Source organism: Mus caroli, unplaced genomic scaffold (genome assembly GCF_978045245.1).
Source record: "Mus caroli unplaced genomic scaffold, Mus_caroli_1 scaffold_13, whole genome shotgun sequence".
Taxonomy (NCBI): Eukaryota; Metazoa; Chordata; class Mammalia; order Rodentia; family Muridae; genus Mus; species Mus caroli.
The window spans coordinates 42,611,063-42,675,284 of NW_028227268.1; the positions used below are offsets into that span (position 1 = coordinate 42,611,063).

Here is a 64,222-nt window from a genome sequence, read left to right on the forward strand (position 1 = left end):
ACCAATCAGTTGCCCGCAGTTACCTCTGGCACGGCTCTCCACATCTCCCCCTTTTTATTTTATTAAAATGAGGCTGGACTAGGTCTGTGTAATTATGCCCATCCGCTATGGCTCCAGTCTTAGGCCTTTCATAGGGTAACCCTATCGCCACCGGCCCTGTGTCTTAGGTTGATCTGTGCATGAGGAAAGTTGCCTGTCCCTGGATACCGCAGTGCTATGTGACATTAACTACTAAATGACCTAGGGCGAACTCTACAAAAGAGGCCAGCCACCAATGTCAACTAATTCTTGAGCATAGATAGCCAAATTTCAGGGGAGGCCCCTTGTTCAATGGCAGCAAGTGCTTGAGCTATCACGACCTTGTCACGTGTTTGTTGGGTTCTGAGCTTGCAAACCAACCAGAGCATGAACACAAGTCCACAGCAGGTGGCGACACCAAATAGACCTACCCCCATCCATTCCTTAAAATAAGAAAATGCAGATGAAATCCAGGAGGAGAGGCCCTCTGTCAATGACAATCCACTCACGTTGAGTTGATCTTTAAAACTGCCACCCTCAGGGCCTCAAGAGTCTCATTGAATCCTTAGGACCAATTTCCTGCAAGATACAAGGAAAGCTGTCTAGACAGATTAGCTGTATGAGTAAAATTTTCATATTGTACACTGGTAATACACAGAGCGCCCAATTTTCTTTCACAACCCAACTGAGCCAACTGGTATAGGACGCCTATCTGTTCCTCCGCCAGGTCAAGGCGCTGATTCAAAGTCATCAGCCCTCCCTTTAACTTGGTACTAACAGAAGTTTGGACTGACCATGACTGAGAACCAGTCAGCAATAATGGTTGCTGTCCAGGCCTGACTGCGCCTGAGAACCAGTCAGCAGTTCCAGCGGTGGAAGCAAAACGAAACCGAAAGGGAAGGAATAATCGCTGTGAAAACAATCAAAAGGGCGTCTAACTCTGGAGAAATTTCAAGACTGTATGTACCTTACAGAGCCTTAATGTCCCGCAGTTCTGATTCTGCCCCCGCGAATGGGGGATCTCCCTTGCGCTGGTGTTATGGTATAAAGTTCCTGGGTTCCTCAGCACCACTTGTCCCGAGCTATTGTTCTCACAGGCAAGAACACACTCAGACAACCGGAATCTTCTGCAGCAAAAGCTTTACTGCTTCTTCAGGAGGGAAGACCCCGACCCCAGAAAATGGGGTCGCTTATATAGCCCTCAGCCATGGCGTTTCAGCACCTGATGTGGCATGTCAGCTCCTGATTTGTTGCTCACCCATCACCCCATTACTACGCCCCAAGATGGGCAGTGACTAGGCGTGAGTTCCCTCTCGCACCTGCGTACAAGGCTTGTTTACTAGTTAGGCATCTTATAATGGCTATTGCTCTCGGCATGGCTCTCCACATTTCTCTATGTAGTCCTAGCTGTCCTACAACTGTCTCCATAGACCAGGCTTAGCCTGGAACGCAGAGAACTGCATGCCTCTGCCTCCAGAGTGCTGGAATTAAAGGTGTGAGGGCCCCCACCCCCGGTTTTTTACTTTCTAAAAACAATTGCATCTTTTTTTTTTTTTCTTTTGGTTTTTTGAGACAGGGTTTCTCTGTATAGCCGTGGCTGTCCTGGAACTCACTTTGTAGACCAGGCTGACCTCGAACTCAGAAATCTGCCTGCCTCTGCCTCCTGAGAAACAATTGCATCTTAAATTTAAACTTATTGCCTGTATGCAAAACTAACTTAGAATGAAAAAAAAATTTTTTTTTGTTTTGTTTTTTTGGGGTTTTTTTGTTTGTTTTTTGAGACAGGGTTTTGCTGTGTAGCTCTGCTTGTCCTGGAACTCACTTTGAAGACCAGGCTGGCCTCAAACTCAGAAATCCGCCTGCCTCTGCCTCCCAAGTGCTGGGATCAAAGGCGTGCACCACCACTGCTGGACAGAATGAAAAATTCTTTAGCTAGGTGTTGTAAAGAACACCTGTGATTTTAGAGGCTGAGGCAGGAAGGTTTCTGAGGGTTTAAGGGCAGCTGTAGTTTGAAGCTATGTCTCAACCACAAAAGATAGAAAGGAGCTGAATGGTAGCAGACAATTGTAATGAGCGACTGTGTCTGGAGCACACAGTCTCACTTTGTAGACCAGGCTGGCCTCGAACTCAGAAATCTGCCTGCCTTTGTCTCCTGAGTGCTGGGATCAAAGGCGTGCGCCACCACGCCCGGCTAGCCACCTTTCTTATACAGCCAGGGACACCCCCAAGGATCTCACAGCTCACAGTGGGCTGAGCCCTCCTACATTTGTCAGGATCAAGACAGTTCCTCAGTTGTGATTCCCTCTTCGAGGGTCTCTGTGAATTGATGGAAATTGTCCCCAGAGAGGATCAAGCTGGCTTTATAACCTGGTTGACTGATGGCTTCACACTGGAGCAGTCATAGTCCAGTCCGTTCTCACTGAAGTGAGACGCGATGCTTATTTACATTGTAGTTGTACTTCTTTAAGGAGGGCATCAGCAAAATGCAGTTAGTTTGACAAACTCTGGGCCAAGTGTGGTGGGTGCACTGCCACCAGAATTAGAACTTAGACGACATTCCTGTTAAGCCGGGTGTGGTGGCGCACGCCTTTAATCCCAGCACTCGGGAGGCAGAGGCAGGTGGATTTCTGAATTCGAGGCCAGCCTGGTCTACAAAGTGAGTTCCAGGACAGCCAGGGCTACACAGAGAAATCCTGTCTCGAAAAACCAAAAAAAAAAAAAAAAATCTGCTCTCTTCTCTGGGCTTCCTGTTTCTCTTTGTCGTTCTGTGTGAATGAGAGGTTTTCCTGTGAATGTGCCCCTGTCTTCATTCTCTGTGTATTCAGCTCTTTATACTTAATGAGTTTGTCTTTACAGATCTTGGTATTTTCATTTGCCTAGCTAAAATGTTCTAGATATGGACTTTAGGGAGTTTGTAGTGATTACTTGGAGTTTTTGATATCTCAGAATCTCACATAGTAAGAAGAGCTAGCCAGGTGCAGTGGTGCACAGCTTTGATCCTAGCATTGGAGAGGCATGGACTGGCGGATCTCTGAGTTTGAGGCCAACCTGATCTACAAACAGAGTTCCAGGAGCATGAGGAGGATGAGGAACTAAGGTGTGGGGTGTAGCTTGATTGCTAGAGTGTTTGCCTGGCATCCATGAAGCCCTGGGTTTGATTCCCAGTACTTCATGAACCAGAATGACAGGAACAAGTCTGTAATCCCAGCACTCAGGTAGATGAAGGTGGAGGATCGGATGTTCAAGGCCAATCTGGGGAACATTCCTGGGAGAGTAACAAGAAGGGAGCAAGCCTGGAATGCAACTCCGTGAGGGGAGAGTAAGAGAGGCCGGCCAGATTGTTTAACAGGTAAAGGAAAGCCAGGCAGTGGTGGCACTTGTCTTTAATCCTAGCACTCAGGAGGCAGAGGCAGGCGGATTTCTGATTCGAGGCCAGCCTGGTCTACAAAGTGAGTTCCAGTACAGCCAGGGCTATATAGAGAAACCCTGTCTTGAAAAAAAAAAAAAAAAAACAGGTAAAGGAAAAAACTCGCCACTAAGCCTGCCGGCAGCCTAAGTTCCATCCATGGGAACTACATGGTGAGAGGAGAGAATGGACTCTCCTGAATTGTCCTCTGACCTCTACACATGTGCATATACACAAATAAATGAAATAGAGTGACTACATAGATGTAAAATTACATAGGTGACACTGAAAGTCTGTGGCAGGGGATTCCCGTGAGTCACAAATCCAAGTTGGTAGAGAGGAACCACAATTGCTGCAAGACCTGTGTGATCTTCGTGTCTCCACAGGAAGAGGAAACTGAAGATGAGCAGACATGAGAACAGGAGGAACCCCAAATCGTCAGCAGATGCTCCCTGGAAAGCACCGCGGAGTAGTTTGGAAATAGTAAAATTCAGGGGACTTCCCACCAGTGTTGATTGAGCATGAGGCCCCAGTGGGTGTCTGCAGTGCTCAGGCTACTGGTTGCTGGTTGCTACTGGAGCTGGTTGCTGGTGTGTGCCTATAGTCTCAGCAAGTCGGAGGTCAAGGAAGGGAATCTGGAATTTCCTGCCCAACACAGGCTAAACAGTGAGGCCCTGTCTCAAAAAATACAGGGACTAGTAAGCTGATTCTAGTTAAGAGCACCTTAAATTGCGCTTGCGGGGCCGGGCAGTGGTGGCACACGCCTTTAATCCCAGCATTTGGAAGGCAGAGGCAGGAAGATTTCTGAGTTCGAGGGACAGCCAGGGCTACACAGAGAAACCCTGTCTCAAAAAAAAAATACATACATACATACATACATACATACATACATACATACATACATACATAGAAAACAGTTCCCCTCAGGCAAGTCAGTTAACTGAGATGAACTGTAACTCCAGCTCCCGGAGATCCAGTGCCCTCTTCTGGCCTCTGTGGGTACCTGCATTCACAAAGGTGCCAATGCACACAAAAGCAAAAACAGGCTATGGGAGCTTCAGTGATTTATTAGGACTCAGATCTCAGAAACTGATGTAAAAGCCAACTGTACTGCAAACATGTTGTTAGCCAGGGCTCCTCCAGGGCCAGCCTGCCCAATGTATGCAGCAGAGAAGCAAGAAGACCAAGTCCCTAGCAAGGTATATGTTGGGGCTGACACAGAGGCTGTCCTGTGACCTCAATGTGCACACATAGAGATGTGCTAGCACACATGCTTTCACTCTGTACACACACACAGAGAGAAGCTGTTAAGGTCATGGTTACCATGACTACAGCAAGTCAAATCTGGAAGAAAACAGGCAAGACTGATCACATCTTCAAAAAGCCACAATCAGGCTGAGCCACCCTGGCTACTTGCCATTCCAGAATGAGGAGCTGAGTTCAATGTTCAGCATCTGTAAAGGCCAAGAGTGGTGGAGACAGAAAGGATCCCTAGAGTTCCTCAGACAGCCAGTGAACCCAAGTCAGGAAGCTTGGTTCAGCTAGCGATCATACCTCAAAAAGGAGGTGGCATAGTTGAGAAAGACACCTTAATGTCCACCTTTTTCTACATGCATATACACGCACACACACCTTTACATGGATACAAATGTAAGTCAATGGACACTTTAAATTATAAGGCTCTAGACCATACTAAATCTGTGATGTGAGCAGATTGGATGGGCTCTCTCTTGCATTGGTTTGAGAGTGTTGAATCCCCTGGAACTGGAGTTAAAGACAGTTGTGAGCTGCCATGTGGGTGATTGAACCCAGGTCCTCTGGAAGAGCAGCCAGTGCTCTGAACCACGGAGTCACCTCTCCAGCCCCTGGATGGACTCATTCTCTGCCTTGTTCCTTTGAGGCAGATTCCCTCCCTGAACCTGAAGCTCCACTGATCTCTCATGGTCCTGGGGTTACAGGCATAGGAGGTCACACAGGGCTTATGTGGATGCTGAGATCCACACTCCAGTCAAGGGTTGTGCAGCCAGCATCCTTAGCCTTTGAGCTGTCTCTTCAGCCCCCACATATTAGACCTTGTAGCTGATGATAGTCCTGCAACAGAGAGGGAAGGGAAGGCCTGCCTGCCTATTCCTAAAGAGGATTCTAAAAGGATCCTAAAGGCACTCTTCAGTGGGCCACAGCTGGAGCTGGAGGCAGCTTCCTCTTGCTGGGTGTAGCTTTGCTGACACTTCAGTAGACCAAAACTAAAGTACTCAAGCTGTTAGGCATCTGCTGCATCACACCATGATGGGTACTGGATTCTGGACTAAGGTGCCAGTCTTCTAGGTTGTCACTCTAGGTTGTCTGCTTCTGAGCTGGGCTGTCATTCAGCAGTCCAGACCTCTAGTATAGCAAAGGGCTGTGTGTAAGCCTCACTGTCATACAAAGTATTTCTGCTAGGGCTGGAGATAGGGCTGAGCAGTAGAGGGCACTGACTGTTCTTCCACAGGACCCAGGTTCAAATACCAGCACGTAACATGGCAGCTGGAAGCAGTCTATAAGGCCAAGATTTGATGCACCTTTATGTAGGCATGTGTGCAGGCAAAACACCAATGCACATAAGATGGAAATAAATTATTCTTTTAAGATTTATGTGAGTACACTGTAACTGTCTTCAGTCACACCAGAAGAGGGCATCAGATCCCATTACAGATGGTTGTGAGCCACCATGTGGGAATTAAACTCAGGACCTTTGAAAGAGCAGTCAGTGCTCTTAATGGCTGAGCCATCTTTTCAGACCCATCATCCCCCCCACCCCCCCAGACAGGGTTTCTCTGTGTAGCCCTGGCTATCCTGGAACTCACTCTGTAGACCAGGCTGGCTGCGAACTCAGAAATCCGATTGACTCTGCCTCCCCAGTGCTGGAATTAAAGGCGTGTACCACCACACCCGGCTATGAGAGTCAATTTAGAAGTAATTTGTCCTAAAACAATTGCATTTCCACAGGAAGGTTTTTGTTATAAATCAGTCTACTTTAAGGAATACTATATTATCAGAGTACCCACATAATCTTTTTGTAGTATTCTTTTATAGAATCTGTAGATGGTAAGCTTGTTATTTTCATATAAAAAAGACTAACATTTATGTATTTAAGATTATATACATTCAGTCATCACAATGACTTCGCAGGTAGACTTGCTGCAAATCATAATGGGGTGAGTTCCATTTGATTCCAAGATCTCATATTAGGAGACTCTTAAAAGTTGTCTTTGGCTTCCTGTCCCGGCCACCATCGGAGAGCAGCAGCCATGGCTCTGCACTACCCCATGGCCGTGGGCCTCAACAAGGGCCACAAGGTGACGAAAAACGTCAGCAAGCCGAGACACAGCCGGCGACGCGGGCGCCTCACCAAACACACCAAGTTCGTGCGGGACATGATCCGGGAGGTGTGCGGCTTCGCGCCCTACAAGCAGCGAGCCATGGAGTTGCTCAAAGTGTCCAAGGACAAGCGCGCACTCAAGTTCATCAAGAAGAGGGTGGGCACGCACATCCACGCCAAGAGAAAGCGGGAGGAGCTGAGCAACGTGCTGGCAGCCATGAGGAAGGCGGCGGCCAAGAAGGATTGATAACCCTCCCCCAATAAAAGATGGTTCCTACAAAAAAAAAAAAAAAAAAAAAAAAAGTTGTCTTTGACCTTCATATATGCACCATGGGACATAAATGTAATATGACTATTTTACATTATACATTTTTGCTGGTTGACAAAATTCAAAAGAATGAGACAAACACCTCTCTTGGTGTACAAATTATCAGGTAAGTTAGTTAAGTATTTCCAAGACTACCTGTTTTGTTTTTTTGAGTCTCACCTTATCACATAGCCTAGACTTACCTTGAATTCACTATGCAGCCAATGATGGTTTTAATTTCTGATCCTCCTATCTCCACCTCCACCACGCTAGGTTAACAGGCTTTTACCATCAGCTTAGGTATGTTATACCTGGCACTAAATAAAGCACCATGCACAGTAGGCTAGCCAAGTACTCTACAAACTTAGTGACAACACTGAAATATTTTGTTTATTGCTTGCACTTGTAGTCTCGTCAAAGACTTTGGCAGCTACATGAACTCCATGTGCTAGGTTGTCATGGAGGGTGGTAATTAACCTACCTTTCATATTAATGAATATCAAACCTCCAGTTGCCATGGAAGCCAAGGGGGGAGGTGGATTATTAATGGTGAAACAGACTTTTGAATGTCACCAAGCTTCCTCTGCAGAGTTCATTTGTAGCAAGAGAAATTGGACTGATTTTAGCAAATATCCCAAATAGCTTTCCTTAAAGGTTGTATCAACAGTGTTCTCTGTCTATCGGAGTTTTGCTTACAGGTCTGTGCATTATGTGCATGTCAAGTGCCCAAGGAGGCCAGAAGAGGGTGTTGGGCTATAGAACTGATGGTTTTCAGTCACCAAGTAGGTGCTAGGAACTGATACCAGGTTTCTAGAAGTAAGCCATTGCTCTCAACCACTAAGCCATCTCTCCAGCTCACTACGAGAATTTATGTGCACTTCTCAGGCCATGTAGGTGTCAGACTTTGTTGGAATTAAAGAGTTGGCTGTGAGCTGCTTTACATGGATGCTAGGAACTGAATTCAAGTCCTCTGCAGGAACACCAAGTGCTCTTAACCTCTGGGGATGTCTCCTCACTCCCTTTTTACAGACCATGCTGGAGGTTTGGAGGAGGATTCATTTCAATAAAGCCATTCTTCAAGCCGGGCGTGGTGGCGCACGCCTTTAATCCCAGCACTCCGGAGGCAGAGGCAGGCGGATTTCTGAGTTCGAGGCCAGCCTGGTCTACAAAGTGAGTGCCAGGACAGCCAGGACTACACAGAGAAACCCTGTCTCGAAAAACCAAAAAAAAAAAAAAAAAAAGCCATTCTTCAGCTGAAAACATCAAAAGGGAAACATTTACAACACCCAAACAGTATTAGCACCAGTGCACTGCAGACTGCTGACTACACCATCAGGCAGCTGGAGAGGGTTGGTACCAGCTATCACTACCCCAGGAAGCGAGTCTAAAATCAAACTGGTGCCTAGAGAATCCAGCCTAACAGTTTCATACCAAATAAAATGCAACAACAAAATTTTTTGGGGGTGGGACGAGTTTGGAGACAGGGTTTCTCTTTGTAGGTAGCCCTGTCCTCAAACTCAGAAATCCACCTGCCTCTGTCTCCCAAGTGTTGGGATTAAAGGCGTGCAACAACAGTTAACTATTTCCTGTGTTTACTTGAATTGCTACTCTCTAACCTTTTGGAAGACCATGAAAAATTCCAGCACGTGGGAAGCAGAAGCAGATGGATCTTATTTGAGGCCAGCCTGGTCTCCAAAGTGAGTTCCAAGACACCCAGGGCTACACAGAGAAACCCTGTCTTGAAAAACCAAGAAAAAATATTAACATCTGGCAAGATGGCTCAGCAGGGAAAGTACTTGTCATCATTCAAACCTCATAATCTGAATTCAATCCCTTGAACTCCAGTACATCTGAAATTATACAGAGAAACCCTGTCAAAATGAAACCAACCAAGCAAGCAAACAGAAAACAAAATATATACAAGAGAGAAAATTTGGTGCTGGGGGCTGGAGAGATGGCTCAGTGGTTAAGAGCACTGACCGCTCTAACCGAGGTCCTGCGTTCAATTCCCAGCAACCACTTGTTTGCTCACAACCATCTGTAATGGGACCTGATGCCCTCCTCTGATGTGTTGGAAGCCAGCTACAGTGTACTCATTAAAATAAATAAATAAATAAATAAATAAACCTTTAAAAAAGGAAAAGGAAAGGAAAAGGAAGCCAAGTATGATGGTGTACAACTTTAATCCTGGACGTGGTGTGCAGGTGAGTGTGGACAAAGGCAGGCAAATCTCTGAGGTTAACCTGGTCTACAGAGCTAGCTCTAAGACAGCCAGGACTACACTGAGAAAACCCTATCTCAAAACATTAACAATAAAAGATGAACAAACAAAACACACATTACAACTGGAGATACTAGTTTGATTTACTGGCTTAGAGAGCAACTTGGAAGAATAATCTATTTGCTAAATGAATCTGAAGAATAGCATTTATCTAAGTGGTAGAGCCACCGCCTAGCAGCACACCACACACAGCACGTCAGAATCACTGTACAGAATCACAGTGGATCACCTGTGAGTGTTGAAGGCAGATTTTCAATTTCCTGGATTTCATATTAAGTTCTCTTATCAAACCAGTGTTCTTTTCTGGATCCTTCCTAAGCCATCTAAGCAAAGCACACAGTAATAACAATGCAGACCATGAATGAAGAAAAGCAGAAGACAGCTTTATATTATCGAACTTTATGTACAAAATCATTTGATTTCAAATAAACATTTAATGTAAAAACAAATGTTTCTTTTAAACTGAATTTTTTTACATCTATTGTACCATTCAAATGCTTTATCATCTTACATGATTTGTTCAAAATCTGTTTTCAAGGGTACATATAGAAAAGCTTTTTTTTATAAATAGAACCAAAGGGCATTTTTAGCTTTTATTATAAGATGGCATAAAAAGTTTACTCAACAGAAGTAATTTCATTACTATTCAGGGGAGGGAAATCACCAATTTTTTGTGCAAACAATGCTAGCCTTCTTTTAAGCATTAAGAGCATAACTGCTTTAAGAAATGACATAAGCAATAATTCTACACCTACATCTTCCCTAAAATAATCTATTTTTTTTAATTTTTTTACATATGTGCACAGCTTTAGCAAATTAAAGCACAAGAGAAATGCTCAGAACCCACTACCCAGAGGCAAAATCAGAGTTCAGTGAACTCGTGAGAAGATTTTACCAGCCAGGGAGCCTACAACGAAAACTGCAGCTTCCCTCTTATTTTGTTTTTAACACAAAACCCAGTAACTAAGAACTTAATACTGGATGACAAGTCACATCCACACTATTTAAATAGCCTCACAGTTAAACACATCATAAAGACCAGCCAAATCAGTATTTACACTTATAAACCTCTGAAGACACCATGAGAAAGCTTATGTCCCTTAACTAAACAAAACAGGGAACTGCATCTGATGGTGGTGGAATGAAATTAAAACATTAAAAATACCAGTATTTACAGCAGCATTGATCCTTTATAAATAAAGAATATGAAACTGCAATATCTTTAAAGGATAATAAAAAATTGAGGTGATGTTATTCAACCACAGTGCTTGGAGCTGGAATAAAAACCTATCCATGCTTATTTATTAATATGCCAGTAGTGAAACCACTTTCCGTTGGAGAAAACCCAACCACGAATATGTGCATAAAACACAGAACACAGGGAAAATTGCTCACAACAATTCAAGTCAGCTTATCTGTATGGATATTCTAATCAAGAAGGACATCACAAAGGAAGCAAAGTGTGACATCTTCTGGTTTATACTCAGAGACACACTCCCCACAAAGTGGCGTCTTTTAAAATCTCCAACTGTTTCTCTTGCTTTACCATCCTAGTGCAAAAGATGTGCACAGAACAATTTTCCATGGGATTACCTAATTAAAAAGGAAAAACTAAAAACATGTTCAAGTAAAAAACTAAATTAGGAAAACAAGCACTAAAACCAGTCACTTGAAAAGAACAGTGAGCTCCATCAGTGCGCACGGCACTGCATGGCTGAGTGGAGGGCAGTCACACTGCCAACAGGAGACCAACTGGCGCTGTTTTGAACTTGTAACAGAACTGATGCAGAACTTGCTTTGTAACTTCTCATCCCAGATGCATGATTTCTGAATCAAGGGTCAACGTTTGGGGGAAAGTGGCAATGTAAGTAACAATTTCACAAAAATTCTCCATCTCTAAGACAGCATAACATCCCAACATTCCTTTCCCAGAAAATGTCTCATAATTACAAAGCAGAAAAAGTCACAAATGAAATAAGCATTAAAATTTAGGTGTGAAATTTCTAGATTAACCCAATATATTTAATAAGATGAGTGTTATAGCTAAGAAAAAATTAACTATTTGAAAAACTGCTTTTTAGGCTAAAACCAAATCGAGGACATCACTAAAGCTGATAAGCACGTGAGGAGAAGCAGCCAAGCAGACCCACAGAACCTCCGTGCTGAAATCAATGACATCATCGAACACTGCCTGTTCCCAAATCATGATTAAAAACCAAACAACCTAAAACCAAAACTCTTCCTAGAATTCCCTAGAAGCAACTTCAGTGTCTGTTCAAAACACTCGGCGGCAAGTTCTCAGAGTTTTTGTTTCTTGCTCTGTTTTGGAACCCCTGAGACACCGTCAGTTTCCGAAGCTTTCTCTTTTGAGTTAGTTTCACTGAATCCATTTGCTGTCCCATTTTGTTCCTCAGCTATTTCTTCATTTGCAGGGGCTGCAGATTCTCCTTTTTCTAGTTTTTGCTGCATTTCTCGGAGCTTGGTAACAGCTTTATCTATTGACATTATGCTAATAAGATTAAAGTCATGCATGCTGACTAGATGAAGCATGAAGTTTCGACATAAATTCTTCTTAATTATTTTCTGTCCATAATTTTCTACAAACAGCATACAGGCATGATTCATTTGATTGTCAGCAATAAATCTAGTCAAGAAAAACAAAGCATTAATGATACAAATTCTTTGGGAAAACGAGAGATAAGCAATGTGTCACATGACAAACAAGTCCACGCAAATTACTTAATACACAGTAACTACTAGTAAGACCTGATAGGAGCCTCAATAAATAAACCTTAATAGCGGTCATACTTACAAACTTACACCAGGACATTGACTAAAATCATGAATTCTGGGATGTGAGGGATACTACTCTATACATGTAGGTAAGCAATCTACTTAAACGTTGATTACATTTAAATGGGCATATCAGGGGGTAGGAGGCAAACATTTAATCCAATCCCTATGAATGTATATGAATTTAGTATATATGTAAATGAACTTTTTGCCTGCACATGCATTAGCATACCACGTGTGCCTGGAATGATAGACAGGAATGAACTACTGGCTCTTAACCACTGAATCATTTGTTCACTCTTCCCTCATTTATTTTTTTGTAAAATTTATTTTTAGTATTGTGTATGTACATGTGCACCCCAGGACATCTTGTGGAGTTACTTAACTCCCTTAAGTTTCTGTAGGTTTCATGGCTTCATCTTAGGCAATCAGGACTGTGGGGCTAACACTCAGCACGTGACTTTCATAACCTTTAAGCACATATCTTTGTATTCACTGGCAATATAAAGGAGAAAGAAATCAAGAAATCAAGGATGGAGCCACATCCCCATAGTTGTAGCTATTTAGAATGCTGAGTAAAGAGGATGTGGTGAGGGGGAAGAGATGACTAAGTAGTTAAGAGCATTTGTTGCTCCTATGGAGGACCTAAGTTTGGTTCCCAGCAAATGTGGGGTTGGATTACAAGCTCAGGTAATTCCAGCTCCAAAACACACACACACACACACACACACATTAAAAAACACACCAAACACAATATATATAAATACTTTAGACAATCTCAAGGCCCATTAAAACCATGGAGTTCTTTCTTTAACAATCATTAATTAATTCATACTTTTGGATGAGGGTAATATTTAGAATATTCATCTAAATTAAGTTTAAATAAGATTCTAACAGGCAATTCTTTGAGGGTGTGTGGTATGTATCTTTTATCCCAGTACTTGGGAAGCTCAGACCGGCAAATCTTTGTGATTTTGAGAGTTGCCTGGTTTACAAAGTGAGACCCAGGACAGCCAGAGCAATGTTGAAAGACCCCATCCTCAAAAAAACAAAAACTATTTGTATTTTCAAGGGGAAAGAAGAAGGCTCAGTGCATGTGTAACTGATAAGTGCGAGAGATAACTGATTCACAAAGATCTCCACATGAACAATACAGCATGTGTATGTCAACACATACTAAAAATAATGGATGATAATGATAATAGTGAGCCACAAGTGGTCGTGCACACTTACAATTTTAGCATTGAGGCAAAAGGGAGGTGGGTACCAGACAGATGTCTCAGTGATTAAGAGCAATTTTTTTGTAGATACCATGGGTAGCACCCACGAGGCAACTTACCAGTGTCCTTTGGAGTCACTAGGCACACAGAAAGCACACATACACACATGCAAGCACAACACTCACACACATAAAATAACTAACAAAAACAAAGGCAAACTGCACAGACTCAGACTGCAGCAGCAGGAGAAGGAAGGAAGGGAACAGACACTCTACCCATGCTTCATGACATGGAGGTTCCACAGCTTCATCACTTCTTTCTCTCCTTCATTCACATCAGAGAATTCTTCAATTTGCTGAAAGAGAAAAAAAAAAATCAATTACATTTATAACATTATTAGTATAAATAAGAAAAGTAAGACGTTTCTTTGGAACAGAAAAATAGCAAAGATGTAGCTTTCCTTTTTCTTTTTAGACAGGGTCTCTCTACACAGTACAGGCTGTTCTACAACTCACTTTGTAGACCAGGTTGTCTTCAAATTCAGAAACTCACCTGCCTCAGCCTCCAGAGTACTGGGATCAAAGGCATGTGCTACCACATCTGGCAGCATTTAATAAAACCAACTATCACATAAGGAAAATTCTGAGTTATAAAACAGCAATAAAAAATAAAAGTATTCATTAGAAACTCACAAAGAGTAAACTTTTCCTTACTTAAATAACTTTGTAAATGACAGTTATAAAACTTGTATGGGCACTGCTGGAGAGGAGGAAAAGAAAAGGTAATTACAGGCAGAGGCAGGCGGATTTCTGAGTTCGAGGCCAGCCTGGGCTACAGAGTGAGTTCCAGGACAGCCACGACTACACAGAGAAACCCTGTCTCAAAAAACCAAAAAAAAAAAGAAAAGGTAATTACAGTAATGGTTTTTTCTCTCAGCCATTCTGGATCTTTCTCATCTTCACTATCTACTTCCATTTCTTGTGGCCGAAGAGGTAAGCAGGTATCACTGTGAAAATAGAGACGATTGTGGCCACTGCTGTATGTTCTCTGCTGCTCCACTTCTCCATCTTCAGATTCAAGAAACTCCGACATGCTTGCTTTTGTTCTTTTTGGCCTAACAAAATCAAGAGATCAAACAGGACAATGTGTACACCCATGGCACTGACCATGAGACAGTATCCGTAATGTTAGTATTTTGTAAAACAAAAAAACATAATAGTAAGCTGGGTGTGGTGCCGCACGCCTTTAATCCCAGCACTCAGGAGGCAGAGGCAGGCGGATTTCTGAATTCGAGGCTTCCCAGATCTACAGAGTGAGTTCCAGGACAGCCAGGGCTACAGAGAAACCCTGTCTCGAAAAACCAAAACCAAAATAGTAGTTGAAGCAGCACCCTTTTATATTGTCCCCCCCCCCACAATATACAAGGCAAAATGGACACAACATATAACCACCCTCTCTGACCCCTCAAGAACCAGAGATCAAAGGCTGAGCTATATATAGCCCCAGTTCTAATTATTAAAATTTCAAAGACAACAATGGCTTTCTGGGCATGAAAAATAAATCAAAAAGAAAAATTTAAAGACGTATAAAAGAGCCCGGCAGGAGTTATCTGCAGAGGAAGGCAGATCTCTAGGTTCAAGGCCAACCTGGTCTACACAGTTAAGTTCTAGAACCACATAGATCAACTCTGTCTTAAAAAGCAAATAACCAAACAAAAATGTATATAAGGAAAATTAATAAATTGTTAGGTAGGACACATTAAAAAATATTCAAAGGGGCAGAGTGGGGTTGGGTAGGCCTTCAATCCCAGCATTCTAGAGGGAAAGGCAAGCAAGCAGATCTCTCTGAGTTCAGGGTCAGTCTGGGCTGAAGTGGAAACTTCTAGTTTCTTTGGAAAGTTAGTTCTGTCAAATGATTTTTTGCTGGGGGCACACAGGTAACAATGTTTTTGGTATAGCAAACTTGTGAACGAATGCTTGATTCGAGTATAAATATGACCCAATAGGAAGTAGGAGATGAGCAGTGAGGTTTGGTTGGTTTTGTCCACCTTGATATACTTCGCTAAAACCATTAATGTATAGGTTTGCCGTACTAGGAACGTTAAGCTCAACCTGTGGTAATGCTGACAGTGAGAGAAGTTCGTCCGAGATCTGCTCAAAGGGTTCCTGCATGACCTTGTTGCTTCTGTGGCCTTGCCTTAGGAAGATGGAGGTGAGCCTGGTGTTTGCTCTAGGATTGAACTACAGCTTCCTGCTGTCTGCTTGCTGAATGGACTATTCTGCAGCTGCTGAATCATATTTGGTGTTTGCTACAATAGTGAACTGCTGCCCAAGAAGATCAAGCTGGCGTCAAACAACTATTATAGCTGAACAGGTCCACTATCCCCGCACGCACCCTAATCCTAATAACTTTCCTGTCCACTGCCTCTGCTGGGGAGTGGGCTAGATACGGGAGAGGTGGAATCCTTATTAACAGTAGGTTCATACCTACACTGGTCTACATCCTGAGTCCCAGAACAGACAGGGCTATACAGAAAAACACTGTCACCCCCAAAAAACAACCAAATAAACCAAAAGCAAAAAAACAACAAACACAAAATGAAAAAAGGAAACATTTGAGGGAGCTGAAGAAATAGTTCAGTGGTGAAGTGGGCTTGCCACATGGGGCAGATCACAACAGTTGATATTTCCAGCTGCAGGTGATCTGACTCCCTTCTTTTGGCTTCTTGGGCATCTACATGTACACAGCATATACTCTCACATAAATGTAGTATAATCATGATCAAATTGTCACAAAGACATATATATTGTTTTGGTTGTGAGCCTGACCTTTAAAGGCTGAGCCATCTTTTCAGCCCAGTATTTATTATAATATAAATATACTAACACAAAAGTTGAAAAATAGAATATGGCTAGAGATACACATTGAACTAAAAATTCTGATTTTTAGGTTTTATGAAAATGAAGCTTTCATTTCATCAGACAAAACTGCCACTGTAAATTCAACACTATTGCACAGTTACAAAGCTCAGTTAAAAGAGAAGCAATTGGCTATCTATTTTTTTCTTTTTCTTTTTCTTTTTTTTTTTTCAGTCAGGGTTTCTCTGTGTAGCCCTGGCTGTCCTGGAATTTACTCTGTAGACCAGGCTGGCCTTGAACTCAGAAATCCACCTGCTTCTGTCTCCTAAGTGCTGGGATTAAAGGCATACACCACCACGGCCGGGCAGGATAGCATCTCTTAAGACATTAGACAACAGGGATAGAATCATTTATATTTCACATACTATCCAAATAGTGTGAATATTATATCTTTTTTGTAGGTTATTGTGTATGTATGAACACAGACCTAGGTCCTCTACCTGAACAATTAATTTTAACCATCCAATCTTGAAAGCCCCAAGGTAGGAAATTCCACAAATCTGTTATCCAGGCACACACACCTTTAATCCCAGCGCTAGGGAAGCAGAAATAGGTGAATCTCTTTTGAATCCCAGGCCAGCCTAGTCTACAAAGAGAAATCCTGTCTTGAAAAAAAATCAAAGAGTATACTATTTCACAAACCAATTCTGAAATGAAGATTGTACCAAAATACTTTTTTCCTCGATTTAGGCTGACTGCCTAAATTCAATCCATGGGACCCACATGGTAGAAGGAGAGAACCAAGTTGAACAAATTTACATCTTTCTCTGTTTATACACACCCATGCACCCATACACCCACACATACTCTTATCTATAAAAAGTAAAACACAGAGCATAAGCTTTCTGCCTACCTGCAAACAAGAATATGTGTGATAGGTGTTCTCTTTACTGGTCCATTTCGACTAAAAGCAAATCCAGGTTGGCGATGTATATCCTGAGGATTTCCTGCATAGGAGCCATCATAACACTCATTGATTGAAACATCTATCCTAGCACCTTTTGGATGATACTATAAAGAAAACAAAACCAAAATAGGGTCTTTAGAAAAAGAAGATATTAATAATCCTATATGAAACATCTATTTTTTTTTCCTCTTCTCCCCCCCACCTTCTCTCTCTCTTTTTTTTTTTTTGGTTTTTCAAGACAGGGTTTCTCTGTGTAGCCCTGGGTGTCCTGGAACTCACTTTGTAGACCAGGCTGGCCTCGAACTCAGAAATCCTCCTGCCTCTGCTTCCAGAGTGTGGGGTTTAAAGGTGTGCGCCACCACAGCGGGCCAGAAACTTTGTATAAACTATTTTTCTTACTCAAGAAGAAAAATTTTCCTCAAGTATATTTAGTGAATCTATGATATATGCAAATATTATTATACAAAATAAAAAAATGAACTGACTCAGCCATTGTAACCTGGCAGAACTTCTTCCTGTTTACATGCAAAGTGTATAAACAACCCTTTATATTAGGTTGTTGTGTGTGACTTGTACTACTGGGAAACAAAAGGAAAACCTACTTACTACGTAATTGAAGATAAACCTGCTGTGGCAGAGCTTTAGATGTTTGAGTAAGCTATACAGTTTACGGCAGTTCAGAGTGCACCACGGGCAGTGCAGGTCGTCTCTGGCTTCTGTCTGTTGTCTTGTATTATTGTTATAAAGGAACTAAAAAACAAAAAGTTGTCAAGCTCACAACTTGTACATTTCTAAGCATTGTTTCCTTAGCACCTGTAGAACAGTATACCATTGAAAAAATATTCAGATACGAAATACAATTCTAATGATACATTTTTTAGACCAATTACTTTATTAGACCAATCAGTTGCATTTACCTGATAAAATATTCTTAACTTCTGGCGACTTTCATTTGAATTATCCTTTTCTTTTCTTGTTTGCAGCTCTGTAGTCAGTGTCTCCTTAACAGCTGAAAATACACACCTGCTTAATTCATGAAAGACTTCTTTCTATAAAGTATCTTGATAAAATTAAAGATTTATAATTGTGGTATATTTGTCACTTCAAGTGATAATGAAAGGTCTATACTAAGGACTCATGCCACTGTACCATAGAGATTCTCTCTGTATAGTCCTAGCTGTCCTGAAACTTGCTCTGTAGACCACGCTGGCCTTAAACTCATATATCCCCTGACTCTTACTCGGATTAAAAATATACGCCACACAATCCTGGGAGGACATCTTTTTTTTTTCCTTAAAAAAAATAAATAAATAAAAATCACAAGCTGGAGAGATGACTCAGCAGTTAAGTGCACTGACTGCTCTTCCAGAGGTCCTGAGTTCAATTCCCAGAAACCACATGGTGCCTCACAATCATCTGTAATGGGATCTGATGCCCTCTTCTCATGTGTGTTTTAACACAGCGACTCTCATATATAAATTAAAAACAGGGCTGGTGAGATGGCTCAGTGGGTAAGAGCACCCGACTGCTCTTCCGAAGGTCCAGAGTTCAAATCCCAGCAACCACATGGTGGCTCACAACCATCCGTAACAAGATCTGGCGTCCTCTTCCGGAGTGTCTGAAGACAGCTACAGTGTACTTACATATAATAAATAAATAAATAAATCTAAAAAAAAATAAAAACAAATAATAAGTGTATAAGTACACTGTAGCTGTGTTCAGTCAGACACACCAGAAGAGGGCATCAGATCTCAGAACCTCCAGAAGAACAGTCAGTGCTCTTAACTGCAGAGCCATCTCTCTAGACCAACACCACAAACTTTAAGGTCACAGGTATTATTGTTTTGTTTTGGGTAGTGCTGTGGTTAAACCAAGTCCCTCCCAAATGTCACCTACTTTGTCACTATGGTTTGAACCTGAACCTGACTGGTTTTGACTGGTTATTAGAAAGTGAAAACTGATTGTTTTAAAATCACCCCACCCACCAAAATAGTATCTTTCAAGATTTTAGTATATTTCATCAGACTTAATGTCAAATATTTAAGTAATATTATTTAGTATGGGACAAAACTAATGATCACACATACAACCTCCTGTCATAAAGCTTTGTTTCCTAGTTTCCCTGTAATTCTTTTACCCATTTCATTAGCAAGAATATGTTGAGAAATGCCCAAAGCATGAATTACTTAGGAAATGTTTCCCATGACATGGGTCATTTCTTTTTTACCTTTTAAATTTTATTATCTTTGTGTACAAGTTTTAACACTTGTAATATGAAGTGTGATGAAGTGGAAATTACTTACAAAAGCTGAACTACAGTTATGTGGAAAAAACTGACACATAACAGAATTTCAGACTCCTACCCCCTCCCCCAACTCCCATCCAAGATCCCTAGGAACCAGGGTCCATGTGTGGAGGCCACAGGACAACTTTCAGGAGTCAGTTCTATCTTTCTACCTCGTGGGATTTGGGAATCAATTCAGGTCGTCACGGTCAGCTCTATGAAGCCTTGAACCTGCCTCTTCCTGCTGAGATTAAAGGGATCTACTGTTGGCCACACACACCTCATCTTTTGATGCATGTTAACAGTTGCAGATGACCATAAAACAAAGAGAAATCTTCCCTCTTCTGAGATATAAAATACTTCAATGCTCTAAAGTCAAGAGCAGTGTTCTTATGATAGGGATATTTAGGACTTCATACAGCAGAGCTCTTACTTTATCTGTACCTGTAATTTAGGTGCATAATAGGGGGTTTGAAGCCAGGGCCTTGATCATGCTAGGTAAATATTCTATGCAACTCAATGATTTACATTTTAAAAATGTATTGAACACCAATCACTTTCTTATCTGTGGCAAATTCTTGGGAAAATGTGTTCTAAACTGACCCAAGATAATTACAGACACACCTTAAGGTAGTAAACACTACATAACATACTGCAGAAATGTTCAAGACAAACTTAAATTCCAGGAAACATGGTCATAAAGTCTTTACAGAACTTTACATTTAATATAGGCAAATTCTTTTTTGTTTTGGTTTTTTTGAGGCAGGATTTCTATGTGTAGTCCTGGCTGTCCTGGAACTCACCTTGTAGACCTGGCTGGCCTTAAACGCAGAAATCCTCCCAAGTGCAGGGATTAAAGGTATATGCCACCACTGCCTGGCTTAATATAGGCAAATTCTTAACTGACCACAGGTAATAATAAGAATACTCAATTAAGACAAAGAGTATTTCCTGAATAATTAAAAACAACCAAACCACAACTGAGTTACTCTAAGTCTAAAACATTAAAAACATTATTTAGATAGCAACAATATTTTTTACCAATAGTTTGTGCAGGTTTAACAGAACCAGGCTTATTTTCCTGATGAAGGCTCTCTGAATTTCTAGTGGCAAGAGGCTTGGCAACAGGAGCGGTAGACTTATCGTTGGTTTCTCCCGTCCATCGAAGAGTAAATTGCAATGTAGGTCCCTGAGAAAATGTCTCAAATGGAGGCAGCCTCTAAACAATGCATAAAAGAGGAAAGAGTTACGATGACATCAAGATACTACAGACGTCACGTGAAGATACTCATTATTGGGGCTGCAGAGATGGCTCAGTGGTTAAGTGAACTGACTGTTCATCCAGAGATCATGGGTTCAAGTCCCAGAAACTATCCTTAGTGAGATCTGATCCCCTCTTCTGGAGTGTAATTACATATAATAAATAAATCCTTAAAAAAACTCATAGCTGGGCTTGGTGGAGCACGCCTTTAATCCCAGCACTCGAGAGGCAGAGGCAGGCAGATTTCTGAGTTCCAGGCCAGCCTGGTCTACAAAATCAGTTCCAGGACAGCCAGGGCTATCCAGAGAAAACCTGTCTTCAAAAACAACAACAACAACAAAAAAGTAAGGCTGGTGAGATGGCCAGCGGGTAAGAGCACTGACTGTTCTTCTAAAGGTCCTGATTTCAAATCGCAGCAAACACATGGTGGCTCACAACCATCTAAAATGAGATCTGACTCCCTCTTCTGGTGTGTCAAGGCAGCTACCCCATACACATGTATAATAATAAGTAAATTTTTGGGCCAGAGAAAGCTGGGAGTGACAGAGCAGGGCTGACTGAAGCGAGCAGAGGTCCTAAAAAAATTTCAATTCCCAACAACCATCTGAAGAGCTATAAGGTACATAAATAAATCTTAAAAGAAAAAAAAGAATTAAATATAAATAAAAATTATGTATATAGACATGTGCACAGCTAAGATATGTGGTTCAGTGCAGACCCAAAGAAGACAGAACAAGGCATGAGATAACCTGGAGTTGAGTTTTGAACTCAATATTGCTGCTGTCCTGGCACTCACTTTGTAGACCAGGCTGGCCTTGAACTCAGAAATCCACCTGCCTCTGCCTCCCAAGTGCTGGGATTAAAGGCATGCGCCAGCACCACCAGGCCGCAAAACATTTCTAAATGTGGTATTAAAACATATTTCTGGGGCTGGTGAGATGGCTCAGTGGGTAAGAGCACCCGACGCCTCTTCCAGAGTTCAAATCCCAGCAACCACATGGTGACTCACAACCATCTGAAATGAGATCTGACGCCCTCTTCTGGTCTGTCTGAAGACAGCTACAGTGTACTTACATATAATAATAAATAAATAAATCTTAAAAAAAAAAACCATATTTCTGAATAAGATTTCAATCTCATATTTTATCTTTTCAATTCTAGCCCTCATTTTGAGAAAAATAGGACAAATGAGTTAACCTGACAAAAGTCACAAAGCTAACTCCCAGTAGAGATGTGACTCAGACAACCGCCCAGGTTCCTAAGCACCATGTCCTCTATTACATTTTCTGGTCTAAATTACAAATTTAGACCAACTTGCTTGCATTTTTCTAACTATTAACACCAAGGGAGTCTAAGCACAAGCAATATGGTTCGGTGGGAAAAGGCACTCCACACCAAACCTAAGCATAGCATATTGTGCAGATTTAGTGTTCAATATGGTGGTTCATGCCTTTAATGCTGGCATTTGGAAGGCAGAAGAATCTTTGTGCCTTAGAAGCCATCATGGTTTACAGAATTCCAAGAAAGACAGATCTATATAGTAACATATTATCTCAAATAAGTAACTTAATTTTTTAAAAAGACTTATTTATTTACTACACTGTAGCTGTCTTCAGACACTCCAGAAGAGGGCGCCATTCTCCTTACGGATGGTTGTGAGCCACCATGTCGTTGCTGGCATTTGAACTCAGGACCTTCAGGAGAGCAGTCACTGCTTTTAACCTCCAGCGCGTAAATTAATTTTTTTAATGTGAAAAAAAAAAACAAACACAAAAACAACAGGACTTCTTATTTCAAATACAATTCCTCTTTGAGAAAGAAAACAATCAAAATAGGAATTGACAACCACAGTAGGTGCAATCTCTAAGTCATCCATACCTTCCCATCAAGAATAGTCTCCCATGTTGCTCTTTTCTTACTTATTGGACATTCTTCCATTTCCTGCATGGCCACTTCATATTCCCCATCTAAAAGCTGTAAACGCCTGGCAGAAAAACATACACTTTATAAAGTAACATGTGAATTACAAAGTCTACACTCTAAAAAGCATTAAGTTGGTATAATAGTTTACATTCCTAGCAGGATTTTAAATTATCTACAATCCAGATCTGACAAAAGCAATAATAACAAAAAGGAAAATGTTAAGCAGGCAGTCTTTAAGCAATGCATACCCAGAAATGCATTCTTCACACAAATGTTTAACATATGCCTACATTTTTTTCCCTGAAGTTGTGGAATATTTATGTTCATAAACTTGCAGGAAATTTGGCTTTGTTTTTTGATTTCTGAAACAGGGTCTCCCTACTATGTACACTCAATAGAATCCAAATGCCTGAGTGCTGGGATTAAATGTATGCACTACCAGCTTAATTAGCATTCTGGAATTTACTAAGTCTCTGTTTATACCAAGAAAGACTATATAGAAATTTGTATTACTGTAGCTACACAGATATATGTCTGTCTGAAAACCAAGTTAATTTTGTGCATTAAGTATAAAGCAGCTGTGCAGATTTCCTGAGTTTGAAACCAGGTCAGGGGCTGGTAAGATGCCTCAGTGGTTAAGAGCACTGACTACCCTTCTGAAGATCCTGAGTTCAAATCCCAGCAACCACATGGTGCTCACAACCATCTGTAATGAGATCTGAAGCCCTCTCCCGGTGTGTCAGAAGACAGCTACGGTGTACTTACATATAATAATAAATAAATCTCAAAAAAATAAAAAAAAGAAAGAAAGACAGAAATCAGGACAACAGCAGTACTACAATTTCCCTACAGGGAATTATTACAAAGTATGCATGTCAGTGTTGAACTTCAATCGTTATTTTCATGTTTGCTCAGTAAACTAATGAGATAAACAACAAACCTGTGAACTAAAGAAAACTAAGGGAGGGGGCTGGTGAGATGGCTCAGTGGGAGCCGACTGCTCTTCCGAAGGTCCAGAGTTCTAATCCCAGCAACCACATGGTGGCTCACAACCATCCGTAATGAGATCTGGTGCCCTCTTCTGGAGTGTCTAAGGACAGCTATAGTGTACTTACATGTAATAAATAAATAAATCTTTTTTTAAAAAAAAAAGAAAACTAAGGGAAGCTGGCACATACAGGTGCTCAGTAAATAGTGAGCTAAACAATCAAAACAGTTATACAGCATACTTTTAACATGTCTTGATATGTTCATATTATATGATTTACATATTATTTCCATGCTTAAACACGGGCATTCCCTACTCTTTTAAAACCATCCCTTCCTTCTGTGTTAGAGGCCCTATAAGATGGTAATACCTAAGATGTACTGAATACTTTGTGTGACAGGCACTGGACTGAATACCTCTATTTCAACCTCTCAGACTCTTACATGGAGATGTTGCTGTTTTCCAGAAAGGGATGCTAAAAAGAAATATTTAGTATCCTGCCTTAAGAGTAATACCAATGGCCAAACCTAGCAAGAAAATCCAATCACTAAAGCCTGATTTACTATCAAACAATTGTTGAGAGTTAAGGTTTCTTTGGTCTTCTTGTTTCCACATTCTACTACTTGAATTTAGTTGTAACAAGTGTTATTAATTCAATTTTATTTTAATACTTAATTTTGGACTTTTGCCACAGGTCACTTTAGTGGGAAATACAATCGTGAACCATCAAATTTAAAGATGGCTCCTTAATGCTCGTACATGGTTACATGACGTTATATTCTACATTATGGTTGGTTTTTGGACAGCTACACCTAAACCACTCTCCGTCCTCTAAGTGTTAGGAGGCCTTTCCCCTCAGCCTTATGAACAGTGCTTTATCAACTTTTTGATTTCTCAATCTCGTAAGTGATAAAAATAACATCTCAGTGCACTTTTACTTCAGATGTGTGTTTACTGTTTAAGAACCATATATACACATAGTAGTGGTATACTTTAATCCCAGCAATCAGGAGGCAGAGTCAGGCGGATTTCTGAGTTCAAGGCCAGCCTGGTCTACAGAGTGATTTCTAGGACAGCCAGAGCTACACAGAGAAACCCTATCCCAAAAAAACAAAAGAAAATGGGGGGCTGGAGGAGATGATGGGGGACAAAACAAAATATACATATTCTTTTAACATTTATTATGTTGGACTGGAAACAGCCTCCCTAGTTTCTTTTTCTTCATCGAAACAAAAGTAGTAGTCTATTTCACATAAAGAATATACTGCCAAAATTGAAAAGTCAAAACAAATTAAGACAGGCAATAGTGGTACATGCCTTTAATCCTAGCACTCAGGAGACAGAGGCAGGCAGATCTTGGTTCGAGGCCAGCCTGGTCTACAGAGATAGTTCCAGGAGAGGCAGAGGAACACAAAGAAACAGTATCAAAAAAAAAAAAAAAAAAAAAAAAAGAAGCTAGGCGTGGTGGTGCACTCGGGAGGCAGAGGCAGGTGGATTTCTGAGTTCGAGGCCAGCCTGGGCTACAGAGCAAGTTCCAGGAAAGCCAGGGCTACACAGAGAAACCCTGTCTCAAAAAAAAAACACAAAAAACAAAAAGAATAAAATATACATATAAAAATGTACATATATACAAACATATGCATGCATAGTACAAAGAATAAGTAAGTATGTGTATGTGTGTGTATACACATCCCGTAGCTGCATAGAAGACAGTGTTTGTGAAGCTGACTATGAGCACCTCTTCACACTTCCTCACTAGACCCCACCACTGCTTTCTAGTATATTTACTGCTGTGTTTTTAGGCATCTCCTACTCATCCTATTAGGGAGGAAACCCCAGGTCATACATGTGCTACATTAGCTGTCTGTGATTGAGCTATATCCTTCCCCCCAGGTGTTTTCAACTAAACACATTGATCTAGGATCAAATCAAGTTTAAAATTTATTATCTTGAATTACATTGATGAGCACCAGCAATCAACCCACCATAAGAAGTCATAGCACCTCAGGTACCATTCTTCAATGGCCTGTAATCAAATGTTCTATGTATTTCCTATATCTTCTTTTCCTTATACTAACATGTTTCACTCCTTGATACTCTGTGCCAATTGTACTCTGTTCACGCAGGACTATAGAAAATTGAGATTCTTCGCTTTAGTTGCTATCCTACGATTTGTCTGTTCAAACACAGCCTTTACTGTAATTTTTACTGAGTTGTACAGCCTACATAAGAACACGCAGACAGGGATTTCGTGCTTCCTCTCAGTTTAGAAGTGTTGGTCAGAGTAGATATTCAGGAAATACTTATTGAACAAGCAACTGAGGCACTGATACTGCTCTGCTCTCTATGATAGAAAAAATATTCAGCATTGCATATTTGTTTTTAAATTCATTAGAAGAAATCAAACAAGGAATATCACCACTTTGCTGCAGAATAAGAGCATTTGCAGAACAGTATTGAAGCCTTATTTGCCCATCAATATTACCTGTTTTTGTCAAAAACTGTCATTTGTGCAACAAATGTCTTTTCTCCATCTTCGCGATTTCGTTTTCTTCTAGCTGGAAGTTCTTCACTGACATCTGAATTAAAAAGACAAAACAAAAAAGCAACAACCCCCCGCCAGTTACTCACTAGAAATACAAATTACAATAATTTGTTGTTTTACTCAATGTAGCCCTGGCTGTTCTGGAACTCACTCTGTATAGCAGGCTGGTCTTGAATTCAAGAGTTCCTGCTGGGTGCTGGGATTAGAGGCGTAAACCAGCACTTCCATACTTTACAATAGTGTTTGAATACAGAGGCTCCCTTGCTTCACAAACTTTATAGAGTTTTAACATTTGTTATGTCCATTGTCTACAACATGATCTCACAATCTATCCCAGGCTGGTCTAGAAATGGCTATACACTGGCAGGCCTTCATCTCTATGGCTTGATGGTACTGGGAGCTGGTACTACAGGCCTTACAACTCAGCTGGGTCTACCTTACTAAAATGATTGACTATCAAAATTTACCTTTTTATTTTATATTGCAGGAGTGTTTTTTTTTTTTTTTTATTGTTGTCTTTTTTATTTCTTTTAAGACAGGGTTTCTCTGTGTAGCCCTGGCTGTCCTGGAACTCACTATGTAGACCAGGCTGTCCTCAAACTCAGAAATCCGCCTGCCTCTGCCTCTTGAGTGCTACGATTAAAGGCGTGTGCCACCACGCCCAGCTGTATGAGTGTGTTTGTCAGCATTTACATTTATGTACCACATGCATACAGTGCCCTAAGAGCTTGTATCAGATCCTTAGAACTGGAGTTACAGACAACAATCAACCCACATGGTTGACTCAAACCAAACCTGGGTCCTCTGTATGACTAACAAGTCTCTAAACCAGAGCCATCTCCTTCTAAGTTTCAAACAGTATCTCTATTACTGCTGGTCATTTCAATGCAATTTTAAAATTCCTATCTCTCCTAAACTGAGTGTTAAAATCTTCTGAGAATAGCACTTCTTGTTTAATTATCTTTGTAATGGTAGTAACTATATATCAATTGAATGATTACCTCAAAAATGAATTCAGACCTGCTGGAAAAATAAAGAAATGGGTACAAGGATGAATTTGTAATATATGTTCTACTGCTCATGCACCAATAGTACCACCATTGAATCTGAGCTTAAGGACCATGAGTCCAGTGTGAGACTGACCAGTCTAGGCAATGATGAGACCGTATCAAGACAGAATGAAAGTAAGGAGAGAGAGAGAAAGAGAGGGAGAAGGGGAAGCAAAAAGGCAAAAAGGGGAAAAGGCTCCTGGTTAAGCTAAGTAGTGAGTAGACACCTAACCTAAGGAAGGCTCATGGTCAATGTCCAGTAAAATAAGGTATCAGGCTTTCCAACTTTGGAAAGAAACAAGGTTTTGATGAGTTGTTTTAATTTATTATCATCTGGTTTACTTTATCCTTGAGACAATCTTGTTACACTATATAGCCTAGGCTAGCCTTAAACTCATGTTCTACTGACTAAGCATTCTAAATATTAGAAATACTAAATCCAACATTTTCAATCACCACTTTAATCTCCAATAATAAAACCAAGTAAAATTACATAAATAAAATTACCAATATTTTCATTGGTTTCTCCATTAATCATTCCATTAAATTCTCTTCTTCCTGGACGAGTTACTCTAAACAGCAGTGAGTAGGACTTCACCATATGGCTGTTACTAGGTTCAAATTCATTACTGGAAACTGCCAGGGATGGGAAATTTCCTGGTTTTGTTTGATTGACATCAGGATTCAAAGGCACCTGCTTTTTACCAGTAGGGACTTGTCTTATTGGACAACTTACATCCTGCCAAAGAAAAGATTGATAAATTACACTTACATATCAAAAACAATAAATTATACTTAAAACTTAAAATCACAGCTATAAGAAACACACCATAAGCCACAAGTACAAAATGGAATGTTAAAATAACATACGGCTGAAAATTAGAAAGAAAAAATTAAAATTGTACAGTTAAGAGTCCCAATATTTAAGAAATTGAAGATAGGACAATATAATGAAAATGATGATACAGTTTATCCAGTATTGAACTGAAATTACTTCCAAGGTTTTTGTACTATCATCATGGAATAAATGGGTTGGGAATGGAGAGATGGAGCAACAAAGTACAGAGCAGTGGTTAAAACACATGCCTATATGTACAAGGCTTCGGTTTCAACTACCAGCAAGAGAAAAAGCATAAATAAAACAAGACTGTAAAGGTAGTGTAGTTGGTAGAATTTCCCCTGTATGAACAAGGCCATTAGTGCTGTGCTCAACTCCAAGCACTGCCTGAACAACCAATGGTGGGACAGGTGGAGATCAGAAGTACAAATTCATCCTGAACTGTATCGTGAGTTGGGAGCAACACACACTATTTTTAAGTCTTTTTCTCAAAATAAATAAGTAAAATAAAATGAAAACAAAAATATAAACAAAATAACTAGAAATACAAGAAAAAGAAGATGGAGGTCTGGTTTGTGAAATTTCAGAGAGAAAGAAAGAGGGAGAGAAAGAAAGAAAGACTTATTCCTATCAGAGCCTTATTACTTTTGTACTTTTGTTTCCTTTAATAAAAGAGAGGCTCGGGGGCTGGAGAGATGGCTCAGTGGGCAAGAGCACCCGACTCCTCTTCCGAAGGTCCAGAGTTCTAATCCCAGCAATCACTTGGTGGCTCACAACCATCCGTAACGAGATCTGGCGCCCTCTTCTGGAGTGTCTGAAGACAGCTACAGTATACTTACATGTAATAAATAAATAAATCTTTAAAAAAAAAAAAAAAAAAAAGAGAGAGAGAGGCTCAAGCTAGGCAGTGGTGGTGCACACCTTTGATCCCAGTACTTGGGAGGCAGAGGCAGGCAGATCTCTGAGTTCAGGGCCAGGCTGGTCTACAGAGTGATTTCCAGGACAGCTAGGGCTATACAGAGAAACCCTGTCTAGAAAAAACCAAAGAGAGAGAGAGACAGACAGACACTCAAGTACTTAGAAGTCTATTAAGAGTATAATCAACCTGTAGGTTTTAGTGGGTTCCTCAGGAAACTTAGCACTATGACAACTGTTTCTAGGATGAAATGATTTTTTAAATAAAATCTGAAGCAATGCATTAATAAGTTAATGGCAGACAGTAAAAGATTTTCCTCTGTACAATAAAAGAATTAATCCTTTAGGGCTGGAGAAATGGTTCAGCCATTAAAGGCTAGGCTTACAATCAGAATGCATGCTACATCCACACTAATTTTTTAGTAGCTATAACATATGATACTTATATGGTAAGAACAGCTGAATCTCTCCTCAAGACCATAGATTTCTTCCTACAGCTCCGAATGGATGTTTGTACAGATGCTCAGATGAAAGGAAACACGGGGGAAGGTGGCAACAGGTTATATAAGCAAATTTCAGCCAGCTACCAAAGTAATTCTCTCCCCATCCTTTTTGGAGACAATGGTCTCACTATATAGCTCTGGCAGGCCTAGAAATAACTCACTATGTAGACTTGGCTTGCCTCTGCTTCCCAATTGCTGGGACTAAAGGCTTATGTCATCATGTGCAGCCTCAACATAGTTATTATTTCTAAGGTTCTAAAAAGTCTCATAAATTTAGTAGATATGCAGAAGCATGTTCAATTAGAGATTATTCTATTACATCTACTAGTATTTTATACATTACCTTTCTTTTTTTGTGGCAAACTTTCACAAGCAGGACTTCCAGGGTAACAGAATTTTGTTCATTTTCTGAGTTTTGTGATGGCTTATCTAAATAGAAAAACCAATGTCTTAAAAAAATTTTAAGTGTATACATAACAATGAAAAAAATTTTTCCTATGTTTAAGAATCTCTCAAAACAGCCTTCCTACAAGGAAAACATATCTCCCAATTCAGCTCCAGACTTGGAGCTCCATTCTTTTTAAAAATAAATCAACCTTTCATAAGACAAATATTCACATCTTCCTATAAATTGATTATCTTCAATTTGAGTAAGACAGCTCAATTACTATAATTTATAGTAAATCTATTTACTGATTATGGCTCATCTGAAAACAGCATTTATTTTTATGATAGAACAAAAATCTCCTCTTCAAAAGAGACAAAAGCAGGCAAAGATCCATAGAAGGCTTGATTAAAAGTTATATAGAGCCGGGCGGTGGTGGCGCACGCCTTTAATCCCAGCACTTGGGAGGCAGAGGCAGGCGGATTTCTGAGTTCGAGGCCAGCCTGGTCTACAAAGTGAGTTCCAGGACAGCCAGGGCTATACAGAGAAACCCTGTCTCGAAAAACCAAAAAAAAAAAAAGTTATATAGAATTACACTAAAGAGTTTAGACCTTGTTTCAGAAAGAGAGAGAGAGAACTGACCTAAGTGTCAATAGGGAAACTTAATAGGGAAATTTACTACTTGGTAATGCTTCAGCTTACAAAACTTAAGAAATTAATAGTTTTGAGTTTAAGAGTCTAAAATTTCTGTCTAAATAACAAAAAACTTTGCAATCGAAGACTCCAGCTTACTGCTCTATTGTTTACTTATATTTAAAATTCTTAATAGTATTAGTGCAATCCTAAATATTTAAACACTAAACTTCAGTAACATGCAAAACTATTGGTAAATCATTAACAGATATATCTCACAAACAACTTTTTCTTTTCCTTCTTAGATTTTTTTTCCAATTTTTTATTAGGTATTTTCTTCATTTACATTTCAAATGCTATCCCGAAAGTCCCTGTACCCTCCCTGAGAAACAGAGCTAATCCATAAAAGTTAAATTACAGCTCAAGGGCTGGAGAGAAGACTCTCTAGTTGAGAGCACCGGCTGCTCTTCCTGAGGTCCTGAGTTCAATTCCTAGCAACCACATGGTGGCTCACAGCCATCTGCAATGGGATCTGATGCGTTCTTCTGGTGTGTCTGAAGACAGCGACACTGTACTCATATACATAAAATAAATATTTTAAAAACTTAGCTGGAAGCAGGGCTTAGAGGGGCACTCCTTTAATCCCAGCACTCAGGAGGCAGAGGCAGGTGATTTCTGAGTTTGAGGCCAGCCTGGTCTACAGAGTGAGTTAGTTCTAGGACAGCCAGGGCTACACAGAGAAACTCTGTCTCCAAAAAAATGAATAAATAAAATAAAAATAAATAAAAACAAAACAAAAAACAAAAAACCCTGTCTCAAAATACCAAACAAAACACAACTTTCAAGTGAGTTCTTAAGTACTGCAGAAAACAAATTGATGAATAAAAATAAGAACTATATATAATTATGAATTGTTTAAGAGGAAAAAACCAGAAATATAACAAACCGGCCCAATGTATGGCAAAGCCTAATAAGAACTATTAGCTAAAAATATGCATAATCAGATATTTAGTTTGTAATTTAAAAAAAATGGCTCCTGTATCAAGTGGTTCCCACATTACTTTATTAACCCCCTGCTCTATTGTTGTAGGGTTACACAAAGAAGGCCACTAGTCTCTACTCTCGGCACTTTAAACTTTTCTTTCTTACTGAAATGCTGAGAATGATAAAAATGTTATTTCACTGTGTTAGAGTCAACTTAAATAGAGAAGGAGACAGGCACTATCCATTCTTTTTGCATTCATTTATTATTTATTTTGAATATGTGTGTGTTCATTGGAACATGTGAATACAGAGGTAGTGGACAACTTATTTGGGAGCTTGTTCTGACTCAGGTCATCAGCAGGTTTATCTGCTGATCCATCTCAAAGACCCCATATTCATTTTTTGGGTTGTTTTTGTTTTTTGAGTCAGGATCTCACTATGATGCCATGGTTGGCTTAGAATTCTGTAGACCAGACTGGCTTTGAACTCAAAACAGATCTGCCTTCCTCTGCCTCCTTCCTGCATGTACTACCCTTCCTGGCCCTTATCCATTTTATTATCAATTACCCAAGCATGCTTTTAACTAAAGCTAGTATAAAATACTATATATTTTCTCAATAATCACTGACATTATAACACCCCGTTAGTAGTAGTAATAATTTCTGCTGCTTACTATTCAACTTGAAACAATACAAATGAAACGCTGATGACACAGCACCAACTCAACACAACTTGGTCAGACCAAGGTCCTCGGTCTCTGGAACTTCTGAAGTAACTATTTAAAATTTTTCATCATTACTTGTTTTAAACTTAAGATCGAAAATCATCATCGGGATATGGGTATAGCTTTGTCTGAAAAGGACACTGGGTTTAAAATCCACCACCACAACAACAAAAAAAACCAAGAAGTTCCAACAAATGAAAATCAGTTTGTTTGGTTTTTTTTTTTAAAATAGTTTATAAAAGAACACAACTTAGAATCAACATCTTTTCTGTTCTAGTACTTACCATTTTTGTGGAAGAAACCGGTAAATGTAAGTTGCAAATGTGCAGACAAGCTAAATAAAACAAAAAGTTATCACTTAAAATTCTATAATAAATATAGCACAGACTTTAAAATACTCACAGAGGGCTGGGTGGTGGTGGCAGGACAGCCAGGGCTACACAGAGAAACCCTGTCTCAAACCTCAGAGAGGAAAAGTAACTGACAAATGTTTGATTCTCTCTCTTTAACTACTGTGGCTTGGGAACCCAGTGTGCTTCTCCTCTTAAGTGTACTAAACCAAATAATAAGCCAATTCTATTACAATATACAAATAGCCCATAATCACAGTGCTTTATTGTCTTTGTTATAAAAGTGGAAGGTTATTTTTTCCTTTTTTTTTCTAGACAAGGTTTTTCTGTGTCCTGGAACTCACTCTCTAGACCAGGCTGTCCTTGAACTCAGAAATCTGCCTGCCTCTGCCTCCCAAGTGCTGGGATAAAAGGCATGCGCCACCACTGCTCGGCAAGAGGAAGGTTTATCATTCCATGTTATCAAAAAAAAAAAAAAAAAAAAAAAAAGTTGCCAATAGAAGCTATATCAATGTAAGTAGTATTAAATATCTTTCCCATGGTGCTAGGACATGTTCAGCAAGTTTTTTTTTACCTCCCCAGTCTTTCAAGTACATTAAAGCAATGGAAACTCATTCTTCAAATTAGAGCCATTACTTTACTCTAAAATTAAAAGTAAAAAAAAAAAAAAAAGTCCCAAAATTATCATAGATATATAATTTACTATTTTAAAATGCCATTTTTACATATGAGTTAGAGCCTCTACAATAAGAAAATCAAGTGTGAACTACTTGTAACTTTTAATCTAAAATATTAGCTAATATAGAAAAACCATTAGGGGCTGGAGAGATGGCTCAGTGGTTAAGACTGAGCTGACTGCTCTTCCTAAGGTCCTGAGTTCAAATCCCAGAAACCACATGGTGGCTCATAAACATCTGCAATGGGATCCAATGTCCTCTTCTGGTGTGTCTAAAGACAGCTACAATGCACTCATATACATAAAATAAATTTTTTTTTAAAGATTTATTTATTTATTATATATAAGTACACTGTAGCTGTCTTCAGACACTCCAGAAGAGGGCGCCAGATCTCGTTGTGGATGGTTGTGAGCCACCATGTGGTTGCTGGGATTTGAACTCTGGACCTTCGGAAGAGCAGTCGGGTGCTCTTACCCACTGAGCCATCTCACCGGCCCCATAAAATAAATTCTTAAAAAACAAAACAAAAAAAAAAAAACCAGCCAAGCATGGGGGCGCACGCCTTTGATCCCAGCACTCGGGAGGCAGAGGCAGGGGGATTTCTGAGTTCGAGGCCAGCCTGGTCTACAGAGTGAGATCCAGGACAGCCAGGGCTACACAGAGAAACCCTGACTGAAAAAAAAAAAAAAAAAAAAAACAAAAAAAAAAAAAAAAAAAAAGAAAAAGAAAAAGAAAAAGAAAAAAAATGTTTAGAATGGACAATATCAACAGAAACATCAACAGCCTTTTGTAGTAATTTTAAACAGCAAAAGAGGATCAGCATTTGTTGCAGTTTCTATGATGACTGAGAACCAGTATTACAGAAGACTAAAGCAAAAAGATAGCAGAGAAGTACAGGGTATTTTTACTACCACTCTATATTTACCACCCTCATGAACTGACACTTCTGAAACCATGAGCCAAAATATGTCTTCTTATCTTGGGTATTTTGATTCACAGCTATGCAAAAGCTATAATCTAGTACATATGGCTTTCTTAAATGGTGATGACATTCTGGGTGTTCGTATGGAAGGGGGAGTTTCAGAAGGACAGTGAGGCAGGCTACAAAGTGTTATACAAATAATGACTGGAAATGAGCATAACAAGAGTAGGCTAATCTGGAAAAATCTTCCTAGGACCCTCTATTATTATTTTTTTTTATAAAGAGAAATTAGATGCAAGTGAATTGAGTTTGTTTTCAGTAACAGATTTATTTAGGGATACCTTTTTCCTTAATAGATTGTGACAAGAATATTGTCTTCTAGAACACTATAGGCAGGGGTGCTGAGATGGCATTTCAAAAACAATGCTAACAAGGCAAGGAGTACTGGTTTATTTAAGGAGTGAGTTCTAGGACAGCCAGAGTCACACTGAGAGTCCCTGTCTTGAAACCAAACAAACAAAAAGTTTGTCAGTAAAAGACAAGACTATGGAAGTATAGTAAAGGTAGAAGAGAAGTTAGAAGGCATAAAACATGAAGTAAAACTCAAGAGCAACAACTATAACAAAATGGTTATACAATGGGGTTGGGATTCATAAAACAGGTCTGGTCTGATGGTGCATGCCCCATTGCCTGCAATTACAACACTCAAGGAATAAGCAGGAAAACTCAAAGCCAGCACCAGCTACATAGCAAACTTCTCAGCTAAGTTCAAGGCTAACTTGGCCTTAATACATGAAACCTCGTCTTTGTTTTTGAACCCCTAGCTATAGACCAACTCTAGAAATCAAAAATCTACCTACCTCTTTCTTGTGAGGGTGGGAATGAGTATCTTCCCACCCTACTCTTAAAGCAAAATTCAACCAGTCAGCAAGCCAAACAAATAAACAAACACACTAACTAACTAACTAACTAACTGTTCTAGTGAGATAGTACAACAGTTAAGCGTACTGGCTACTCTTCCAGATGATCTGGGTTCAATTCTCAGCACATAAAGGTGGATCTCAATCATCAGTAATTTCAGTTCGGGGACTCCAACAGTCTCCTCCTCGGCAAATGGGGTACAAACAAGCCAGCAAAACACCCACAATCATTAGGAAATAAATAAGTAAATACATAAATTATAAATGGTGATTTAGGGCTGGAGAGATGCCTCAGTCGTTAAGAGCACAAACTGCTGTTCCAAAGGTACTGAGTTCAAATCCCAGCAAACACATGGTTGCTTACAACCATCTGTAATGAGATCCGATGCCCTCTTCTGGGGTATCTGAAGACAGCTACAGTGTACTTAAATAAATTAAAATCTTATAAATAAATAAATGGTCATTTAAAGAAGGGGGGAAAAGAACAATGGCAAAGGCAGTCCTAGCACTCTGGAGGCTGACAGGAAGTTCACAAATTCAAGGCCAACCCAAGCTACATAGAGCCATCTTAAAAAAATAAAAGCAGAAAATGATTCCTGTGCTGCAAACACTTTCGTATTACTTACTTTCTGACTCAAACTCAGGAACGTAGGATAAACCTCAAAGATCAGGGGTCTATGCACAAGAGGAAGCAGAAAGATTTTAAGGGGGCTGGTGAGATGGCTCAGTGGGTAAGAACACCCGACTGATCTTCCGAAGGCCCAGAGTTCAAATCCCAGCAACCACATGGTGGCTCACAACCATCCGTAATGAGATCTGACACCCTCTTCTGGTGTGTCTGAAGACAGCTACAGTGTACTTACATATAATAAATAAATAAATCTTAAAAAAAAAAAAAAAAAAGATTTTAAGAGCAAGAGGTAGTAAATGACTTCAAGGAAACAGCCTATTCCAGACACAAGAGGACTGATACACATCTGAGCTTAAGAGACTATGACAGCCATTTATAGACCAGAAAAAGTTCAAACCACACAAAACTAAATATAGAGGAGTTGAGCACAAAGTCCTACTACCCCTAACAAAGAAGCTATCCAAAATGGTTACTAGGAGGAAAAATGAGTTAAAAAAAAAAAAAAGAGCAACACTGGGCACATAAATCACACTTGCTGGCAGGCTACATGCTCAGAAATAATTGGCCAACACAAAACAGATCCCATGGTTTTATTTCCTGAGACAGGATCTCATCATGTGGCTGTAGCTGGCCTGGAACTCACTGTGTAGATCAAACTGTCCCTCTAAGAGTGCTGGGATTAAAGCAACACACCACTACACATAGCTGGATTTTTGTTTTAAAAGATCACCAAAAGATATGAAATCAAGTGGATATATGAGAGGCCCTTGAAGGAGCTGGAGAAGAGGGGCACAAGAAAGTAAAATAAATAAACCCAAAACACGGAGTAAGGAATGGGTCACAGTAAAAGTGGCAAGAGTATTTTAAGTGTTCTTTATCACATCACATCTGGTTTGACAAAATGCAGAACTACATGTTCAAGAGTGAATGACTACATGTAAATTATACGTTAGAAATGATAAAGAGCGGGCTGGAGTGATGGCTGAGTGGTTAAGAGCACTGATTGCTCTTCCAGAAGTTCAAATTCCAGCAACCACATGGTGGCTCACAACCATCCCTAATGAGACCTGCTGCCCTCTTCTGGAATATCTGAAGATAGCTACAGTGTAGTTACATATAATAAATAAATAAATAAATGAATGAATGGAAGGAAGGAAGGAAGGAAGGAAGGAAGGAAGGAAGGAAGGAAGGAAGGAAGAGAGAGAGAGAGAGAGAGAGAGAGAAAGAAATAGAGAAAGAGAGAAAGAGAGAAAGAGAGAAAGAAAGAAAGAAAGAAAGAAAGAAAGAAAGAAAGAAAGAAAGAAAGAAAGAAAACAAAGGAAAGAAAGAAAGAGGTCAGGCAGTGGTGAAGCACGCCTTTAATCCCAGCACAACCTAAGTTCCTACACTGGATGGTGGAAAGGTGAAAGGAAAGATCTGACACCACAAAGTTGTCCTCTTAATAACACAGTGTGACAGTAACAAAGACAGTAACAGTATTTTTAAATTTAAAAAACAATCAGAAAGATACTTAAGGGTTGGCAAGATGGCTAATTAGGTAAGGGTACTTGTCATCAAGCCTTGGTGACCTGAGAATTTGATCCCTGGGACCCACAAGGCAGTAAAAAATGACTACACAAGTTTTCCTCTGACTTCCAGTTGTGCAGTGACACACATGTATACACACCCTAATAAGTAAATGTAGTGTGTTGTGTATACCAGGCTATCATTAAGCTCACTATGCAGCCATGAATCTTTCTACCTCCACTTCCCTAAACTGTGATTACAGGTGTATAATACTTTTTTTTTTTTTTGGTTTTTCGAGGCAGGGTTTCTCTGTATATCCCTGGCTGTCCTGGAACTCACTTTGTAGACCAGGCTGGCCTTGAACTCAGAAATCCGCCTGCCTCTGCCTCCCAAGTGCTGGGATTAAAGGCGTGCGCCACCACGCCCAGCTCAGGTGTATAATACTAAAAAGCCTAGTAGATTTCCTTTAAGAAAAAAGGAAAAAGTTTCCCTTCCCTTTCCTGTCTCCTTTTATATGCTGCATCGTCTTTTACAGCTAGGTCAGGACTGGGAAAAAGAAAAACATGGAAGGTTCGTCAGGCATATTTGATTTTAAGCTAAATTGTTAGGATTTACATAGCCCATTCTAGGCCAAGCAGAGTAGTTGAAATTAAATACCTGACAGCTCTGAAGCAATCTGCAGAAAAGGGGTAAGCAATCCTTAAGGGACTAATTCTGAAACAAGATTCCCATAGAAACCTCAAATCTGGGCTGGTGAGATGGCTCAGTGGGTAAGAGCACCCGACTGCTCTTCCGAAGGTCCAGATTTCAATTCCCAGCAACCACATGGTGGCTCACAACCATCTGTAAGGAGATCTGGCGCCCTCTTCTGGAGTGTCTGAAGACAGCTACAGTGTACTTACATATAATAAATAAATCTTTAAAAAAAAAAAAAAAAGAAACTTCAAATCTAAATACTTGATCCCACAAAAGAAACCAAGTTTTTATGCTGAAAAGACTGTGATCACTGCATTAAATTTATATGTACACTGCTATGATAGCAAGCAGGAAGTATAAAGCTTTATAAATGAGCCAGGCATGGTGGTGCATACCTTTAATTCTAGCACTTGGGAGGCAGAGGCAGGTAGATGTCTGTGGGTTGAGGCCAGCAAGGTCTACAGAGTAAATTGTAGGAAAGCCAGGGCACAGAGAAAACTAGTCTCAAAATTATCGAAAACAAAACTCCAAAACAACAACAAAAAAACTGTAAAACTGTATTACGCCCAAATAGGAAAAGTTAATATGATACTCTAGCACCTACACTGTAAAAGGATAGCCACTTCTCTTTAAAACATTCACTTAATTTGTATTTTGTGTGGTCGGAGGACAACTTTTGGGAATCTGTACTATCTTCAACTAATAAGTTGGACTTGGTGCCAATTGCCTTTAGCAGTTGAGCCAAATCCATGGCTTAACTTCCCTTATATCATATAAAGTTAACTTCTAACTAGGGCTGGCGAGATGGCTCAGTGGTTAAGAGCACTGACTGTTCTTCCGAAGGTCCCAAGTTCAAATCCCAGCAATCACATGGTGGCTCACAACCATCCGTAACGAAATCTGATGCCCTCTTCTGGAGTGTCTGAGGACAGCTACAGTGTACTTACATATAATAAATAAATAAATCTATAAAAAAAAAAAAAAAAAAAAACTTCTAACTACACTAGCTATTCCATTATTCTAGAACCCAATGTCTCAAAATATAGCATTTAGATATACAGGTAGGAAGACTTCGAATGGAAGATGGTGTATATGTCTATTACACAGAAATAAACCTTCCAAAACATAGAGTGCTTATGTGGAGCTTGGCAGTATGTATTTAGGAAACGGAAAGAGAACAGTTTAAAGTCAGCCTCAGCTACTACATAGAGAGTTCAAGGCCAGCCTCATTAAGTAAGTAAATAAATAAATAAATAAATAAAACCTTATAACCTTGACTCAAGTGCTTAAAAAGGATAGACATTGGAGAAATATACACAATCAACTTAAGGAGGTTGAACATTATCTATAAAATAGAAGGGCAGTGAAAAGCTACTAATGCCAGAAATACTGTTTAAAATAATTTCATTAGTTCTACAGTTCAAGGAAAGAGCAACTGTCTATCTAGCAAGTACAAGGTTCTAGGTTCCATCCCCAGAACTACAAAGATATGGATATAAAGAATTTAATAGCTTTGCCAAGATAAAGACTATATCATGTATCTATTGACTAAAACACTGAGTATTTTTAGCTGGGTGTGGTGGCACACACCTTTAATCCCAGCACCTGAGAGGCAGAGGCAGGCAGATTTCTGATTTGGATGCCAGCCGGGTCTACAAAGTGAGTTCTAGGACAGCCAGGGCTACACAGAGAAGCCCTGTCTCGAAAAAAACAAACAAACAAAAAAAACCAACAAAACAAAACAACCTTGAGCATTTTTCCAGAAAGGATCTCCCAGTGTAACTCTCTACCCTGAAACTCACTGTAAACCAGGCTGCCCTTGAGTTCTGCTTCTTCCCTAGTGCTAGGATTAAAGGCATGTGCCACTTCACCTGACAAGAGCATTATCAGATCCTTGGCATCTTTTCCAGGCTTCTCGGGCCACTCTTGCTATTCTCCTTTCTAGGGTACCTTGGTCTCAAGGTGACCTCAAGAAGACAGGTGACTCTAAAGCTGTTTACATCATGTTCCCTTTGCCGAACCACTTTTATGCTCAGTATCCCACACCATTTTATTCCTATATTTGTTTCATGTTTCAGCTAATTTCTCCAGATAAGACTTGGCCATGACATTTTCCAGACAGTCATTACGTTCCCATATCCAATAACTCAAACAAGGACTGCTTCTCTTATATACACTCATGGTTTCCCTATACTTTTCCTTCCTGCTATTTACTAGATGACCATGTCTTTCTCTCCATAAACAGACATTTTACTCCCATTATACCCTTAAAGCTTAAATACAGTGCTTCATACATGATACACTTCTCTGGCTCCATATATGTTATGCTTCATTTTGGTTTTTTGAGACAGTGTTTCTCTGTGTCACAGACCTTGCTGTCCTATGTATTGGGATTAAAGGCATGTACCAGTACTGCCTGACTCAGACTTTGCTATTCTTACCAAAAGAACTGTGTACAAAGGGAAGACAGGTGACTCTAAAGCTTAGTTTTACACAAAAACAATGGTAAAAGGAGCTTTGGGACCAGGGATGTCTCTGGAAACTTAGAGAACTTGCTTAGCAAGCACAAGGCCCTGGATTCAATTCTCAACAAATAACTACAAAACCCAACTAATAAAAGTTCTACTTCAGCAAGGCATGGTAGCATTTGCATGTAATTCCAGCATCTGGGAAGCTAAGGCAGACAGGAGAGCAGGAAATTCAAGGCTTGCTTCCCTGAGAAAACATAGCTTACAATAAACAAAATCTCTAACTCAGGCAACTCTTCGGGGATTTCTCTAGTTAACTAATATTAAACCAAGAATGCAAAAGGATAACAGGAAGACACAAGCCCTTTTCCTTCTCATCTGCACCTTTGAAACAAACTCCAATTTTCAAATTTTTGCATGAGGTGCTTATCTATGGAGATATATTTACAAGTAAAGAGTTCTGCCAGGCAGTAGTGGTTCAAGCCTTTAATTCTAGTTCTTGCGAGGCAGAAGCAGGAGGATCTGAGTCAGGCCAGGCTGGTCTACAGAGCAAATTCCAAGATAGCCAGGACTACAGAGAAACTCTGTCTTGAATAAAACAAAAAAATCCCCAACACCCCCTTCCTCCTCCCCAACAATAAAACCAGCAGAATTGTTACAAAAGAACTCCCTAGGATCCTACTACTAGGTTAAAACAGAGAATTGAATTATTCTAGGTAAGCCATTATTCATGGTCAGAAACTACAAATTCAAACTTGAACATCAAAACCAAGAGTTTGAGGAAAAAGAGAGAGATGTGTTTTATGTATCCACAATTACACCAAAAGGGGAAGGAGACAAAAACAAGCCTGGGAAGCAAGTATGACCCTGCTGAGTTCCTAAAATCTGCTAGGTGCTTCAAAAGTATGCAAAGGATAATGTATTGTCATTTATAAATGACAATTTTATTATTGGACTTTAATATCAAATGACATTTGTCTATTGTGACAAACTAACATGTTAAGAGGCAAAAACTGCAGGGCATTGTGGCACCCAGCACTTAGGAGACAGAGGCAGTTAAGTTTGAGGCCAGCCTGATCTACAAAGCAAACACAACACCAGAACAGTCAGGACCACACAGGGAAATCCTCTTGAACTATAAAAAAAATGAAAATAAGCCAGGCATGGTGGCTCACGCCTTTAATCCCAGCACTCGAGAGGCAGAGGCAGGCGGATTTCTGAGTTCGAGGCCTGATCTACAAAGTGAGTTCCTAGACAGCCAGTGCTATACAGAGAAATCCTGTCTGGAAAACAAACAAACAAACAAACAAACAAACAAACTGAAAATAAGAAACCATGATGTGACTCACAATTCTCTTTTCTGTCCATAATTTCTTCTTTTAACAAGTTTCTATAACTAATGTGTAAGACAACTGTAGATCTAAAGTATTAAAAACCATGGAATACCAATTGGTTTTGCATAGCTAAGTGTTAATATTGTTTGTTTATATTTGCTATAAATCTTTTAAAAAATTAGGCATTTTCGTAGATTTTGACTTGTAGTACTGTGATATTCATGTGAATCTAGAAAAGCACCTTCAGTTCTGGGGAATGAAATACACTGGGCATGGGAATAGAGAGACACTAGTCTAACTCTGGAAAGTGTGTGCTGTAGAACATGAATTCCTGCAGGACATTTACAATGCTGAACAGACACAGTTCTACCAAACTCAATGGGTCTCTGAGTATGCAGAAAAGATAAAAGGAAAAGAAATGCTCTTGTATATGATTGAAGATTTTAACTTTAATTAATATCACAAAACAAAGACTTGCATTATTCTAAAAATGAACCTAGCTGGGCGTGGTTGCCCATGCCTTTAATCCCAGCACTGAGGAGGCAGAGGCAGGCAGATTTCTGAGTTTGAGGCCAGCCTGGTCTACAAAGTGAGTTCCAGGACAGCCAGGGCTATACAGAGAAACCCTGTCTAAAGAAAAGAAAAGAAAAGAAAAGAAAAGAAAAGAAAAGAAAAGAAAAGAAAAGAAAAGAAAAGAACCTTGACACAGTCCATATACTTTTACAGTACCAACATTACATACTGACATCTAAGCTCCGCCCCATAACCCTGTGCTAGATTAACATAACAGTAGGACTACAGGTAATCTGTGAGAAGTGTACTGAAATAATAGTATTAGGAAGACTGAGGGGCAGAAACTTGAAATATGTTTTGATTAGCTTAGTATCTCAGGAAACAACACTGAGACAGTATTGTACAAATCAACTTACTGAAAAGGCAGGTGATCTGAGTTCCAAGTCAGCTTGGTCTACAAGTGAGTTCTAGGATAGCTAGGCCTGTTATGCAGAGAAACCCTGTCTTGGAAAAAAAACGAAACACCCAAAACTTGTCTTTCAAAATCGTGAGCAAGGGGCTGGGGAGATGGCTTGACTAACATGTAGGCATGACGACTTGGTTCTAGAACTGTAGCATCCTCATACAAAGCCAGGTACACATTAGCACTGGGGTCAAGATAATCCCTTGAAACTCACTGGCCAGCCAGTGCTGAGTGTATGTGATATAGTCTGTATGACTGTGGATACTTATGAACTGACCTAAGAACTTCCAAGAATTTTCTATAGCCCAGGCAGGCATGGGGGCTCATGCCGTTGATCTCAGTTCTCAGGAAGCAGATGCAAACAAAACCTATATGACTTCAAGGCCAAACTGATCTACATGGTGCATTCTAGGCCACTGGTGTCATAGAGTAAGACCATCTCAAAAAACAAAAAATTTACCTAGCTACATTAATTAAGACATTAAAGAATTGCTGTCAAGTGGAAAAGAATAAAGGGATCATGTTTCCCACTTACTGCCTTATTATTCCTAAAATCTTTAAAGGACTAGAAGGCAAATTATTAAGGGCATATTAAAGGTGCATGTCTTTTAATCCGAGCACTCAGAACTTAAAGGCAGGCACATCTTTGAGTTTGAGGTCAGCCTGGTCTACAAAGCAAGTTCCAGGACACAGAGAAATCCTATCTGAAACAAACAAACAAACCAACCACTAAATGAGAACACTAAGTATATTATCTGTGTTTGATAGTTTTATGTCAACTGGACATAGTCATTTTAACAGAGGAGACCTTGGTGGGAATTGTGAGGCACACCTTTGCTCCTTTCAGGATGCCCTTTGAGTTCAACGCTAGCCTATTTTCAAAGTGAGGTCTAGGACAGGCAGGGCTTCACAAAGAAGCCTCAAAAACCAAAAAAAAAAAAAAAAAATCAAAGATATCATCAGCCCAGAAATTCCCAGCCTAGATTTTGCCTGCAAGGCATGTACTTGATCGATTGATGATGGACGTGAGAGGACCCAGCTCAAAAAAAAAAAAAAAAAAAAAAGTGTTTGTGTGTGTGTGTGTGTGTGTGTGTGTGTATCTCAATCACTGCTAGAGCACTTGCCTAACATTCACAGAAATTTGTATTCAATCTCTAACACAGAAGAAGTTGAGGGATAGGTAAATGGAAAGTTACATAAAATTTTCAGTTTCTAAATATTCTGTAGTTAATAAACAAATGGCACTCTAGTTCCTGGAAATGTTTGAATGTAACATTATTGAATGTTTGTCTTTCTTTTTTGATTTTTAAAGACAAGGTTTCCCTGTGTAACAGCCCTGGCTGTTCTGAACATCACTTTGTAGATCAAGCCTGCCTTGAACTCAGAATCCATGTGCCACCCTGCCTGGCTAAAAGTATGAGTATTTTACATTTAAGAGATAAATAAGGAAAAGGAAAAATGAGATTTCTCTCTCTTATTTAAAGATAATTACTTTGAACAGTAGTTTTCAACCCATGGGTTGCCACCACTTTTGGAGTCAAATGACCCTTTTACAGTGATTACCTAAGACCACGGGAAAACATATATTTACATTATAATTCATCAAAGCAGTAAAATTACAGTTATGAAGTAGCAACAAAAATAATTTTATCTCGTGTCTCTAGCTGCATATGGAAAGAGAGGCCCCTTGGTCTTGCAAACTTTATATGCCTCAGTACAGTGGAACGCCAGGGCCAAGTAGTGGGAGGGGGGGACGACCTTTTGGGATAGCATTGGAAATGTAAATGAAGAAAATACCTAATAAAAATAATAATAATAATTTTATGGTTGGGGGTCACCACAACGTGAAGAATTGTATTTAAGGGTCACAGCATCAGGAAGCTGAGAACCACTTACTTAAGAGGAAATACAATAGTGTGAAACACCAAGTACAAAGTATGAATTCTAGTCTCCACTTCTCCACAGGTGAGGTAGTAAGAGTAAGACCAAGTGCCCATGTTAAAGAATCTGATTTAAAAAATACAAGGAACTCAAAAGAGAGATGCAGTAATGATATATGTCCTACAAAACAGTTTCCAATATTAGAGGTGGTCAAACAGTCTTGAAAAATCTCTACCAGAGATGCCACAGAAATTAATTCCTGACTCATATGTACACCTGGAGCAACTGATTCTAATACTTTAAAAAAAAAAACCAAAACAAAACTCCCAGTAACCTTGTGGTGATCACTAAGGAAATGGTCACTCTAATTGTCCCTCTTTCCTCCAGTGTATCACTTAGTGTAAACTGACATTCTCTTACCTATGAGATTCTTGCTCTCCTTTCATTTTCTCTACTTTTGATAACATATCATCAACTTTAAATGTTTTCCTGGAAGAAACAGATAAACATAATAATCACTTCTCAACTAGGAAACACACAAATTTATACTGCAATAAACAAAAGCAGAAATTTGATTTTGTTTATTTTAAAATTAGATGACTAGCTATAACAATGCACCACTATTGAGACAATGTGTTATATAATACAAGTAGACATACCCTCAAGCTCAACTGTTAATGTTATTTTTCATAAAACCTCCTAGCTGGATGGTGGTGGTGGCAGTGCATTGCCTTTAATCCCAGAACTTGGGAGGCAGAGGCAGGTGGATTTCTGAGTTCGAGGCCAGCCTGGTCTACAGAGTGAGTTCCAGGACAGCCAGGGAGAAACAGAGAAACCCTGTCTCAAAAACAAACAAACAAACAAACAAACAAGAAAAAAACTTCTGCAATTATCTCCCAGTCATGAGTAATTCTCCTTACTCCTGGTATTTCTTTTTACTTATTTTTAAAGTCCCCTACATGTAAAACCTCTCTAAGTATTTTATTTCTACTACTAGACTATAATTTCCTGAAAGGCAATTTTTTTTAAGACTTAGTAGGCATATAAGCTCTTATCAGGTTGAGCAGAACAAATGCAAAGTATGTATATTTTTAAAACATCCATTATCTTGGTTTTGTTTTTTGTTTTGTTTTGTTTTCTTTTGGCTTTTTGAGACAGTTTTTCTGTGTGGCCCTGGCTAACCTGGAACTCACTTTGTATACCAGGTTGATCTTGAATTCAAGAGACCTCCTTGTCTCTGCCTTCCAGTGCTGGGATTAAAGGCATGTGCCACCATGCCCTGCTAGTCATAAAATATCCTCAAAGGTTATTGCCAGAGTTTCAATTAAACAATATTCCACATCAAAAAGATTTAAAAAAGCCCCCTCAAAAAAATTTTAAAAATGACAATAACGTTAGGACACATACCACTCAATCATAAAATTTATTATACTTTAACTTGACTCTTTGATTTTTGATAGAGGCTCTTGTTATCTAGCTTTAGTTGGCCTACCACCACTCACCATGTAATATGTAATATCAAGCTGGCCTCAAACACAGGCATAACCCCACCACACCTGGCTAAATCTGCTTAAGAGAAAAAAAAATTTTCCACCAAATAAATTAATAAAATTTTCCAAATGAAAGTTGAGTGGGATAGAAAATATGCCTCATCTTACTCCTCAAAGTGAGCTACATCCTAGAAATAAAAGTATTGTTTCATATAATTTGTTAATTAGAAACAAATGTTTCTCTTTTATAGAGACATTATTTTCAAAATTAGGACTTGAAAAGTTGATTTCACACTCATTTATAATTTGATAATACTTATGTGTAGATAACCAAATAACCTAACTCATATTACAAATGTGTGCCACTAGGCCGGGCCAAATACTCAACTGCTCTCTAATGAAAAGAATCAACAGGCAGTAATGGCTCGCCTTTAATCCCAGCACTTGGGAGGAAGAGGCAGGCGGATTTCTGAGTAGAGGCCAGCCTCTACAAAGTGAGTTCCAGGACAGCCAGGGCTGTTACACAGAGAAACCCTGTCTCAAAAGAAAAAAAAAAAAAAGGTATCTATTTTCAATCTACAAATAAGAGAAGAAAAAAACTGACTCAGGCTCATTACAAATAACTGTTCAGTATAAATATTGAAGGATTTTTAAAAAATTATTTTAGTACTTAACTTTAACCATTTAGCCGGGCGTGGTGGCGCATGCCTTTAATCCCAGCACTGGGGAGGCAGAGGCAGGTGGATCTCTGAGTTCAAGGCCAGTCTGGTCTACAAAGTGGCCTGGTCTACAAAGTGACAGGACAGCCAGGGCTGCAGAGAAACCCTGTCTCAAAAAACAAAAAAAAAAACTTTAACCATTTAACTTAAAATAAAAGAATAGTAACAAGGTTGCAGGGGTTGGAAAGATGGTTCAACAGTTAGGAGCACTGACTGCTCTTCCAGAGGTTCCAGGTTCAATTCCCAGGACCCCTTAGCTGACATGTCTCACGCACATGTAAATCTGTAACTCTCGCACAGACATACATACAAACCAAACACCAAATGCCCATACAACAGAACAAAAAAAAAAGAATGGTAATTTTTTGATAACTAAGAAAAAAAATTTAAGCCGGGCGTGGTGGCGCACGCCTTTAATCCCAGCACTCTGGAGGCAGAGGCAGGCGGATTTCTGAGTTCGAGGCCAGCCTGGTCTACAAAGTGAGTTCCAGGACAGCCAAGGCTACACAGAGAAACCCTGTCTCGAAAAACCAAAAAAAAAAAAGAAAAAAATTTAAATCTGTCTTCAGGAAGAAAGGTTAGACTCAAAAACTGAAGCATTTCTTCCAATGTTGAGTTTCATTTGGAAGAAACTGGAGCTGAACATTTTGAAAACACTAGAACTGCACAGTAGCAGCCATTTGAAATAGGTAAGATCATAAGGGCAATCTAGCCTCCTGTAGGGAAAAGGAAAACAACTACTAAAACTAAACTCAAGTAGCACCTCCCCACAGCAAGCACTTCTCTAAAAGATCAACACCACACAACAGCTGAGACTAACAAGTGAAACAAATAGCAACCATATAGTCACCAAAAAATTCAAATTACAAGACGTTTGATGGGGAGAGCGGAATGGAAGGGTTTCAAATAACTTCAAAAGATATCTAATAAAGAAAGATTCAATAAAAAGTTCTTTCTTGAGTCAGGAGTATAACTGGATGCCTATAATCAAAGTACCCAGGAATCTGAAGCAGGAGGATTACAACTTCCAGCCCAGCTTGGGATTCACTGTGAAATCCTTTCTCCAAAAATAAACTAAAGTGTTCTCATCTTTCTCTGTGTGTGTGTGTGTGTGTGTGTGTGCGCGCGCGTGCGCGCTCATCTTTAATCCTACTGTATCACAGTAGGGTTAAGGCTATAGTATTTGAATGCTTCTTTGAAGACTCAAGTATGAGTTTAACAAATACATCAGAATAATATTATAACCGATGGTACGACTTCAAAGAGAGTAAGGATATAGCTAAGTGGTAATAGCTAAGTGTCTAGTCTAGCATGCCTAAAGCCTGGAATTCAATTCCCAACAGTGTCTGTCCCTACCAAATACTGTTATACTAATAGTACGTATTATACATAAATGTAAATATATACATTATATTAAGAACTAAACTCAGGGCTGGAGAGATGGCTCAGCGGTTAAGAACATTGACTGCTCTTCAGCAGGTCCCGAGTTCAAATCCCACCAACCACATGGTGGCTCACAACCATCTGTAATGATATCTGAGACCCTCTTCTGAGGTGTCTGAAGACAGCTACAGTGTACTTACATATAATAAATAACTCTTTAAAAAAAAAAAAATGAACTCCAGGGGCTGGAGAGATGACTGCTCTCCCAGAGGTCTCGAGTTCAAATCCCAGCAACCACACGGTGGCTCACAACCATCTGCAATGAGATCCAATATCCTCTCTGGTATGTCTGAAGATAGCTACATGGTACTTATATATAACAAATAAATAAAATCTTTAAAAAATATAAAAAAAAAAAAACCTGAGTTCCAAAAAAAATCATGAAAGAGCATCACTGTGAGACATATACGTTTAAAGTCCCTAACTACAAAGGCCACTCATCTAAAGGGCTTAGTCCTAAGTTTTCAAGTTAGCTATATAACAAGAGAACTAAATCCCTATGTATTTTTGTAAGGAAATAATCTAAATGAGATTTAAATGTTTAAATGTTTCTAGGCTAGCACATTTGCTTCAAAAACCCCCAAAGACAGTTTTAAGAATCCAAGGGGCAATAATCAGAAAACCAGTTTCTATTGCCCAAAGTTCACATTATTTTTGATGCAGTCTCATTATATCAAGTTAGAAACTGTGAATCCCTGGGCAGTCCTGAACTCACTATGTAGAGTAGCCCTGAACTCGAGACCCACCTGCCACTGCTATTTCTAGTGCTAAATTAAAGGGACCTGCTACCATACCCAACTCAACCAAACTTTTTTTAAAGATTTATTTATTGGGCTGGTGAGATGGTTCAGTGGGTAAGAGCACCCGACTGCTCTTCCGAAGGTCCAGAGTTCAAATCCCAGCAACCACATGGTGGCTCACAACCATCCGCAACGAGATCTGGCGCCCTCTTCTGGAGTGTCTGAAGACAGCTACAGTGTACTTACATATAATAAATAAATCTTTAAAAAAAAAAAGATTTATTTATTTATTATATGTACGCACTATAGCTATCCTCAGACACTCCAGATAAGGGAGTCAGATCTTGTTTCAGAGGGTTGTGAGCCACCATGTGGTTGCTGGGATTTGAACTCAGGACCTTCAGAAGAGCAGTCACTGCTCTTCACCTCTGAGCCATCTCCAGCCCCTCAACCAAACTTTTCATATTGTACCTATTGGCATATATCTAAGGAGACAAATAGTCTAATAAGCAAACATGTTATGAAAATCATACATTTTAAAATGTGCTTTTCTATTTATTCATAAATTAATACAAATTTAGCTTGTAAAAAGCTTATTTTTAAAATCAAAATCAGGTCATATCTTAAAATAACTAACTTATTTAAAAAAGTTTGAATTCAGAGTTCTATGGAATGAATCAAAAGTAATCTAACTACAGACTACAAGTGAAATTTGGCTTACTGTTGTGTATAACCCACAAGCCAAGAATGGTCTTTGAAGATAAAGCTAGCCTATCTGAAGTTAGAAACTGTGAATCCTTAGTAAGTAAAGTGTTCTTTACCCCACACCTCAAATCGAAAAAATTCTGTATTTCTCTCTAGTTAGTAGGCTTATGTATTGAATTTCATGAATGAAACATTCATAGACATTTTTCTCTTTATATGACGTAGTCCTGATATTGTCTTCTAGCCACAAGACCCTAAAATGTTTATTATTCCTTTAACAGAAAAGGTTTGATCACAGACCAAATAATGCAGTAGACAGGCATAAAGTAGACAATCTAATTCTGTTGTCTAATTTGTTATCTTCTTCCTAGTTATTTGAATGTTTGGCAACTTTTACTTATGAAATGAAATTAATTTCTCTTACTCACAGGTCCCTCAATTGCCAAAAGACAATCTTACATTTCAAGTCTTCATAATAAATTATGATGCCCTTATAAAACTGTAACTTGCAGCCGGGCGTGGTGGCGCACGCCTTTAAGCCAAGCACTTGGGAGGCAGAGGCAGGCAGATTTCTGCCTTTGAGGCCAGCCTGGTCTACAAAGTAAGTTCCAGGACAGCCAGGGCTACACAGAGAAACCCTGTCTGGAAAAACAAAAAACAAAAAGACAAAAACAAAACAAAACCAAAAAACTGTAACTTGCTCTAGAAATGTGATGCCTACCTAGTAACCTGAATACTCCTAAGCAATTTAGTTTCAAAATGTATTGAAATAGCTTAAATCAAGACTTAGGCAGACCTAGTGGTTCACACCTATAATCCCAGTAGCTGGGGAAAAGCAGGAGGGCATGCTGAAGCAGAATTGTCACAAGTCTTGGACCAGTCTAGGTTATACAGTGAGTTATCAGGCCTGCTAGGTCTACCTGGCAAAAAGACTTTAACTTAACAGACAAGCAATAAGATTACAGTGACAGCAAAAGTTTAATGGAAGGTCTCTCCTTTCTAGTTAATGCCATTCACTTTACATGCTCAATAAGGAAACCCTGCACATATATCAAAAAACTTGTCCTCTGCATTCCCTCTGAGTAAGTACTAAACATACAGGACAAGTTCCTTCAGACCCTGCTTTAAGACCAGATGATCAAAACAGCTTACTTTTAAAAAATATACTTCAAAAGTATCACAGATACATAACCTGGACCTTTTAGAAATCATTTAAGTTCTAGAAAAACAACCACACTTGAAAATAAGTAAGAACACTAAAAACTGTGTCATAAAATCACTTCACTAAATACTGTAATAGAAACTAGTGACAAACTAGAATTACAAAAAAGATACGTTTAAATTTTTCAAACAAGTTGATCTTTCAATTTTCCTAATATGTGACCAGAACTTTAAGACAAAGCTTTAAAGTGCATTTTCCTGAGCTGCTCTACCACACTCTAAGACAAAACTTTCTAATAGTTTCATCAGCTTGAAATAAGATTCATAAAACATACCTTTTGATGCTTGTTCTAGAATTTCGATGAGACATGTAAGTAAGAGTTCTGTGCAAAAATATTGGCTATAAAAAATTAAAAATATTAAAGTTACAGATGAAATTATAAGAATGAAATAATACTGGTGAATTTCATTGACTACTTACTGCGATAAGATTTCGAGTTCGAAGAAATCTATATATCTGTGTTGGTTCTAGGGTACAGGAAACAAAATCCAAACATTATCTAAATGTACTTTTAATGAACTTGTCAGTAAATTATCAACCCAACCCACAACAACCCACACCCTAACCAATATAAAGCAACCAATCTCCCATTATGGAAATAGTTTACTACATATTTATATCTAGAAAACTAGAAAGCAGGAAAGGTCATTCAGTCCAAGACATATATTCACAAAATCTTCTTTTTCCCCCTGCCCCCTCCTCCTCCCTAAAGGTAAAACCTAAGGGTCTTTCTCTACACTGTCACTAACCCTTTCTGCGGTAGCCACCATCAGTGAGCAAAAGTTTAATGGAAGGTCTCTCCTTCTAAGCAAAGAGCAATAAATTAAGTACCTTGACTTAGCTCTACTCCACACACACATTCATGCCACGCAAGATGAAAATTTCACTTTAGTTGGCCATTAAAAAACTTGTAGTAACTAGTCAAAACTAAACTCTTTACAAACATTCTAATACAGATAGGATCAAAAAATTAGTATTGTAAAATTCTATCTTAAACTCATAATCAACAGCTTCCAAAAACATTTTTCCCCAAAACAATCTTTTTAATGCTTAAAATATAAATTATTATAAAGGGCTTAGGTTAAATAGTTGAAATATATCTTCGTATAACCCCCCCCCCAAATTCCAGTAATATCAGATATCTACTAGAATCACATTTCTTTAAGACGTGGTAATGTAATTACAAATACCTATATTAATAATTATATTAATAAGGTCTAGAAACTGAATTAAGTATTAGGGGTAAAAAACAAAAGATCTAACTCTTAAGGGTAACTGTTTTCTTGCAGGTGGATTCATTTGAAAGCTAGTAGTTAAAGCCTTCCTAGAGGATTGGTTTTCTCATAACATTTAGAAAGTTTTAAATTTCCAATTAATCTTCAATTTAGTCTTAGTTTCAAATTAAAGTAAAAGGAGATGAGATGTTTTAGAAGAGGTACAAACAAGTGTATTTATTCTCATTACTGTCCTTCAGTTCTGATTATATTTAAAAGCTTTTCAGATTTTTGTAAAAGTATATTAAGCAAAATAACCATCTCTGAAGCATGACCAATTATCTGTTTCAATATTCAAAAATCAAAAAAAAATGATTTGTATTAAATTCCAATAAGAATTTCTTGAAGAATCAATGAAAATGAAGGAAGAGTATTAAAACAATGTAAAACGTCTTTCCAAGCACAGCTGATACCAAAGCCCATAACATATGCCACGGATATATTGTAAATAAAGAGATTCAACCGCAAAGCTGACTTCGTTCAAGTTGCTGTAAAATACCCAGCTAGAAGATTGCTAAATTCCACTATCTACACAAAAGAGAAGCAAAACAATCAGGATATAATACCCACTTAGTAACAATTTTATTTATAGTCATAATGTTTATAAATTCTATTGTTTGTTTCCAGACACACTGTGTGATCCCCTTTCCAAAAAAGTCAGTTTCGCCCTCCACGCATCTTTTAAAACGAAAAACCGGGATTTAAAAAAAAAAAATGTTCTGGAATTAAGACACAACTCCAAGGTTGTCCACGGAGAGGACGCTTGCCCCAGTCTGTCTCTCTCAGTCTACGTACCCATAAAATGGGCGGACAGGTTTGAAAGGCTTAAAAGGTTTCAAATGGTGCGTGTTCACTCACACGCAGCCAGAGTGGGTGCGAAGGCATTTCAGACCCATGACAATTTCCTCGGCTTTACAACACTCATCTCCGGACAGGCTGTGTCTCGGCCCCCCGAAACCTACAACTAGAATCCCGGTACTTGTGGAGTAGGGAAGGCACGAACGAAAACACCAACTCGTCTCGGGATCTATCTGCGCTCAGTTCAACCGTCACGTCCCCACCTCCAAGGCTGCTCTGAACCTGGGGGCCCTGGGGCGACCCTTCCGGGAGTCAGGGACCTACTCGGGACCCCGGCGTTCCCCCGCGAGTCCTCCCTCCACTCCCAAAGCAAGTGGACTCTCCGAGGACCCGGCGGAGTGCTCCGTGCCCCGAACGCCGGAGAGGGGTTCCCCTGCCCTCGAAGCCGCTCACACTCACTCTCAAAGGCCTGGAGGAAAAGCTCGTGGTCAGCCTGGACGTGCTCCATTTTCGGCTTCTTCACCGGTAACACCGCGGCCCCCGCCGCCGCCGCCGCCGCGGCCGCCGCCGAGGAGGAGGAGGCCGAGTAACTGCCGCCGCCTCCACAGCCCCCGCCGCCGGATTTGCCGCCCGAAGCCGCCGCCGCCACCGCCGCCGCCGAACCCCCGAAGCCGCCTCCCCCGGACCCCGCGCTGGGCCCGGAGCCGCCCCCTCCCCCACCGCCGTGCTTCTGAGGCGCCATCGCGGTTCCTGCCTCCTCCCCCCGCCAGCTACCCGCCGGGCGGCCCCGGAGAGTGAGCGCGCCTGCTACACCAACCGCTCGCCCCAGCAGGCTCCAGCGGACCGAGGGGGGAAGGAGGAGAGAGGGGAGGAGAGGGGAAGGGAAGGGAGGAGGAGAGGAGGGAAGGAGGGAGGAAAAAAAAAAAAGTGTCTCCTCCGAGCCCCGCTCCGCTTCGGAGGCCGCTCACCCTACCCTGGCCTCGCTCCGCCCACTTTCCCCGCCCGGCGCTCTGATTGGCCGGCGGGAGCGCGCGCCGCTGGGCCGCCCAGCCCGTTGGTCCGCAGAGTCCCCCGTCAGTCACGCGGAGGCGCTTCTCGCGGAGGCGCGGCTTGGTTGGCCCGTGCGCGCTGCCGACCGCGGGCCCGGACGCCTCTTTGAACTGAATTCGCGGGAAAATGAGGGGTCGGAGCGGCCTTCCTGCTCGTCCCGGTGCATTGTGGGCAGAGGGGGACTCGCGAGCGGCTTAGGGAGCCGTTTCTCGCCTTGAGAGCTTCGTCAGTCGCCGCCCCCAGGGGGGCAGAGGACCCCCTGGAGAGAGGCGGGTGGCTGAGAAACTGAAGGCGAAGGGGCCTTGAAAGGAACCGAGGTCCACCGCGGATCCCGACACTGTGTGGTCTCAGGAAGTGACCTGCCCCGGGGGTGATGTGTGCTCAGTCTCATCTCCACGGAGGCAGGAGGCGATCCGGTCCCCTGGCCGCCACGTGCCCCAAGCCACCCATGGCCGAAATCCCCTAGCACAGCCGCGGGGTTGTCGGACCGGAATGGGCTCGCCTACGAAAGGGAGCAACCTATTTTGGAGCGGGCGTTTCTCAGAAATCAAGGAAACTTGGTTTTGTTTTGTTAAGTGATGTGAGGTTTCGAGATTCTATGGAATTGGATTGTGGCTTCTCAACACGGTGCGAGCAAAGTAGATACTTTATTTTCTCCGAGACAAATAGGTGATTCGAAGTAAAGACATTTCTTGAAATCTAATTTATTGTACTGCCAAAAGCCTGTGAGGAACGCTGTGTTTTGAGTGTCTTGTTTAAAAAGATAGATAAACTGGGCGGTGGTGCACGCCTTTAATCCCAGCACTCTCCAGGCAGAGGCAGGTGGATTTCTGAGTTCAAGGCCAGCTTGGTCTAAAAAGTGAGTTTCAGGACAGCCAGGGCTACACAGAGAAACCCTGTCTGGAAAAAAAAAAAAAAGATAAACAGACCCGACCTAAGTCTGTTGGTACAAATTGGCTTTCTCTGAACAACTTGGATTTCAAGTTAGACAAAATAACCAGCTTATATTGCTTATATTTTAACTTTCTAAAAATGTTTTTATGCTCTGCTGTGGTGGCGCACACCCTTAATCCCAGCACTTGGAAGACAGAGGCAGGCAGATTTCTGAGTTCGAGGCCAGCCTGGTCTACAAAGTGTGTTCCAGGACAACCAGGGCTATGCAGAGGAACCCTGTGCCTAAGTCTACACCAAGGTTGTGTGCTGCTATCCTTACAGCCAAAAGAGGGTGTTGCCTCTCCTGGAACTGGAGTCCCAGGTGGTTGTGAGGCCTGGGGTGGGTGCTAATAATCAAATGGAGGTCTCTGAGAGAGCAGCCAATGCTCTCAGCTGCAGAGCTGTAAGTCCAACCCCACCTTATGTTTTACATTAAGAAGAAACTTTAGAATGCTCTCATTATACTAGTCTGTATTTAAGAATATTTCTTACTGCAAAATAGGTATATGGTGGGTTTTCCCCCTTACATTTATGAAGTACTTCTCTGATTAATGCCACCCTACCAAGGTTTCTGGAGTTTTAGCTGCGGTATGGCTTTATAGCGTTAGGAAATTCAGCCAGGGTCTGGATAATTAAATTACTCTAAGCAAATCCAAAAATATCGAGTGCAAACTAGAGTGCTAATTTAACTAGCCATAAATATAGCTGTCAAAATGTTCCCTCTTCATCATTTGTCAGGGTTCAGTTGCAGGGAGGGAGAGGACGGAGAGACAGATACAGTCAAATAACCAAGTGAAAGATTATCATGAATGTTTGATGAAAGGAGAAATGGACCTAAGGGATTTGGGGTATTCTTTTTTTTTTTTTCCGAGACAGGGTTTCTCTGTGTAGCCCTGGCTGTCCTGGCACTCACTTTGTAGACCAGGCTGGCCTCGAACTCAGAAATCCGCCTGCCTCTGCCTCCCGAGTGCTGGGATTAAAGGCGTGCGCCACCACGCCCGGCGATTTGGGGTATTCTTAAAGGAAATGGTAGTATCACATCAGGCATTGATGTGATGTTACACATCTGTGCTAACCAACATTAATCATGAAAAAGCCAGCCATGCCATGAGAGAGGCGCTGCTGACCAGTCCTCACTTCTACATTCCTTATCTAGAATGTCCGGAGAGTGCAAAAAAATAAAAATAAAAATCATATGACTTAAGAAAAAATTTAATTAATTAAAGGGTCATTTTGGTTACATCATCTTGACAGACCACCTCTAGCTTGGTCTTGTCTGGCTACCTTGTACTTGGGATGACAAGTGCTTTTGAGTTTGTGATTGCAATTCACTGTCAGTGATACAGATGTATAATTCCCCTACCAAGAAATGAATTTAGATTGCTTTCCAGATGATTCTTTTGTTTTGTTTTTTGTTTGTCCTTCATATCATATCTGGGATTGAATGTAAACTACTAAAAGTCAAAGACCATAGTGTTCCTTTTCTTTGACATTTCCCAGCTTGTGTCCAGAAGTATCTGTAAGGAGAAAAGAACAGTAATTGGTTGTTAATTGTCTTGTCACTTGCAGTTATCAATATGAACACTAACTCATCTTTTCATAATTTTTTTTTTCTTTTTTGAGACAGGGTTTTTCTGTCTAGCCCTGGCTGTCCTGGAACTCACTCTGTAGACCAGGCTGGCCTCAAAGGCAGAAATCAGCCTGCCTCTGCCTCCCAAGTGCTGGGAGTAAAGGCGTGCACCACCACGCCAGGCTCAGAGATTAGTTTTTAATTTACATTTATGTATTTATGGGTATGCAAAAGTATCTGTGCATTTTCTAGAAGTTAACCAAGATATCAAATCTGGCTTTTTTTTTAACTTGTACAAAGTCTTTCTCCCTCCACCCCCTTATCTATACTTATTTATCCTTTTAAAGGCAAGGGCTGAAGTCACAAAAAAAAAAAAGCCTATAGACACTATATCAAGAATATTTTCCAGTGTCTGAGTAAACTAGTTATGTTTTATGGTAATTTTGAGAGAAATATAGTTAGATTCAGTGTTAAAACAAAACAAAACCAAAATTGCCCCAAGATAAAAACAGCAACAACCTGTCCAATCTATGGGGGTGTGAAGGGATGGTTGACTCACCTCGTTTGAAACGTAAGATCAAATGTTAAATCATGATTGTTTCCTTTGTCTAGGAAAGAAAAACCTAAGAACCATGGGATGTTTGCTGCATGTGATGAGGTTTTCATAATAAACCACTGATGTGTGTGTGTGTCTAGAGTTAACTAGAAATAATAAGGGGGGTACTGAGGCATAGTTAGAGCCCCTGGGACAAGAAGGAACTTGACACTAATAACCAGCGGGAAAGCAAACCACCTGAGAAAATTGGAACTGTCTACAGCTGGGCTCTGAGAGCCCTGTGTCTGGAAACAGCTATTATACCCATTTATAAAAAACTGTGGCACAGGCCAGCCTGGTCTACAGAGTGAGTTCCAGGACAGCCAGGGCTAGACAGAGAAACCCTGTCTCAAAAAACAAAACAAAAAACAAACAAACAAACAAAAACCTGTGGAACAAACTATTTTGCGTTTAATTTTTGCTTGTTTGTTTTTCTGAGACAGGGTTTCTCTGTGTAGCCCTGGCTGTCCTGGCACACACTTTGTAGACCAAGCTGGCCTCGACCTCAGAAATCCTCCTGCCTCTGCCTCCCAAGTGCTGGGATTAAAGGCGTGCACCACCACGCCAGGCTGCGTTTAATTTTATAAGTGAAGTGAATTGATATTTGTTGAGCATTCTATCGGATAGCAATCATAAACAGTAATGATAGTATTCAAAACACACTTCACACTGCACACACACACATACTTCATATTAAGTAACCCTCCTACCACCTTGTAAATGGAAGAACTAAAATTAAACCCAATTGCAGAACCAGGAGTTGGGATCAATGTGCCATTATCCCAGCATTCAAGAGACAGAGGATGGAGGAACAAGAGTTCAAGACTAGTCTTGCCTACTTAAGGCTCTCTTTAAAAAGACAAAGAAGCAAACAACAAAAAAGATACACACACACTCCAGTTATGAGGCTAGTCAGTAGCACTGTATTCAATATGTTTTTCTGAATGGCACAGATCTAGGGTGTTCTATGGGAAGGAAGCTCCACAGTTTCAGCAGGATTCTCAGGGAGAAATCTAAGCTATACTTGGCAAGGACTACAGGCCAAATGATTTTCAGTGCATGCTGTTCAGCTTTTATCCCTTTATATATTAAAGGGCATGCTACTGTTTGCTAAATTTCTTTTCCTCCAGTGTATTACACTCGTCTTCTAGAAGTCTCTTCTAGTGTGAATCACTGAATGCCTGAATTGTGCATTCTGAAATACACCTCAAAGTTCAAGAGTCCTCGAAACAACCTAAGGATGAGGATTATTTTGCCTCATAGTAAGCTGTAAATGAAAAGGTTTATTCTATATAGAGATAGCCTATGATCTACATTATCTGGTCTTGTTTTGGGGCTTGTTTGTTTGTTTGTTTGTTTTTGAGATAGGGTTCTCTCTGTGTAGCCCTGGCTGTCCTGGAACTTGCTCTGAAGACCAGGCTGGCATCAAACTCAGAGATCTGACTGCCTCTGCCTCCTGAGTGCTGGGATTAGAGGCATGTGGCAGCCACCACCACCTGGCTGTGTTTTCATTTTTTAAAGTCTTAATTTTATTATTGTTTTGAGACAAAATTTCCTGTATACCATGTTAGCCAGCCACCAGTTAAGACTCAGGATGAACTTGGGTTCCTGATCCCTCTGCTTCTGCCCAGGATTAGAGGCCTGTGTACTAACTCCCTGTTTATGTGGTGCTGGGGGTCAGTCTCAAGGCTCATGCATGCTAGGCTGGCACTTTACCAACTGGGCTCTAGCCCTAGCCCTTGGTTTTCATTTTGTGAGACAAGGTCTTGTTATTTAGCCTAAGGTGATCTTTACCTTGTGTGCAGCCCATTAAGATCTTTCTTCTATCTTCTCAGAGGAAAGATGGTAGGGTGGGCTAAGGGAGGTTGTGATTATGCTTTTCTTTTGCAGTGCTATGGTTCCTATCTGGTGCCTCCCCGAGCCCTAGGGCCAGGGCTCTGGAACTGACCTACCTTCCTAGCCCTAATTCCTGATTTGTGGTTGAACTTAACATTTTTCAACTTTCTCATGATATGAAAGCAATATGCATTCAACAGAAACCTTACTTGGAAGTTTTGATTTTGGCCTTAAAAAAAAAAAAAAAGTGAGCTGGGCAGTGGTGGCGCACGCCTTTAGTTCCAACACTTGGGAGGCAGAAGCAAGTGCATTTCTGAGCCCAGCCTGGTCTACAGAGTGAGTTCCAGGACAGCCAGGGCTACACAAAAAAAAAACAAAACAACAACAAAAAAACAAAAACAAAAAAAAAAAGGTGTGTGTGTGCTTAAGTAGAGATGATAGGAGTTGTCTCCTTCTTACCTGTAAGTTGCAGGAGGTTGAACTCATGTCCTCAAGTTTGGTGGCAAGCACCATTACCTACTCCATAATCTTGCCAGCACTGAAAACAAGTTGTTTATTTGTTCTGACACAGGGTCTAAGATAGCCCAGGCTGACCTTGGAATCCAGGAGTAGTAAAGAATGACCTTGAAATTCCGAGAATCTTGCCCAAGCACTTGGGCTAGGGTATAAACCAGCACACACAGCTGCTTATTATCATCATCATTATCCTTATCATGATTGTTGTTTGGGTGTGGTATGTGCCTGTCTAAGTGAAACAACTAGAGGAGGATATCAGATCTGCTGGAGCTAGAGTTATAGGCAGTTGTGATCCAATTGATCTGAATCCTGAATCTTTTTTTTTTTTTTTTTCCGGTTTTTCAAGACAGGGTTTCTCTGTATAGCCCTGGCTATCCTAGAACTCACTCTGTAGACCAGGCTGGCCTCAAACTCAGAAATCCGCCTGCCTCTGCCTCCCGATTGCTGGGATTAAAGGCGTGGGCCACCACCACCAGGTGAAACAAATGTTCTTGACCACTGGCTGACGCATCTCTGTAGCCTATTGAGTTGGTTTTGTTGTTTGGTTTTGGTTCTGTATGTGTTAGGGTGTTGGGTATATGTGTGTGTTTATATGTGTGCTTCTTTGTTTTATTATTGTTGTTGCTGTTTTGTTGGTTGTATTTGTTTTAAGATTTATTTCTTTTTTATGTACATGAGTACACTGTAGCTGTCTTCAGATGGTTGTAAAGCCATCATGTGATTGCTGGGAATTGAACTCAAGACATTTGGCAGAACAGCCAATGCTCTTAACTGCTGAGCCATCTCTCCAGCCCCTTTGTGTTTGTTTTGGGGACAAGATCTCATGTACCCCAGACTGGTCTTGAACTCAAACTATAACTGAATTCAAAACTGAGCTTTTGATTTTCTTGTCTTCACTTCTCCCTTCCCCAGCACTACTCGCCATGCAGTGCTGGAATCATAGGTTTGAGCTGCTATAACTTGTGTCTATGGAGCTGACAGTAGAACCCACGGCTTTGTGCATTTGTGTGTGCCACACAAACACTCCACCAATCATGCTGCTACCCTAGCCTTCAATTTTATTTTATTCATAAGCTGGTGCTACACAATATGATGGTCTCTCACGGCCCTGGTAGCTGCAGCTTCCCATCCCATTACCTGTTACATGCTCAAAATGGGAAACAAATTACATTTTTCTGTTCACGGTGTCACTGAGCTAATATGGCAATATTAAGGGCAAGCAAACCAGGTTTTATTGAAAAGTAAAGCAGCAGCTCCCTGAAGCAGGGGAGCCAGTGAATGCATTTTTATTTCCCACTTACAATGGACTCACAGGGATATAGCCAGACTGTAAGCAAAGGTGTATCAGTATTTCTCATGCATTCTCTGCCTAGGGAAGAGTTTACTCTCATTATACTGACTTCTAAGTTCTGCTGCTTTTGTTGTTGTTGTTGTTTTTGAAAAGGTCTCACTCTGTAGCTCTGAATGGCTCTGAACTTGCTAAGCCAATCCCGCTAACAGAACTCACAGAGACCTACCTGCCTCTGCCACCTGAGTCTGAGGTTAAAGGACTGTGTTACCATGTCCTGCTTGCTTTTTTTTTTTTTTTTTTTTTGGTTTTTCGAGACAGGGTTTCTCTGTGTAGCCCTGGCTATCCTGGAACTCACTTTGTAGACCAGGCTGGCCTTGAACTCAGAAATCTGCCTGCCTCTGCCTCCCGAGTGCTGGGATTAAAGGCGTGCGCCACCACGCCCGGCTTTCATGTCCTGCTTGTATTGCTTCTAAAATAAATGTTTGCTTCCATTCTCATGGGGAGGAGGAGTACTTTGTGCTCCTTAGTCCATTTTGACTGCTGTAACAGAATGTACTACATACTGAGCAGTTTATACACAGTAGAGATTCATTTGGCTGACAACTCAGGAAGTTGATGGAGAATCTGAAGATCCAGGATATACCTGGATCCATGCTGTCCTGCTGTTGTGTGACAACATCTTTCCTGAGAGGTGTAGCACATGTCTATTCACTGCAGACAGGGATCCCATGACAGACCAACGTATGGGCACTACCAAAATCCAACTTGATGAACCAATGAGTTTTATTGGGGTAGCTTACTGAAAAACAGCTCCATCCCCAAAGCCCACCCCAGCGTGGGATGGGCTCACAGAGCTAGGAACTTGGAGCACACTGCATAGCCTGCTGACAGCTCCTGCTGGAGATGTGGAGAGGTGTCCCTTCCTGATAGATACCTCAGTTGGCCTAAACCTTTTTTTAGGCAGCTCCAGTCTGAGTCTCCATGGCAGCTCAGCTTCACTCCTCTGAGAGGGGCTAGCTCTTATTGCTTACTCTGGCAAGGAGGGGCCTTGTGAATCTGGTCAGTTTCAGGGACCTCCTGAAATTGAGGTTTTACCTTCCGTCTTAAGAAGCTTCATGGCCGCCGGGCGTGGTGGCGCACGCCTTTAATCCCAGCACTCGGGAGGCAGAGGCAGGCGGATTTCTGAGTTCGAGGCCAGCCTGGTCTACAAAGTGAGTTCCAGGACAGCCAGGGCTATACAGAGAAACCCTGTCTCGAAAAACCAAAAAAAAAGCCGGGCGTGGTGGCGCACGCCTTTAATCCCAGCACTCGGGAGGCAGAGGCAGGCGGATTTCTGAGTTCGAGGCCAGCCTGGTCTACAAAGTGAGTGCCAGGACAGCCAGGGCTACACAGAGAAACCCTGTCTCGAAAAACCAAAAAAAAAAAAAAAAAAAGAAGCTTCATGGCCAGAGGGAATGCTTTAATCTTGGAGAAAACTGTTATACAATAACTGCTTCACCTCTTGACAGAAAACATCATATGGTTAAAAACAAAACAAAACAAAACCTCCCCGGGAGTGGTGGAGCATGCCTTTAATCCCAGCACTCGGGAGTCAGAGGCAGGCAGATTTCTGAGTTCGAGGCCAGCCTGGTCTACAAAGTGAGTTCCAGGATAGCCAGGGCTATACAGAGAAACCCTGTCTCAAAAAAACCCAAAAAAAAAAACAAAAACAAAAAAAACCAAACCTCTCCAAAACTAAACCCAAAATTTAAAAACCTCTTAGGACAAGAAAGTATTAAACTTGGGTTTCTAGTAAATCCATTGTCACAAACCTACTCCGACAACAATGACATCCATCTACACACAAGGATACTTTTATGTTTAAGGCTTTTGAGACCATGGCCAGCAGAGTGACAAGCCACGGGAAGCAAAAGGCCAAGAAAGCTCAGCCCAACTCAGTACCCAACATTTGTTCAGACTTCCAGATCTCTGACTCCAAGCCCTTTAGACACAGTACAATTTTTGTGAAAACTATTCTAGTGATAATTAACTCAATCCCCATGAGCACAAAACATACCTCACTCTCCTTGAGGAATAAAGTAAAGGTCTAGGGATGAGTCCTGTGCTGCACGTCTCTGACCACACATATAGAGCAAAGGTAAAGAGGCTAGGAAGCCTGTCTGCTCCTGCCTTCTGGGCAGATCATAGACATCACAATCCTTCTCTGGAAGGAACAACCCTGTGCTCTTAACATTCCAGGTTGTCCTCCTGCTTATCTGTGATAAAAAGACCTTTGCTTCCTTCTACACTCAAGGCATACTCTGCTCAACACTGAGGCTACGAGTACTACCTGTACATGAACACTAGGGATATATTAAAGCTACAACCCTAAGTCATTGTCCCTCATTAATCCTGTCTATAGAACCAAGTATATAATTGCTTCCCCATTACTGTGATGCTAGATTGCTACTTGAGTTTTATAAAAGCATGCCGCTTTACAATTGCTAATTTATTATGGCTAATAAGAACAAATGAGACTGACGGAGATAGTGTGCAACTTTAATCCCAGCACTCAGGAGATAGAGGTGGCAGCAGAGTATGAAGGCAGTCTGGTCTCTAGAACTAGTTCCAGGACAGCCAAGGGCTACACAGAGAAACCATCTCAAAATACCAAACCAAAAAAACAGCAGAGAGATACATGAGTGTCTTGGGTTAACATATATAGTCTGGGTTACTGTGTGAGTTTGAGTTCAGCCTGAGTTATACAGTGAGACCTTGAAGGGATTAGGGGCTGGGGCAGAATGAGAAAGAGGCCTGCCGCTCTTTCAGCTATTTCTTACTACAGTTAGCAATTAATATTTCGAAATTAATTTGATATGTAGAAACACGTTTTTGTTTCATTTTTGTCTTGTGAAACAGGGTCTTTCTAGGTAGCATGGGCTGTCCTAGAACTCACTATGTACAGCAGGCTGCTCTGGGACCCACAGAGATCCACCTGCCCCTGCATCATTCCAAGTGCTGCCTTTTAAGGTGTGTGCCACAATACCTGGCTTCAGAGCTCTTGAAAAGTTTCATGTGCTTCAAACAATCAGAACTCCTCCATGGCCTACAGAGCTGACTCAGCCCATATGAGCCCATATTGAACCTGGGTTCAATTCCCAGCACCCGCATGGCATCTGCAGCTCCAGTTCCACAGGATCTGACCCCTCTTCTGGCCTCCTAGGGCACTAGACATGCACATGGGGCAGAGACATACAAGTAGGCAAACACCCAACACATAAAAAATAAATCAGCCGGGCATGGTGGCTCATGCCTTTAGTCCCAGCACTCTGGAGGCAAAGGCAGGCGAATTTCTGAGTTCAAGGCCAGCCTGGTCTACAAAGTGAGTTCCAGGACAGCCAGGGCTGTCAATAAATAAATAAATAAATAAATAAATAAATAAAAACATTTTCATCTACCT

The 64,222-nt window shown here is 40.5% G+C and overlaps 1 protein-coding gene and 1 pseudogene across 2 annotated transcripts; one reads left to right on the forward strand and one right to left on the reverse strand.

The window, feature by feature from the left end:
• The first annotated feature begins 6,671 nt into the window (after positions 1–6,671).
• Positions 6,672–7,075, forward strand: LOC110305778 (large ribosomal subunit protein eL36 pseudogene; annotated as a pseudogene).
• Positions 7,076–10,046: 2,971 nt separating this feature from the next.
• Suz12 (SUZ12 polycomb repressive complex 2 subunit) lies at positions 10,047–53,966 on the reverse strand. 2 transcript variants are annotated; one of them, XM_021177519.3, is made up of 16 exons: positions 53,452–53,966; positions 51,341–51,387; positions 51,195–51,259; positions 45,022–45,090; positions 32,525–32,574; positions 29,858–29,943; positions 27,766–27,997; positions 26,150–26,243; positions 22,632–22,737; positions 20,534–20,711; positions 18,126–18,217; positions 17,815–17,958; positions 17,155–17,312; positions 14,299–14,497; positions 13,659–13,738; positions 10,047–12,014 (listed from the first exon to the last, which is right to left on the reverse strand). In XM_021177519.3, the coding sequence occupies exons 1-16, from the start codon at positions 53,732–53,734 to the stop codon at positions 11,669–11,671; spliced, it is 2,229 nt and encodes a 742-aa protein (XP_021033178.1). In that variant the 5' UTR covers positions 53,735–53,966; the 3' UTR covers positions 10,047–11,668. The 2 variants fall into 2 exon arrangements, with proteins under 2 accessions (XP_021033178.1, XP_021033179.1); XM_021177520.3 differs by lacking the exon at positions 45,022–45,090.
• Positions 53,967–64,222: the final 10,256 nt, after the last annotated feature.

Bases quoted from the DNA above. Each gene is read 5' to 3' on its own strand.
- Suz12 (XM_021177519.3), bottom strand. From the start codon at position 53,734: ATGGCGCCTCAGAAGCACGGCGGTGGGGGAGGGGGCGGCTCCGGGCCC. The intron at 51,260-51,340 runs GTAAGTAGTCAA...AATTTTTTATAG, and splicing joins GAACTCGAAATCTTATCGCA to CCAATATTTTTGCACAGAAC. The intron at 45,091-51,194 runs GTATGTTTTATG...TGTTTCTTCCAG, and splicing joins TCTAGAACAAGCATCAAAAG to GAAAACATTTAAAGTTGATG.